The following is a 72,089-nucleotide window of genomic DNA, read 5'->3' on the forward strand; positions in this document are numbered from 1 at the left end:
TGAGTGAACTGTGTAAGAAATGGATTGCTCTGGTCTGTTTCAGTATGAGGTGTAGTTAGAGCTCACCGAAGAGTCAGAGACAGGCAGGATAGGACACTCTCTCCCCTGTCTGGCAACTGAACTCTTGTCTCAGAACTCTGAGAGTAAGAAGATGCTCATTCTTTGTGAATGAGCCCATGATCTGAAAAGGGGCAATTCCAAGTTCCAGGATATTGATTAGATAAGGCTTTACATCCTAAAGCTGTAGGGTGTGGGGGACTTAAGGAAGTTGGCCTTGCTAAAAGAACATGAAGTTGTAACTGTCTGGAGGGCCAACCTGTGGGGAAAGAGGGCAGACATTTCATGAGACAAAGGACTCTTAAAAACTACTGTCTCGGGCTGGAGAGATGGCTCAGTAGTTAAGAGCCCTGTCTGTTCTTCCAGAGAATCCAGGTTCAATTTCTAGCAACCTCATGGCAGCTCACAGTCCTCCATAACCCCAGTTCCAGAGAATCCAATGCCTTCTTCTGGTCTCTATGGGCACTACATGGACGTGGTTCACAGGCACACATGCAGGCAAAACACCTACACACACAAAAATAAATACCACAAAATCAAAACAAAATTACAAAAATCCTATTGGGTCTTGACACATCAGGACACCAATCACTTTTTCTTTTCTCTATGCTGGCATCCCTTTCTTTAGAATGAATATTACATTGGCTCTAGTCATAAATTCATGACCTCATGCTTGGGTGTCAAGCACTTTACCAACAAAGCTATCTCCCCAGCATGGGATTTCATCTTTCTTATGGTTGGATAATATCCCATTGTATACATAAACCACATGTATACATGTACCACGCACCGTATACATGTACCACACACCGTATACATGTACCACACACCGTATACATGTACTGATGGAGGAAGGTCATTGGCTAATAAAGGAACTGCCTTGGCCCATTTTATTGGTTAGAGCATAGGTAGGTGGAGTAAACAGAACAGAACGCTGGGAGGAAGAGGAAGTGAGCTCAGACTCCACAGCTCTCCTCTCCTGAGCAGACGCCTCAGAGAGACGCCATGCCCCAGCTCCGACCCAGGATGGACTTAGGCTAGAATCTTCCCAGTAAGACCGGTGCTCACAGATTATTAGAGATGGGTTGATCGGGATATCAGAATTAGCCAGTAAGGGCTAGAGCTAAAGGGCCAAGCAGTGATTAAAAGAATACAGTGTCCATGTAATTATTTCGGGGCATAAGCTAGCCGAGCAGGCAGCTGGGGTGTTGGGGACGCAGCCCCGCCGCTCCAATTACTACAATGTACCACACACTGTATACATGTACCATACATTTTACACATATGCCATGCATTGTATACGTGTACCACACATTGTATGTATGTGTGTGTATATATCATATTTCGTATACATATACCACACAGTGCAGACTTTGTTTATCTATTGATAAACAGCTAGGTTGATTCCATATCATGGCTATTATGGTGTTGCACTGACATGGGCATGCAGATAGTTCCTTGACACACAGTTTCATTTCCTCTGTACACGTATATATTTAGTGGCGTTGCTCAATCATGAGATAGTTATATTTTTGATCTTTATGGAACTTCCGTACTGTTTTCCATAACAGCTATACTAATTTACATTCTCACAAATAGGGTGCCGGGTTCCCTTTTCTCCATGCCTTTGCCAACACTTGTTATCTTCCATCTTTTTTAGAACAGACATTTTCACTGGGGTGAGATGATGTTTCATTGTGGTTTTATTTGCATTTTTCATATACCTATTGGTTTTATTTGCATTTTTCATATACCTATTGGTTTCATATACCTATATGTTTGCTTAGACCTGTGCCCATTTTAAATCAGATTTTGTTAGCTTTCTGATGAAGTTTTTAAACTCTTTATACAGTCTGAATACCAAACTCTTCTCAGATACATAGTTTACAACTATTTTTACCCAGATACGGGTCATTTACGCACTCTTTCTGGTTCCCTTTGCTGGGAGGAAGCATCTTGGTTTTCTATGTTAGTTTTATCATCATTTTGACAAGGTACCTAACATGAACAAAATAAGAGAGAATTCACCAGCTCGCAGTTTCAAATGTATCAGGCTGTACTTGGCGTCTCTACCACAGAAGAGGAACATGTGCATGTGAAGATTGCGTAACTCACAGAGCACACACAAAGGGACTGGTGCAGTCCCTGGTTACTTTCATCCGCTAGATATGTCCCACATCTTAAAGTGTCCAGAACTTTGCAAAACAGTGCCCCCATCTGTAGCCCAAGGATTAAGTGTATCAGCCCACAGGAATAGTTATACTCAAACGGTAACCCTTGCCAGAGGCTATGTCAGCTGTGGGAGCTGCTGTAATGAGTATTTCAAGGGTCAAGATCTGTTGGAAATTCCAGGGGGCAACTTTGAACATTTTTCTGCATGAAAAGTCAGAGCAGGAGCTGCACGATCTGAATACAGCACTACAGAGCTGCTGGACAGGGTAGCGTGCTGCTTGGCCCCACACCTGACCACGAGCCCTAGGCTAATGACATCCTGGGTTCTGGAACCCCTCTCTGGAGCTGCCGATGAAGACGGTGGAGGCCCAGGGTCTCACTACATCACTTTGGGGTGAGCCATGTAGGCACTGAGCAGAACCTGGAGACATGTCTGTGACAACTGCACAAATACCCTTCTTGCCCAGCTGAGTCTCACGGGCACAGAATGAACTGGGAATCTTGTAGTCTGAAGGAGAAGAAACTGATACTGCACAGGATTTTCTAGACCCATTGGGAGCACTGCGTAGCCAGCATATGAAGAAGGGAGTCCTTTGCTTGCCCCTACTGAGCAATACTGAAGGAAGAGAGAGGAAAGGGATTTTGGAAAGCTTACACTCATAATCTGTGTTACCCGGATCAGGTCTACAAGACGTGGTAATATTGGAGAAGGCTGCTCACTATTACCTTGCACACTAAAATGTCAATGTGAGCACAGTGCCTACCATCCAGTGAGTGGGCTGCCAAAGCTATTGCACTTTTACGATTTTATACCAATTCACTACGCTTTGTGAAAGCCAGACATTGTTTAGAGGCCATGTTGTTTTGGTTAAACTGGAAATATCCCAGCCACAGAAAACACTCCTAAAGCTGGAAGACATGGGCCAGAGACTTGTCATCAGAGAACAGGGACAAAGGTCTTCATCCCCAGTTCTATAACAGGAGAAGGCTATTGAGGCTGTCCCCTGTGGGTACCTGCAAACTTGCAAGGGGTCTGGCCAGGTTTTCATCCAACCAATCAAGCTTAGAAGGACTCAGTCGTGCAGGATCCTCTCTGGGTAAAAACAGAAAACCACATAAGACAGGAAGTCAGCAGTCCTCAAGTCCTCAGGCCAAAAAAAGAAGTGAAACAGACAGGCTAGGTGGGAGTGAGGACCAGACTGGGTTATAGGTGGTGGCGAAGGAAGACAAGCAGAGCGGAAAGAGCACTTGTGCCAGAAGGGAAAACGGGCATCCTGCAGCCGCAAACACAGCTGATGACAAAGAGTGCATTAGGACAAAAGACCAGCGAGAAGATGTAAGATGCAAACAGAGCCTTTGCCCAAGACTGAAAGATCACAGAGGCGCAGTGGGCTCAGCCACAGATGAAGTCTAGTCACCTGTCGGAGGAAAGTGTATTGTAGCCATGGCACCAGTTACAGATGGGGATAGATGCCCCCTCCCAAGACCCAAAAATTCGCGGCAGCCATATCGGTTCTTATGCTCCTGAAGGGGAATTCACACTGAGACACAGGTAGTGTGAACTGGTGGTGAAGATCAATCTCAATGAGTGACTGACAAGCTGCTACAGCCAGCTCAAGGCTGACTGTAAAGAAGGATCATGCTGGTGTGTGCTGCGGAAAACTCTTTGAAGGCAGCCACAGGCGAAGCTGTCTGGAATGAAAGCCCCACGAACTGCATCTCTGTGTCTTCTTCCAGCCCTGGATCTGTCCTGGAAGTTTGGTACTCAGGCATCCCTGGGAACTGAGGTCGTTAGGCTGCAGCAGCCTAGCTCGGTTTCCGAGTAAAGCCGCATACTGACTGTTCTGGCCACAGTGCATGGGGTCTTGCATCACGCTGAGTTTCCTGGGGTTTGGCAGTGTTAGAGGAGGCGGTCTATCTGTTGTCAGGCTAGGCTGACCCCTACTGGGTTACATCTGAGCCTCACAGCTTCAAGGACTTGTCCAGTCAGTGAGCTGCAGAGTCCCCATATGGCAGCTAAATGTGAGACAGGCTGAAACCAGCGTCAATTGCGCTGGGCACGGGCATCTGACCAATACTGGCACCGTTCTAGAGGCTCCCCTGGGGACCCTAACCTGGAAATAACTGCCGGTTGCGGTTGGAGGACAGGTGGTGCCGACAATGCCTTAGCCATCAAGGTTGGCGCTATACTGGGTCATTCTTGCTGTCACAGAGGTCTATGCTCTCGTATGTAGAGTAGGTATAAAGTCAGAAAGTGTGAGAACACACTCAAGTCTGCCCCGCTGTCACGCAGGCCTCTGCATTATGCCAGGGGAGCTGAGAGACTCCATCTGTGAAATCTACTCGGCACGCAGGCCCTCAGTTTCCACGAGAACTGACTCTCACTGGACGAGCCTAGCACTGGGTTCCTAAACAAAGCAGGTGCTAGCTTTAATGACCTGCTCCCCAGATCATCTACCAAGATGGAGGAGACCTAATGTAATTCCGGTGCATCAGTTGATGGGTATCAGTCTGATGGAAGTAGAGTTCTAGACGTCTTTCAAGTACTTGGGAAAGCCATAATGGGTGACCTGGACCTGAGTTTCAAGAGTAAAGCCTGAGCTCAGTGGTCCCACTCCTCTGTGGCACTCTGGACTGCCTGTAGTTACAGAAGGGATGATTCAGGCAATTCTTTCTCTCTTGTTCTATATGTCCTTGCATTTTCTTCTACTCGAATTGAGCACTGTGGCCCTGATTTCCTTAGCAGAGAGAGGGCATTTGGTGCATAAGCAGATGCTGAACTTGCTGCATCTGCAGAGAGGATTTTCCTTAGCCGCCACTTGCTCACCTCTGATACTGCAACTTGCAGGCAGTAGTAGGGATTTTCAAAGTAGAATTTAGGAGACAAAAGGATAAAGGACAGGAGGAGGAGGTTCTGAGAAAAGCCACACACAAAATCCTTGTAAGGAAAGGGAACAGATATCAAGAAGTAAAGAAAAAATAATTTGGTATAACTTAATTTGCTAAAATCTGTCGAAAACTGAGCTGGGCGGTGGTGGTGCACACCTTTAATCCCAGCACTCGGGAGGTAGATCTCTGTAAGTTTGAGGCCAGCCTGGTCTACAAGAGCTAGTTCCAGGACAGGCTCCAAAGCTACAGAGAAACCCTGTCTTGAAGAAAAAAAAGGAAGAAAAAGAAAAAAGAAAACTGAAACTGTTTACTCTTTTTAAAAAGCTGCTGTTGAGAGGTATTTGCTAATTGTTTTACAAAAACATTTACCTTAAACACCACATAAAATGTTTGTTTCTCTACTACAAGTAACAAACAATAAAGGCATTTATAGCACTTTCTGATTATTTGAAGTGAGGTGTTGAATTTAATGAATAAATAAACATTTTTATATCCCTTGATGCCATTTTCAACAAACCTCCACCAAAAAGACTTTAAATCTCACCAAGGGAAAATTTAACCTTATAAAAATTGATCCCAAACATGCCAGCCCTTTTCCTCAAGAAGAAATATCCTATTATGTCATGTTAAATTGGACCATGGTTTCAAAACAACCCAAGATTTCAATAGCTCACCCTACTCAAATACATGTTTTGCTCATAGATGTGTTCAACATGGGCCAGCCAGGAATTCTATGAATCGCTGTATCCTACAATGAAAAGGCCACCGTTCTTGTCATGGCTTTGTCAAGAACTGGTGGCCTGCACTGCAGCAAGGGTTCAGTGGCCAAGAGCGTAAACTGTTCTAGAGAACCTGAGGTCAGTTCCAGAACCCATGTCGGGTAGCTCGGAGGACATACAGGAATTACAGATATCTGAGGTCCTCGTCTAGCCTTCACAGGCAACTTCTCTCTATGTACATGTCCACACATATGCACACAACTAAAACTACAATAATTGGATATAATTCAATCTCTTAGCTTCCCTTAGATTATAGACTTCCTATAGAAATTCCATTCTTCCAAGAGCTGACTGTCTTTCATAATTCACTCTGCCAGAACGCTCTTTCCCCTCACCTCTGCCTACTCGTATTCTGCCTGTTTTCTTTGCGTCACCACTGCGGATTTCCCTCTGAGGGGGAATGACTGACATCACCTGCTCTACACTCCCAGCCCTTCCCCGGTGTCACTCCAAGGACACACCTTATGTTCCACACCGGGTGATCATAAAGCAATAATGTCCTCACTGTCCTGCTGAGTTACAGATCTTTGCAAAAATATGCCAACACATTAAAGGGGCTCAATAATCAATATTAAACGAATGCATGAGGATGTGAGGGAGATCTGGCTGCAACATCCGTCACCCCATTGATCGCCAGGGTTGATTCGACTGATCTGGCTGGCTAGGCCCGTGCCTGCTTCCGTCCTCGTGTGTCCCTCCCAAAGCTGTGCACTTGGTGGGAGAGGACAGCCTTCCCCGGACAGAGGCAGACCAGTCTGTGGCCAAGGGTATATGAATAGCTGCGCTCCCTGCTAGAACCTCCAAACAAGCTCTCAAGAACACATGCACAAGTGGGAATGGTGCATAGGGCAGCGGATAAGTGGGTGAAGCTTTACCACATCTGCTTGAATGCTAAGACCCCATTTCCCTCCAGAGAATCCCCAAAGTAAACCTGTCCCTTTTATTATTCCCTTCTTAGTCCATGGGTATACAGCTAATACAAAAATGCAACAACTGTGTAGAGGCCAGGGTTGGTAAGAACTGCCGCTACTGAAACAGGACTCATCCAGAATCTGTAAGAATACTGGTTACTCAGATGTTTAAGGAAGTTTGGAAGTGGCTTACTGATTGGGCAGCTGCAAGAAAAATGACTTTGTATCCAAAACTCATAGAGAAAAGTGAACTTTATGAGTGCAGTAAGGTGAATCTTACTCACTCAACACCAATGAAAGCAGCATCCCAACAAGAAGCCGCAGACCAGTGACCCAAAGGGCTCTCCCTTCAAGTAAGAACACACCACTTTAAAAGAAAAGGAAGAGAAACAAGAAGGAAAGAGAAAGGAGGGTGAGCATAAAAGAGAGAAGAGAGAGAGTAGTTGCAGGAAGAAAGCTCTGGGGAACTGAAGTGCACACACGCATGTGCACACACACACACACACACATGCATGCACATAGGCACCTATGCACACACACTCACAGTATTTCCTGATCTGAACAGCTTTCTCATATGATTAGCTACCTCATAGGTACAACACAAAACTAGCAGGTACAGACAAGGCCTTGGCCCTTAGCTACCCCTCAGTGAGCAGATCCTTCAGGGTGGAGCTCACTGTGTTGCCAACTGTGTTGTAGAAAACCAAGCTGGCTAGTGTTTTCTATTTCCATCCATTTGTTTGCAAAATTCAAGAAGTCCTTGTTTTTTACTGCTGAGTAATACTCTAATATGTATATATTCCATACTTTCTTCATCTATTCTTCCGTTGAAGGGCATCTAGGTTGTTTCCAGGTTCTGGCTATTACAAACAATGCTGCCATGAACATAGTTGAGCATATACTTTTGTTGTATGATAGGGCCTCTCTTGGGTAAATTCCCAAGAGTGGTATTGCTGGATCCAGGGGTAGGTTGATCCCGAATTTCCTGAGAAACCGCCACACTGCTTTCCAGAGTGGTTGCACAAAAAGAGGAACATGGGATGTACTCACTCATATTTGGTTTCTAGCCATAAATAAAGGACATTGAGCTTTTAATTCATGTTCCTAGAGAAGCTAAATAAGAAGGTGAATCCAAAGACAAACTCATAGGCATCCTCATGAATATTAACCTTCATCAGGCGATGAAAGGAGACAGAGACAAAGACCCACATTGGAGCACCGGACAGAAATCTCAAGGTCCAAATCAGGAGCAGAAGGAGAAGAAGCACGAGCAAGGAACTCAGGACCGCGGGAGGTGCACCCACACACTGAGACAATGGGGATGTTCTATCGGGAACTCACCAAGGCCAGCTGGCCTGGGTCTGAAAAAGCATGGGATAAAACCAGACTCGCTGAACATAGCGGACAATGAGGAATACTGAGAACTCAAGAACAATCGCAGTGGGTTTTTGATCCTACTGCACGTACTGGCTTTGGGGGAGCCTAGGCAGTTTGGATGCTCACCTTATGAAACCTGGATAGAGGTGGGCGGTCCTTGGGCTTCCCACAGGTCAGGGAACCCTGATTGCTCTTCGAGCAGATGAGGGAGGGGGACTTGATCGGGGGAGGGGGAGGGAAATGGGAGGCGGTTGCGGGGAGGAGGCAGAAATCCTTAATAAATAAATAAATTTAAAAAAAAAAACAAAGGAAAAAAAACCAAGCTGGCTATGGAATACGGAGGAAGGGGGCTCTCACCTTCTCAAGGCCAGGAAATTGCAGCTCTGGCCAGCATCATCCCTCACACCCCTGCCCCAGCCTCGGTCACTATCTTGGGCCTTTCTCTGAACCGGGAGAGGCTGGGTGTCCTCTGAGCTTCATTCTAGCGGGATGGGTTTAGAAAGAACAGCCCTCTGAAAGGCCTGAGCAGCAGCTGTTGTCACAGTGCTTCCAGAGCTCTGGGAGTGGGCTCCACTCTGTCACCCTTCTGTCAATGAGTAGGAAGAAACCCACACATGAAGAAACCATAGCTGATTTGGATACTACAGACCCTTCCTGCAGTTTTGTCTGTCAAAGAATGTGAGGCAGGGCAGAGGGTAGACAAGTAGAGAGTGGATTAGAGAGACCTGTGAACAGACAGATAAAATCCTTAGCACTCTGCAGAGGATCTTGAAGGCAAGGTCCCAGGGGAGTCCATGGGGAAGCTTTTACAAGGAGAAGTAGCTCTGGCTCACAAGGATATGGAACAGCAGTTTGGGGTCTTTAAATTCAGGCAACATTAACAAGAGAATGGCATTGGAGATCATCAGACAGGAACAACAGAGGGAGTCTGAAAGGTTAACCCTCTTAGTGTTGTGTTAGTCCAACTGGGTTCCCTCCTAATTTCACACTCTCTTCCCGAGTTCCATGTTCTGACGCTGGAAAGGGGTGCAGAGCAGGGCTTATGTCAGAGGGTTAGTCGGAAAGAAGGAGCTATTTGGATTTTGATTGGTCTGAAAAGGTGTGGGAATACCCCTCACTGCGCCTTAACATTCTTGTAAGTACAAAGGAGTCTAATGACCTTCTAGAAATAAAACTATCCATTATACAAATATTTATCTAGGTCCTCGATTGCTTTGTATCAAACCCTAGGAACAGTGATCAAAGAGCTTAAGTATCTGGTGGAGATGGAAGGAGAGTAGCCGTGAAGTAAGAGGATGCCTTCCCATGGGAGATGCGGTGACTGCCACTGACCAGTTGCAGAGCCTCTCTGTGCCTCTCTCATCAGCAGCAAATGAAAATCAATAGAAAGCCTCTCCGTGGAATGTTGCAAGGGCGTTGACAAAGGCTGCTCACTTGTTCCCGGCTGTCCAGACCTGAAATAATCACACAGAAACTATATTATTTGCAATATTGCTTGGCGAAGTGTATTTCTGGCTAGCTCTTACATCTTAAATTAACCCATTTCTATTATTTTGTAATTTACCACAAGACTTACCAGCAAGGTTCCTACTGGCATCTTGTGGCTTTCCCCTCCGTCGGCTACATGGTGTCTTGTTGACTTGGCCTACCCTACTCTCTCCTCCTCTATCTGCTTGGAACTCCCACCTTGCCCTACTATGAGCTGCAATAGGCCCAAAGCAGCTTCTTAATTAACCAATGGTATTCAAAGCATACAGTGGGAGAATCCCACACACAAGAGTTACAAGAATGAATGTGTAAAGTACTCAGAACTGTGCAGACATAGACAGTCAGAGAAAAGTTGATCCTTGTGGTCGTTGGCATTACTGTTATTGTGCTGACCACTAGTAAGAAAAACCTTCAACAGTGTCCTTTGCAAGCAAGAAATCCCTCCCAGAGGAAGTAACCTAACCTGAGAAGGAGCAAATGGCCTGGGGGATTAGGGGCCTTGGGGTGGGGAGAAGGGAAAGAAAGGTAGGGAAAGGACAGAAGTTGCCCATACAGGTGGAGTGTGGAGGAGCCCAGAAGGTGAAAGCAGAGACCATTCCCCTTTGTTGTAGAGGTAATTCTAATGATGAGGCAAAGGGTTAAGGATAAATCATGGGTCATGTTAAGGAATTTGTATTTTTAAAAATCCACTTATAAGAGAATTATTTCTGGGTATTTCTGAAGTGCTCCTTAAGCTGTGGTAGCAAAATCGAACTGAACAAAGAAACAAAGAAAAGGCCAATTCATTGTCAATTTCTGCCAATCAGAACAGAAAATTAAGGTGATTGATGCCCTCAGGCACCTGGCCTTAGCTACTGAGAATCTCTGGGGCTTGGTTAACAATAACTGCTCTTCTGTGGCGGTTGTTGTTGGGATTTGAAGAGGCTTCCCTCAACCCACATCCCATGATAAGTTCGCTTCTCCAGCGGCATTGTCATGGATACTAATAAGCTGGACGGCTGACCACTCAGAGGACAGCTCCTGATTAATTCAAACCATTTTAATAATCCTCCCCACTCCCCATTGGTTGGCTGTATATGGATGGGTACTTGTCACAACTCTAACCCGAGACCTGAGGGAACACTTCAGGGAAAGTGTCCCTCACTGAAAACAAAACACAAGCTGTCATGATCTTTTCTTCCTCGCTCTACTGCGACTCCCAGAATCACGAGTCCTGTAGCACACCCTAAAAATGTAAACTATTACATAGGTATTATTAGATTAGTTTTGTTTTGTTGGAAATTGAAGATTTCTAGCAGCTTCCTAAGATGTAAATGGGGGACTGTGATGTTTCGAGCGGATTAGAGAACTAAGAGAGATGAATTGACTTATATTAGCCCCAAGGAATGAACAAGAACAAACATATGCACCACAAATGTCAGTGCTTCCACGGTGCCAGAAAGATGACTGGACTACTGTGCATACATTCTTCTGCATGATGCAAATGAAAATGCATCTGTGCAATGCACAAAATGCCTCTCCAACAAGGCTGTGAATAAGCTCTAGAGGCCAAGTGCGAAGAACATTCCTCATACTGAACAGCGAATTCTTAACCTGCTTCTTGGTGAACACTGCCTACTGTGTTCTGTCTTGTCATTCCCATGATAGCTGGGTGTTATGTAGGATGGGGTCTGTGCATTTTTGACTTCTTTGGTTACTACATTTGGCATCGTAAGGCTCACAGAATGGACCGCGCAGCCGCATGCTAGTAGAAAAGGGAGGAAGCCTGGTGATCTGCCGACCTAAAGATTCTGAGGACAAAATACCCTTATTAGGAACGTGAGGTTATGCACGGAGAAGCACCCACAAGGAGGGAGGCCTGAAGTGGGTCTCATTCTTCTGCCTCACAACACTGACCACAGTAGTAAAGTGTCAGTGCTATAGGAGGACGGTCAGGGTACTTCTAATCCCAACCACAAATAAGCCTGTGATGGTCTAGTCATAGAACTGACAATATTTGCACAGTGAACTTAGCTGAAAAGTGGAAGGAAAGGGACCCAAGAGAGTCTCACATTTCTGAAATTGTGCGTGCACTTGTGCCTCTGTGTGTGAAGCCCAGAAGGTCGAGAACTGACCAGCTGATGGCCCCTTCATGTCAGCACTCCCTCTAAAGAACTCCTGATCCTCTCACCTGCTGCCCTGAGCCCTGGCACACACTGCGGGTGATTCCTCTGCTCTGGACAAATAAGGCTACCTTGAGACTTCTAAAGTTGGTACTTCCTAAGGAAGTATTTGTACTGAGAAATACACTTTGGAAAGCTGAGTTGCCCCCTCTACATATCTACATGTCTGGAAGGCAGCCTTTGAATTAAACTTGCCTGCTGATATTGACTCTTAGACCACTATTTTAAAAACGAAGACCTAAAGGACCTGTACTGTTTTTCTCATTGCTATGACAAAATACCCAACAGAAGCAATTTAAGAAGGAAAGGTTGATTTCGGCTCCCAGTTTGAGGGTATAGTTCATCATAGCAGAAAGGCATGGTGGCAGGATGATGCGGCAGCTGCTTCCACTGCCTCTGCCATCTGGAAACAGAGAGACACGTGGCTGGCGCTCCCCTGGCTTTTTCCACCCATGGATGGTTCCACCCATGTTTAGAGTGGGTCTTCCCACACTTCACTTAACCCAGTCTGGAGGCTGGCTTATAGACGTGCCTGGAGGTGTGCCTCCTGGATTCTAGATTCTGTCAAATTAACGGTCTGTATTAGCCATCACAAGGACTATGTTAGAGGAGACAACAGATCAGGGACTCATTTATCTTGATACCAGAGTAGTTCAAAGAAGCTCACAATGCTGTACTTCTGAGGGGCATGTGAGGCTGCCTCTATCTTGCTATTCCTGGGGCCCAACATGACAGTGTAGTGGGGAGAGTAAGCCCTGGTATAGAGATCCCTGGGACAGAGGGGAGTTGGCTATGCTCAGGGTTCTAAAAGTAATTGAGGTTACTTGGAAAATACAGGACTGCTTTCAAACAAATTCAGAACTGATGTCCTCCATGTTCTCTAAGCCTGTGGAACTAGGAGCTGTCTCTCAGGGATTGCAGCCTGATGCTGACAGTTTCCAGTGTCCCCAGCTTCCTCCTATTTTGTCTGGTTAATCAGTGCTCATAGTAAGCTCTGCCCACGGCATACACCAGCACACACACACCCCAACAGCAGGAGGCACATGCAAGAGGCAGAGAGGCAGGGCTTTCAGTTTAAGGCTGTGATAGTTTGAGACCTAAATGGTCTGACACACACACACACACACACACACAGAGAGAGAGAGAGAGAGAGAGAGAGAGAGAGAGAGAGAGAGAGAGAGAGAGAGAGCTCAGCAATCTAAGGATGCGGCAAGCTCACAGACATCACTCTTGCAAACATCCAGATTGAGCCCAACAGTCCACAACGTTCCTCCCCACCCTGCCTGCCTCAGTTAGCACACATGAGAGTTTGTGTGAATTGTGAATTCTCAAAAGGTAACAGGTTTCACTTAGCTATTGCCTCTTCTTAACAAGTTATGTAATATTGTTGCTGCGCAGGCTCCTTCTTCTACTTATAGCTACCCATATGCTTCATTTGTTTATGCCTTGGGTATATTTTTGGTTTGGATCTACACAATTTGTCAGAGTCTCTCACAATTTTTGAAAAATTAATCTGAAGAGTGAGAAGAAATAGCGAGGTAAACACTGCTCTGCTTGCTCTGTGCTTCAGCAGGAAATGCATTTCTGACACTGAAAATGAGCAATCACATGTATAATCAACTTGGTTAAAACTTCCTTCCTGGTAACTGCAACACTTCCTCTGCATCTGGATATGAAGGGAGCCCCAGAAAAGCGGAAGAGTCGAGAGGTGCTTTGGGTAGGTTTGAATTTGTTTTGTTTTTATGGAGTAAACAAATGACCCTGCAGCACCACCACCTCCAGGGCTGTATCAGGTACTCCCGCTTTCTATAATTTGCTCTTTGTTCACCCTGACACGGGACACTCACTTCCTTCTCAGCTAGAATATTTTTATCTGGAGCCGTTGCCGGTTCGAGATGAGCCCACCCCTGAACGTCTGGGTTTCATTGTCTCACTCGGTGTAGACTGTGTATATCCACAAGGTTCCGGCAAGGGCTCGCAGGTGCATCAGCTCTTTCTGGTTTTGTTTGTGAGGAAGGGGGTGGCTTCAGAGCCCATGACGGGCGGTGCTCAGAGACTTACACGTACATACTTGAAAAATTGCTGGACAGACAGTAGTTTTTAAGAGGACAGAGCTGCTTAGTCCCAGCCATGAGGAAAATCAGTGAGTATTTGGTCAGTCTCTTTTCTTCTGCACCTTGTATCGTGATAGTGCGTGAGTTCTTCGTGTCACTGTGGCAGATACCGAATTATATTTGTACACTTAATTTGGACATGTTTTATTTTAAGTTCATGTCAGTATCAATATAGCTTATGGTTCTTTTTTGTTAGTTATTCTATAAAGTACCAAAAGACCAAAAGAATTCTTTAAGCTGCAGAAACAGTTGTTTGGGACAGTTGGTTTCATTTATTTGCTAAGTATAACTTCAATATATTTTAAGAGGAGGGAGTTTTGACTTTAAAAATAACAACTCAAGAATTGAGGATAAGTTGAGATCCAATGAAACTGTCTTTTATAACTTTTAATCAAACTCTCTTTTTTGTATATAAAAAATATTCCACTGTTCTTCAGAAAAATGCTAATTATGGATCTCATTAACATCAGTTCAAGAGTAAACGATATTTTCTGAAATATTTTGTTTCAGTGTTTGAATGTGGTTTGGGGCGTACTGTAGTACCAATGTAGCAATGCTTACTATTAAATTAAAATGTTTTATGAATCATTTCTCAATTTTAGGTTTCTGAGCATTTCAATCATTATTGCTGGGTTCCTTGGTGGAAGAGGCCATAATTATTCATAAACGCTTTGTAAAACTTGCTAATTGTTAAATATTAAGTTAAATACTTATTAAATATTTACAGAAAAAGTGGGTAATGTGAGAATAAATTTGTAAATTTCTGATACAGAGATGAAACTATTAGGACAAAAAGAAACTAAATTAATTTAGGGTCTAAACATAAGGTCATTGAAGGGCAGAAATCTTGTCTTCTACCTGTGGCTCCTCTATTTAAAGCAGAGGCAGGTCAAACCAATTGTTTAGTTAAAATTACCTAAAGGTTCATACTGGCAAAGTCCAGGTATGGTGACCCCTCTGCCCTAATATAGTAAGGATAGCTAGAATGCTCCACATTCCACGATTCAAAATGCTATGTACCTCCAAATGGCTTTGATTACAGCCTTCACCAATTTTGCGATTTTTTTTTTTAGTTTTATGAATGAAATGACTGGCTGTCTTAAATAGAAAGAAAAAATGAAAAGGAAAAAAAACGACAGGAAGTTGACTAGGAAGAAGACTCTGGGTTCAGACAGTTTGAAAATAGAGAAGATGAAGCAAGATCGGGTGTCTGAGTTAGAGAAGTGTGAGAACAGAAAGGAAATGCCTCGGCTTGTTTTCAAAGTGATGTTCAGAGGCTCACGCTGCACCTTAGACACCAGGACTCCATCCTTGTCTGCACTTTTTTGCGACGGGCTTCGTGGCACATAGCATTTTGAGTGTCTAAATGAGTGTTTTACATACTTTGTGCACACGTGTGTGAGTGTGGTATTTGTGTATAATGTAGTAAGCATTGCTCCATACATGTGAGCATTGACACCTGCAGAGGCCAGAGAACAAACGCTCCACCTGCTTCCTTTCAGACAGGGTCTCTCACTGAACCTGGACCTAAGCTGGTGGCCAGTAAGCCCCAGTGATTTTTTTTCCATCTCCGATTTCCTCCCTTCCAACATACACAGACTGACAGACAGACAGAAACTACTGGGGTTACCAGCCCATGGGAGCTTATGTGGGTAGTAGGATGTGAACTCAAGACCTTATGTCTATTCAGCAAGCAGTTATATCCACTGAGCTATTTCTACAGTCCCATAGTGCTTTGCAAATTTCTAATTAAAACATCACACACACACACACACCTAGAGAAAATGTGCCAGCATGTATGGATCACCCAATCAAAAAAAAAAAAAAGGAACTGCCGGAACTGCCTTATTTAACTTTTTGCCTCCACCCCTAAGTATAAATAACCAAAATGACAGATAAGTAGGAGATTAAGTAGGCCACATCACCTAAACAGTGAGTGATGGCTGAGAACCACGCTGTGAAAGACAGCACAGCATCCAGCTCACTCGGTCCCTCTAGGCCTGGTGCTCCTATCGACCTTCTCTCGGCCATCGTACCGGAATCTGCAGTCTGTCTCCTGACAAAGCTGTTTTCTCCACTCCCAGGTCGCTTAGGGCATGGAGCTGAAAAACTATGAGCAGCCGGTGGTTCTGAGAGAGGACAACCTCCGCCGGCGCCGGAGGATGAAGCCACGCAGTGCAGCCGCCAGCCTGTCCTCGATGGAGCTCATCCCAATTGAGTTCGTGCTGCCCACCAGCCAGCGCATCAGCAAAACTCCAGAAACAGCACTGCTGCACGTGGCTGGCCACGGCAACGTGGAGCAAATGAAAGCCCAGGTCTGGCTGCGCGCACTGGAGACCAGCGTGGCCGCCGAATTCTACCACCGGTTGGGCCCAGACCACTTCCTCCTGCTCTACCAGAAGAAGGGACAGTGGTATGAGATCTACGACAGGTACCAAGTGGTGCAGACCCTAGACTGCTTGCGCTACTGGAAGATGATGCACAAGAGCCCTGGTCAGATCCACGTGGTACAGCGTCACACACCTTCTGAGGAGACCCTAGCTTTCCAGAAGCAGCTGACCTCCCTGATTGGCTACGATGTCACTGACGTCAGCAACGTGCACGATGATGAGCTAGAGTTCACCCGCCGCCGTCTGGTCACGCCTCGCATGGCAGAGGTGGCTGGCCGTGATGCCAGACTCTATGCTATGCACCCTTGGGTGACGTCCAAGCCTCTTCCAGACTACCTGTCAAGGAAGATTGCCAACAACTGCATCTTCATCGTCATCCACCGGAGCACCACCAGTCAAACCATCAAGGTCTCCGCGGATGATACCCCCGGCGCCATCCTCCAGAGCTTCTTCACCAAGATGGCCAAGAAGAAGTCCCTATTGAATATCCCAGAAAGTCAGAGTGAGCAGGACTTTGTGCTGCGGGTCTGTGGCCGCGATGAGTACCTGGTAGGTGAAACGCCCCTTAAAAACTTCCAGTGGGTTAGGCAATGCCTCAAGAACGGAGACGAAATACACCTGGTGCTCGACACGCCTCCAGACCCAGCCCTAGACGAGGTGAGGAAGGAAGAATGGCCACTGGTGGATGACTGTACGGGAGTCACCGGCTACCACGAGCAGCTCACCATCCACGGCAAGGACCACGAGAGTGTGTTCACCGTGTCTTTGTGGGACTGTGACCGAAAGTTCAGGGTCAAGATTAGAGGCATTGACATCCCTGTCCTGCCCCGGAACACCGACCTCACTGTGTTTGTGGAAGCCAACATCCAACATGGACAGCAAGTCCTTTGCCAAAGGCGAACCAGCCCTAAGCCCTTCACGGAGGAAGTGCTCTGGAATGTGTGGTTGGAATTCGGCATCAAAATCAAAGACTTGCCCAAAGGGGCCCTGTTAAACCTCCAGATCTACTGCTGCAAATCGCCAGCACTGTCCAGCAAGGCATCTGCAGAGACGCCAGGCTCGGAGTCCAAGAGCAAAGCCCAGCTTCTCTATTATGTGAACTTACTGTTAATAGACCACCGGTTCCTGCTCCGCCACGGTGACTATGTCCTCCACATGTGGCAGATAACTGGGAAGGCGGAGGAACAAGGCAGCTTCAATGCTGACAAGCTCACATCTGCGACCAACCCTGACAAGGAGAACTCAATGTCCATCTCCATCCTGCTGGACAACTACTGTCACCCCATAGCCCTGCCTAAGCATCAGCCCACCCCTGACCCGGAAGGAGATAGGGTCCGAGCTGAAATGCCCAATCAGCTTCGCAAGCAACTAGAGGCGATCATAGCCACCGATCCACTTAATCCCCTCACAGCGGAGGACAAAGAACTGCTGTGGCATTTTAGATATGAAAGCCTGAAGCATCCGAAGGCATACCCTAAGCTATTCAGTTCCGTGAAATGGGGACAGCAAGAAATTGTGGCCAAAACATACCAGCTGTTAGCCAGAAGGGAAGTGTGGGATCAAAGTGCTTTGGACGTTGGTTTAACCATGCAGCTCCTGGACTGCAATTTTTCAGATGAAAACGTAAGAGCCATTGCAGTTCAGAAACTGGAGAGCCTGGAGGACGATGATGTTTTGCATTACCTTCTCCAGCTGGTGCAGGTAGGCGCCCAGAGGTTAGCAGGAACTGCTGTCTCAGAGAACGGATTTGCATGCACTCAGGCACCCCCTGCAGCCTTCATCCCACACCCTTTGTTCGGTTTCATGATCAGTCAGACCAGAGCTGATGAAGCCACGCCAAAAAGTTGTAAACGCTCTCATTGACTATTTTTTTCAGTGTCTTTGAGGGTTTGCCAGCAAGCTTTTGAAAGACACCAGTGCCGTCCTTCACTTTTTAGGAGAATTGCCCCAGTGGGAGTCACGTTGTCCTGATTAATTATTTTAATGATGAGTTGAACTTGTTGCAAGCTTCCTTATGCCAAGGCTCCAAGTGATTTACACATATTTTTTGTATATTGTGCCATATGATTCCACCAATAGCTATAAGGGTGATCAAATTAGAATTTGGGTTTGCATTTTATACATATGGAACCTGAGATACAAGGAGACTAAGCTATGAGCTCAAGACACATTTTTAAAAAGAAATGGACCGACTAACCCCTGGCTTTAATCATGTTCACATCCACCAAATATCCTCCATGAATCTAGTGGCAGGATGATGCAGGCTAGAAAAATTTTAATTTCTGTCTGTGCTTATCACAGTTCATAGAACAACATGTCATATCCCAGTGACATCTTTTAAAAGTTTTTCTTAATTCTTGAGAATTTTATACAGGTATATATTGAAATATGATCATATATAACCTCTAGTTTCCCTACAAATTATCTTCTGTCCTTGTTAATATATCTCTCTCTCAAGTTAATGTCCATTTTTTTCTGATAACTGGTAAGTCCAATTATCACTGTCCATGTGTTTATGGCTGTACAGTCACCTACTGGAGGAGCATGGGAATCTTACCAGTGGCCACATCTTCCAGAAAGCGTGACTTTCCCTCTCCTGTCAGCTCTCCACTGACAATAGCTCCTCAGTAAGAGGCGGGCCTAGAGGCCCTCTACCCCAACTGTGATAGACATGGGCTGCTTTGATCCTGTGTGTGTCGTGTACAGGTAACCACAGTTACTGTGAGTTCAGGATGGCTTTGAGGCCGTTTTACGTGAGGAAATGCCATGCTTAGTACTGTACTCCTATGGCTGGGGAAGTCATAAGCCCTAGGGTAGAACTTGCTATTGTTATTTGGCTAAATGGTTGTGCTGGGCAGAATCTTGGCAGCTAGCCGGGCGGTGGTGGCGCACGCCTTTAATCCCAGCACTCAGGAGGCAAAGGCAGGCGGATCTCTGTGAGTTCGAGACCAGCCTGGTCTACAAGAGCTAGTTCCAGGACAGGCTCCAAAGCCATGGAGAAACCCTGTCTCGAAAAACCAAAAAAAAAAAAAAAAAGAATCTTGGCAGCTGCCCTCTTCAAACAGGCATGGGATTGTGTTTCACTCAGTTCCCATGATGCTCCCTGTGGTCCTGTGGGGTCAGCGATATGCCCGTGATTTAGCTGGGTTGTCAAAGAACTAAGAAGCAAGAACGCTGCTCATGATAGTAGTTCTCAACTTACGTCCTATTACTTGACACAGGAAAGGAACAGAAAAGCTGAGATAGAAATGGTATTGTACGATGCAGATGTGGTTATTCCTTAGTTCAACAACTTCTTCAGTGAGAAGACAAATCCTCCAGATTTTCTGCAGTACACGTGTGTGTGTGTGTCTTTGTGTGTCTTTGTCAGCTCGATTAAGCGCCCGTGTGTTTAATAACAAATTATGAAAAGGGCTTCTGGGAAAACCATAGAGTACTATGAGTAACTAGGGGCTCAGGTAGCACTTAATTTTGATTAATGTATCTAGAGAAAGTTCTGAGTAGGTAATACTTGATCTGACAATTTTTCATTAAAACTTTCCAAAGTAAACTTTATTGGATTCAAAGATAAATAACGTTTTTCTTGGAACGAGTTTGGGTGAAAGAGGTCAGTTGGTCTTATTAATATCGGATGTGTGGGCTGAAATTTGAAGAGTGTTGCTCATTTGTGCAGCGATTTGAGACATTTCAGCCCTGACTAAATGACTCACTGTTGGCTAAAATGGTCCCTTGGTTGCGATCCGCATCATTGTTGTAGAAGTGAAACACGAAGGAAGACCAGCTCTAGGGTTAGAAACTTACAGCACAATTTAAAGTGAGCTCTGTTGACTGAGAAACCACATTCTCAGAACTCGGCTTAAATGCAGCTTCTGTGGCACCTACTTGACCACACCCAAGAGAGGCTCCTCTGAAAGAGGGACTAAGATCGAAACATTATAAGGTCAGTATTGATAGGATCTAACTGCGAACTCAGAGTGAGAACTGTGAACATACCAAAAAGACTTCAAAATATGTGCTGCGGTGGAAACGTCTTCTGTTCTTTGGGGGAAAAGAATGACCATTCCTATTTATAAAGGAACTATTTTAAGACAGTTAATTTTAGACTTATATACATGACCGACCTTCTAACTCAATATACGCATCAATCGTTAAATAATATTTGTTGCTTTTAAAACCATTAACTATTTAAAGCTTATTGAAAAATAAAACATGAAAACGAGTAGGCACCCACAAAGATTTAGCTTACTTGTTTCCATTTTACTGGTTATCTTTCTTCGATAATAGAGCTGTCATTTCATGTATCAGTACCCAACCCAGAACCAACACTGTGAAGATGACCAAACACTAACAATGAACACAATCAGGGGTGTTTGACACAAAGCTCCATGCCACAGCTTGGCAGGGTAGGGACTGCTTTTACCTACAGTAAGAAGGAAGGAGTTGCCCTAAAGGGAAGCTATGGGGCTTCAGGACCTTCACACTTGGCACTCAGCTGCACCTAATGTTCCTCTCTTGAGTACTGTATTGCTACTCTCTATTTGCTTTACAACAGGCTTTCTTGCCTTCCACTTTAAAGAATTATTATAGCCATGTCTACCTCTCCCATTCCAGTAACCCAGTTCATTCTAACTTGGAACAAGGCCTTTGTAACTTCATCTCTGCCATTACCCTGACCACTGCAATGGGCATCAGGGGTCCTGCAGCCCATGCGGTCCTCTTCTAGGATGCTAAGCAAGTGCCCACCTCACCATCTTCAGTGTTCACTAAGCAGGGGATTGGATGTGAGTGGCTAAGAAGATTCTTACCACCTTAACTGGAAAGATTCATTCACACAGAACCATGCTTTTTTGTCCATTTCATTTCTTCTGACTGACCATCACAGAGTATAATTCTTCAAATGCCAATGTGCTCTTTTTTTAGGCTGTGAAATTTGAACCATACCATGACAGTGCTCTGGCCCGATTCCTGCTGAAGCGCGGTTTGAGAGTAAGTATTTCCATTTTGATAACGGCATGACAATTTAGGGTACCAGGAATTTGCCTGATAAACATACAACATTCGTCATCCTGACCTCAACCATCTTGTACCCATCTCAGAACAAAAGAATCGGCCACTTCTTGTTCTGGTTCCTGCGAAGTGAGATAGCCCAGTCCAGACACTATCAGCAGAGGTTCGCCGTGATCCTGGAAGCGTACCTGCGGGGATGCGGCATGGCCATGCTGCAGGACTTCATGCAGCAGGTCCAAGTGATCGAGATGCTACAAAAAGTGACCATTGATATCAAATCGCTCTCTGCTGAGAAGTATGATGTCAGCTCCCAAGGTACAGTGGCTGAATTTTCTCAGTTTTCTTTCTGAGTGCCATGATTGGTGTGATTCTTCTTTCTGAAATTCAAGTTGTATTTTGCTAAAAGCAGTCAAGAAGACATTTTTTTTTTTGGTCTCCTATTTGCACGAAGTAAGCAGATTTAAAGCTCTCCTTCTATAAGACATGATGATTTAAGACCATAAATTCATATGGTCTTAAAAATGAAGTTGTACATATGAAATTTGGAGAAATTGAAGAACCATGTGTGCATAGAAGATGTAATTTTCAATAACAGTTTCATATACAAAAAGTTATTTCAAAATCCTCTCCTCTCCCATCTTTGAATACGTTCATGCTAATTTCAGAGTGTCAGAATATTGAGAGGTTAGGGTAAGAATAATACACATATGTAAATGTATGTCACCTCTGCTCTAGGAAAATTGATCACTCCTTTAAGGTTTTGATGGATACCACATAAAATTGTCTTCACTGACACATCTTTCTGGAAAGATAAACTGTATGAAACTTGAACATAGAAAAATATCTTTTACTCAGTTAATGAGCTGGACCCAGAACTATGGCTTAAAGAGAATACGAGCATCCCCGACCAAAAGCGATTTAAGCTTTTGAATATTTAAAAAATTTCTAACCTTCCCTTTGGATTGTCTTCTAGCACATGGCTCGTGCTACCCTCCAAAACTACTCATGGTAGTAATAACAGTCTTACATTTGAGCAGTCCTCTTCCTGTTTTCCAGGCAGTAATCTGTACTCCGTGTGTTTTGCTTTGAGAATTTTGAGGTTGCCACATCTTTTGTACATAACCTAACTTTCTCTTTTGAGAAAAATTTACAGAACTCTAACCTGACTCTATTGAATAGTCTTCACACGTCTCCTCTAAAAACCAGATGGCCGTTGAAAGTCTCAGGCTGGAAAGACAAGGGCAGGGCGAGGCTCTCTCTCAGCACACCCTCCTCTGCTGTGGTGATGGAGGATTCCCATGTGTTCACATGTATCCTCTGCCTATAAAGGGACATTCCCAGTTCAGTGGCTCACAGTAATCCTGACTTACTTGGTCTGCTCTAGAGTTAGATCTCCAAAGGCAGAGCTCTATAGTCCTTTTCCTATTACTACTTTCCAAACCAAATACGTAGACCACACAGGAAATGTGACCCCAGGTTACGCTGAGATGGTAGACAGTACGGATGTCTTGTGCTGGCTTAACTCCTATCTGCTTTTGACAATTGCAGTTATTTCACAGCTCAAGCAAAAGCTTGAAAACCTGCAGAATTCCAGTCTCCCCAAGAGCTTCAGAGTTCCCTATGATCCTGGACTGAAAGCTGGTACCCTGGTGGTAGGTATCAGTGGGATGCCTCTGTGTGTTCCTCGTGGCGTACAAGTGTCTAGCATGCTTTCTAGAGTCAGGGCCTTCACAGTGGATCTTCTGAAGGCACAGGGAGCTAGAGCAGCCCTGGATGGGGTTCTATCAAGCCCTTCCCTAATCTTTAGCACCCAATGCCCCAGTACTCAGTAATTTCCCTTCTACTGCGTTTTAAATCAGGTTACTAGTATATCCTTTATACTAGTGTGAATTCAGTGAGTTTTCTGTACCAGCAGCAAAATCTAGATACTCAACATTCTTCTAAAAATGTTACAGGATTCTTCAAGTCAGAATCAGCTGACCATACTGTAGGAGGATCTATACCTCACTCTCCAATCCCTTCTGTTGATCTAAGTGTCTGTATGAGTGTCAGTAACACTGCAGTAACAACCACTCTGCGTGCTTGTAAGTTTCTTACCGCAGTATATCTCCACTAACCCACCCCTTCTGCATGTATTTTAAACCCCATAATATATCATTTTTCTTTAAGCAAAATATATGTATAGCTAAAGAGATTAAACCATTATAAACATTTACCCACATATTATTATGTTGGATACTCTTTCAATACTACTTTTCTTGGATCTTTAACAATTTATCCTACAAGCTGTTGGCAATACATTCTTTCCGAACTAATTTAGCTGAGAATGTTTACTACGCATTTATTTTTTGAGCAATATTTTCACTAGGCAGAGAAACCTAACTTACCATTTTCTCTTGCCATACCATTCTCTTCTGGTTTGCCTGTGTCCTGATGAGACTACGCCAGCTTTGTCTTTGATGTTCTGTTTGTAACACATCCTTTTCCCCCTGTTTCTTTTCATGTTTCTTTCCTCCCTGGTTTTCGGTGGGTTGGTGATGATACGTGTTGGCACAGGTTTCTTATATCAAGTGCCAGGCTATGGTGCTCCTTGCACGTGTGGGTGTCTGTTCTATCACACTTGGAAACTGTTTTATTATTGTCGGTTAACCTGTTCTGCCCTCTCTTTGAGACTTCAGTTATTATACGGACTGCTAGGCCCTAAGTTCAGCATGGGTGACTTTTCTCCATATTTTAACCGAGAAACAGGCCCCAGAAGTAAACTGAGGCAGCTGCAAGGAAACCTTTGTCTGATAAGACATCTAATGTCTGACAAGAGTTGTCCATGTGTCTGTCTTGGTCTAGTTGCTCACAGGACAGAAATACTTGTAGCAGTTAAACCTCACGGAAAGAAGAGGAGATATTTCCTTCACGTCTCTAAATCTATAAACAGTTACTAAGAAAGGGGCTGCATAACAAAGACACATTCAATCCACTGTCACAGTTTAGATAACAGTATTATGATATATTAATATAGCTTTCCAACTGTTTGCTTTTTTAAAAAAAAACTGACATCATATTTTTATTTCTTTCTTTTTATTTTTTGTGTATGAGTATTTTTGCTTGCCTGCTATGTATATGCAGTGCCTGAAGAGACCAGAAGAAGAGTGGTGGATACCCTGGAATTGGAATTACAGGCTGTTGTGAGCTGCCCTGTGTGGGTGCTGGGAACCAATCTCAGGTCCTCTGCAAGAGCAGTGCTCTTAACTGCTGAACTCTCTTTCCAGCCCCCTACATTATGTTTTTGATTTGTGGTGCATTCACTTTTGGCTAAAACCCAGCAAAGGTTTGGGTTTGGTTTTATGGCTGCTGTCACAGTGCTTTGTTTAGATATGAGGGTTGCGGGGGACTGGGCTGGAAGCCCTGTGCCCAAGTGCCAGATTTTCCTTGTATTCCTGTTAAATTTCCCTGATTTAGATTTGACTGGCATCTGATTCTTGAGTAATAATATTTCAGACACTGTGGTAGCTCTAGAACTCCTTTTTCAGATTAAATCTCAGGAAGGGAATGCAGAAACAGATACGAGCATCAGTGCTCTGAGGTAATGGTGGTGTGGGGAACCAGTATGGGAATGCGGGAACGTGGTGCCTGCTGCACATGTGGTCTTTGCACAGACCTCAGAGCTCCTCGGTGGAAGGACTGAATTTTCTCACATGCAGAGAGCATTTTGAGTTTAGACAAGAGCACCTTCTATATTTAATCCAAATATTGAAAGTCATTTTCCAACCAGGACTTTGCCCTGTAGACAGAAGTGCTCTACAAGAGAACCAGAGCCCCTGCAGTGTGTATCCATATTGTAACCACTTCCTTGCAGATTGAAAAATGCAAAGTGATGGCCTCCAAGAAAAAGCCCCTGTGGCTGGAGTTTAAATGTGCTGACCCCACGGTCCTGTCCAATGAAACCATCGGAATCATCTTTAAACATGGCGATGATCTTCGACAAGACATGTTGATCTTACAGGTAGGTTGAAGTAAAGGAACTGTGTGTTTTGCAATTATTTGAAGAAAGGATTTTATATTAGTCTGAAACATGCCTTCCTTTCTGATTTTTGTTTCATGTGATAAACAGCAATCAAAGGGTACTTAATAGAGAAGTCTTACTTGGTGACAGAAGCTATGGCTCATTAGGCAAGCCATTTAACGAGCACCATGGTTCGCTCCATCCTGCCAAGGATGGGCGTCCGACATTCCCTAGCAGGCGATACACTCGCCTCACCTAGGCTCTCTAACACTCCATTCTGTGTATGGAGGAATGGGCTGTGGGATGACTTGTCTGTAGTACCCGGTTATACCGGTTCACAGACATACCAGTCCATCAGCAGGCATATCCCGTAAATACATCCCTTCGGCACTCAAACACCAACTCAAGAATGATGTATACAAAGGAGAAAAGGACGAGTGGTCACACAGATGAAAGGGAGAAGGCAAATGGTGAAGGCATCACTTTTAGATGTTTTAAACATTTCTGTGTTGGCTTTAGCTTCACAAGTCTATAAAGCTATGTTCTCCAGCTTCTTGTGCCTCATTATGGAAGAGGCGAAAGTTTCCAAAACCCTGGTATGATTCATTTAGAGTAGACAAAGCATTGTATATTAAAGACAGGCTATTTAAAACCAATATTTTCAGTTTTCCTTAAGATTCTGTTTTAGCTTATTTCTAACATAGTGCTCAGCTTTCTTTTCAAGGACAGGTCATTTCATTGCGGTTGTTGTCTTCTTTTGCTTTTGTTTTCTGTCCAAGAAAGATTTTTAAAAGGAAAAGGAAAGAAATAAATTATTTAATCTTTTTTATAATGAACTTTGTTTTAAATAAATCTGTAGAGTCTTTTGGATTTGCAAAGATGAGCATTTCAAAGCCACAAAAAGTTGCCTTCCTGATGCTCTAATTCTGAGGGACAGGTCATACTTAGACTTTGTTTTATTGTCGAAACTCACTGTTTCTCTCAAAGTCTGTGTTCCTTTCCCCTCTGAATGGAAACAATAGTTATATTCCCGATAGAAGGATCACACATAAAAGAAGAACCAGCTAACATGTGGTGTTGATATCACCATTACTGATTTCACCGCCTTGGTTGTAGCATGGGCCTCATGGATATCAGAGGAGCAAACATGCAAAAGGCCATTAAGTTGTTGAGGGGAAACAGACATAAGAAGTGGAGTGTTTGATAAGGGAGACAGGGAAATGTGGAAAAAAAAAACAACAAGAAACCCTCCCCCAAGTGAAAACTATTATCCATTTCTTCAACATACACCCCAGGGGCTGAAATTAACAGATTTGCAATGGCAATAAATTTCTGAGTATCAGGCTGATCAATTAAAGTTGGGTTGTTACTATGTATATTAAATTTACTCATATACTGTGTGTAACCAGAGAAGATTCCTGGCTTTTTTTTTAATTTTAAATTTTTTATTCATTTTACATACCAACCAGCTTCCACACACCTCCTCCTGCCCCCAGCTAACTCTCCCCAGCTCACCCCCCATCCCCTCCTCCCAAAGGGTAAGATTGCCTAGCAAAGCCTGGAACATTAAGGTGAGGCAGGACTAAGCCACCCCCTCTCCCTGCATCAAGATTGAGCAAGGCATGCCATTGCAGGGAATAGGCTCCAAAAAGCCAGCTCATGCACCAGGGATAGATCCTGGTCCCACTGCCAGGGGCCCCTCAAACAGACCAAGCTATACAACTCTCTCCCACATGCAGAGGGCCTAGTTAGAGCCTGTGCAGGCTTCCCAGCTGTCTGTCTAGAGTCCAGAGTCCATGAGTTCCCACAAGTTTAGGTCAGCAGTCTCCATGGGCTTCCCTGTCATGATCTTGATGCCCTGCCCTTGCTCATATAGCCCCTCCTCCCTCTCTTAGACTGGACTCCCAAAGCTCAGCCTGGTGCTTGGCTGTCGCTCACTCCATCCTCCCCCAACTTGACCATCCTGTTCCCTCATATTCTCACCTCCTGTCCCCTCCTCTCTACTGCTGCCCCCCCCCCAGTTTATCCAAGCTTCCTGGCTCTTTTAAGAGAAAAGAAAATGCAGTGGTCAACATCTATGTATAGTAGAAATGTCTGTACTTGATTTCCAGATTCTACGCATCATGGAGTCCATTTGGGAGACGGAATCTCTGGACCTGTGCCTTCTGCCCTATGGCTGCATCTCAACTGGTGACAAAATAGGTTTGTAGTCGCATCAGGCAATGAGCACACCACTCTCGGTGAACACGTTCTGTAGCTGGCAAGCTAGACTTAAAAATCAGAAAGTAGCTATGTCCCCAGGTCGCTGAAAGTGAGGGCCTAATGAAGACACGCGGATAACTAACTGACCCATGTGACCACGATGGGAACGAGCATCCTGAGAACCGCGCCCTCCTCCAGCTCCTCTCCCCATCTCCACCACCGCTCGTGTTGTTGCACACGAAACTTTTCTCTCGCAGATAACGTTTAAAATTAGACAGAAAGAGCTGTCACTTCTTTTTAAATTCCAGAATTCACATTCCTGGAGCTGTTACACACTCCACTCAGGTACTTTTTTAGACATTTAACATTTTAGTTTCAATCTCTCTTATTTTTATTCAAGGTTCTCCTATGAGAACTGCACAAAACATTTTAGGCCATGTTACCTAAAAAGGGAAAGGTACCAGTCCCAAGCAAGAAAGGCTGAACTTGGCACAAAATGTCTTTGTTTGTTAGTCCTCAAAAGCAGCCGTTTCCTCTCCTTATTCAGGGATACTGGAAGAGGATTCCATACAAATCCTGCAGCCATTGGCTGTTATTTCCTTTTCAAGAAACAAACAAACAACAAAATAGCTCAGACCTGAAAAATAGAGCTTTGGCCTCAAAAAGCATCAGATAAAAGAAAAAAAACCCTCTACTCCACTCAGTCAAGACTGAGCAGCGTTGAATTCTGTGACTCTTCACACAGGGATGATCGAGATTGTGAAGGATGCCACAACAATCGCTCAAATTCAGCAAAGCACCGTGGGTAACACAGGGGCATTCAAAGATGAAGTGCTGAATCACTGGCTCAAGGAAAAATGCCCTATTGAAGAGAAGGTGAGTTCTTGCTCTCCCATCCCCACCCCGGGCCCAGTCCTCCTTCCAGCTTGTCTTCCATCTAAGAGTCCTGACTTCTGGTCTGACAGGCGCTTCCGATGGATGTCTCTGGGTTTGCTCCTGAAGCAGCGGTGGTTTCAAGGGTTTTCCCCTGATGACACAGCTTATCTGTGAGACAGAGTGCCCAGTTCTAGACCCGGGAAACATTTACTTCAGTTTTGTTTACCAGTCAAGCTTTGCATAGAATGTTTTCTCTGAAATAGTCTGTTAGCACTTTTAAAGCTATTTTTGTTGTTCAACACAAAAATTTAGTTACCATATACACATTCCTCCATATAAAACAAAATAATTTGCGGTGTACTACAGATCTCAATGGTAAGTTATGGATGTTGAAAATGTCCATCTTGCTGAAGTGCGTATGCTCTATCCTTCACAAACTGTTTGGTCGGTCCCTCTGGGCGCCATTTAAAGTTCTAAAGAATAGCACCTGACATTTGCATGGCTATCAGCCTCAGTGGAGAAAATATAATTAGTAACTTTTATTAATCTGTTATACATGAAGACTTGTGAAACCATCCATCCACTTAAGTGGTCACAAGCAAAGCATGGATGCAGAAATCTCTATAGTTTTGTACCGTTCTGGGCAAGGAGAGGATGGGAACTTTGAACAAATTACTGTATCCTTTTGCTTCTTGAGTCTCCCTCATGTCCAGGTGTCTGGTTGACTCAATACAAGTAGAATGTTATGACAGTTGGCACCTCCTTGATAAAAAACTAATGAGACTGGACTCAACTTTCTTGCTGTCTGAAGTGTTTCCTAGAACACTGTCTTTCTGGAAGGCATTTGTAATCGACTCTGCTGCTCTCTGTGCTTGGAGAGCGACTGGCATTCACACACCACCTCATCAGTTTCAGGCAGCAGTGGAGAGGTTTGTTTACTCCTGTGCCGGCTACTGTGTGGCGACGTTTGTTCTCGGGATAGGTGACAGACACAACGACAACATTATGATCTCAGAGACAGGTGAGTTTGCCCACTGTAAAATAAAATTATCATAGTAGCATGATTGATGAAACATTCTGTTTTAATTAGCCCTAAGTGTTCAGTTAAGTGACATCAAATACATTCACCTTATTTTGCAGTCATCACCGCTGTCCCTCTGAAGCACTTGTCCTCATTAAACACTGCCCACCCCCACCCTATCCCCCTGGCACAGAATAAGAGTCTAATGGGAGCCCAGGCCTGGAAGTCATTGTGAACAGGGACATCGTCACTGTAGACAGAGAGTTCATGGGTAAGAGAAGAAGGGCAGGAAATGAGAAGAGAGAACATTGCAGCAAGAGGTAGAAAGAGAAGTTGGGAAGTAAATCCTAGAAACTGGTAGTTATATAGGAGGTATCAACCATGCCAATATTGCAAAAAAGCTGCTAGAACAAATAATAAAACACATGAAATATCCTCCTGTCTAAGACACCCGAGTCTCTAACTCTCTGAGCCTTACTGGTTCATGCTGCTCTGAGAACGGCCAGTAATGGCCACCGTACCAATGCTCGTATGTGGAATTGGAACACATTTTTATAGTCTTCCAGGCATAGTTGCCAATGCCTGTCAGTCCACCACTCTGAACTGAAGGAGGATTGCAAAGTTCAAAGCCAGCCTGTGCTACATAGACTCTGTCACAGGAATTTGTTTAAGAGTTAGAGTTTAGAAAAAGCACCAAAGCTTGGAGTGAATTACTTATTCTTTGACAAGGTCAACACAAAAGAATAGTACATTTGTGGATTATAGAAATGATAAAAGACCAAATAAATAAAAACTAACGTGGTTCTGCGGATAATGATGGTAATAGTGGCAGAACTGACCCCAAAGAGATTCAAACTGGCATTTCTATAGTGCTACTTAAAAGTGAAAAACTAAAACCTCTTTTGCTGGATTGGAATACAACACCAATCCGTCAGTCACATGAAGGACATGGTGTCTCTTAAACATGATGCTCAAATATTAGCTAGACTTTGATTTACCTGTCTAAGAACACTTTGGAGACAGGTATTTTTTGAACGACATTTGGAACCGTCTAACAAACAAGCCTATCAACAGATATTTGCAGCTGCTGCTTTTACATGCCTGGTAAGACTGAAAATATCACAGGCTAATATAAGAGTATAAAATGCTTTCACTGAAGATCGTTCATTCCCGGGCAACCGCAAAATCGTTTCAAAAAGCCAAAATGTTAATAAGCACTTATGCCGTGTGTTGATGTCAGGCATTTCCTTCTCTTCAGGAAACCTATTTCACATAGACTTTGGACACATTCTTGGGAATTATAAAAGTTTCCTGGGCATTAATAAAGAAAGAGTGCCATTTGTCCTAACCCCAGACTTCCTGTTTGTGATGGGAACTTCTGGAAAGAAGACAAGCCCACACTTCCAGAAATTTCAGGTATGTGACCTCTGTCTCCCTCACCTGTCAATACCAACCAAGCACACTGTAGAACTCACCTCTTTCTCCCCTTACGAGATGACCACCCACTTCCTCCTCCTTACCTCTGTGCATTCCCCCAAGTATCCGCAAACCAATGCTTTCAGGGACCTGCTCACTTAAACCAAACAGCAAAAATATCCCATAAGGGATGGCCCTGGGTGGGGCTGGTGTGAGGACAGATTCAAGAAAATACAGCCATGGAGACTGGGCTATTCGAGACTATTAGAAGACTCAACCTCCAAGTATGTTTCAGGGCTCACAAACAAACATGAACTTCACTTGGTGTTTGTTACCGTGTGTGCATTTATCATATTACCAACAGGGAACTCTTGTTGCACGTGCTGGTTTTGTTGTATGAAGGGTAGTCCCTTTTTCATTGACAGCAAGACCACAGGTTCTCCAGTGAGCTCTGGTTCCATCTGCCTGCAAAGAAGCCCCCACAGGAGTCTACTTTAGGGTGTTCAGATTCAAACACACAATAAGAGCATGTTGTACATACAAATTTAATAACTGTGAAAAAACACAATTCAGAAAAGTTGTAAGTACATCTATTTTATAACAATGCAAACACAAACAGAAACCTCGAGTGACGGCTTAAGAAGTCCCTTTGCCTTGGGTGGTCTGCACATAGCCGGCTTCCTAATGTGTCTTCAACGTAGTTTGATTTGTACTCCATGTCCCAGGGACAAGGCTTTTTCTTAAGGTTTCCTTAGGGTCCAGCATGACTCTTGGATGATGCCATGAGCCTTGACTGCAGGGGAACAGCTACTCACCTATGCCTGCTGAAACTGGAGCCTTTGATCTACTGGCTGGTTGTCTGGTTGGTAATGATGACACACACCCTCTCCGGTCAGATAGTTTTAGGAGTGTGGGCAGGCACTTTTCTGCATACAGTCGGCTGGGTTTCAAACAGTTTCCAGGAACTGGACATGTTTCAGGAGGCGGGTGGAAGTATTCCACTATTTAAAGAAGAGAAGGCACTAAGTTTTGCTCTCTTGGAGCTTCGGACAGGACATGGCAACAGCAAATAGCAGCTCAGAGCATCAAACAAATGCCTGGGATTTCGCTTTAGTTGTGGGTATCTTCTTTCCTATAGAATCAGAGCCACTACCTTTTGCCAGTGAGTGATGTTCTTTAGGAGTCTGTCCCTTTGTCCAGCTGCTGCTGATGTGTTTATGAACCCACACAGAGGTCATGTCACTCCACCAGATCCCAGCAGTTCTCCCTTTGGCTTTCTTATTGCTTCTTCACAGATTTTTTTTCAGTTTAAAAACATTTGCAATGAAAACATTTTTATAATGAGGAAGCCAAGACAAGCTCCCTGTCCCTCCCAACAAAATTTACTCAATGCAATACCTGAATGGGAAGTTTCTCAAGCCTGTGCTCTTTGGTCTAAGAACATTTCTTCATCCTTTGTGAAATATGAAGCATCTTTCTTAAGCCCTTAGCCCCTACCCCCTCAGCCACATGGTATCTATGTAGTTTGTGTCACCCGAAGCACACTTCTGTGGGTTGTGCAGTAGTCTACACATCTGTGTTTAGAAGACTGGTCAGCATTTTCACACCTGTGATTACTACCTATATAACACAACGAGCACAGCACAGGTATCAAAGCGTAACCTTTGTGTCAGGCACACTTGAGGATGCTTCCCAACTGTGTCCAGGATGACAGTCACTCATTCCTTCAGAGCCTTGCTTTCTTCATCTGTAAAGAAGGAATGGGGTCTACTTATTGTTTTCCTAGGTACTATTTAGTGAGTTAGTGTTATAAAGAGAAACCTTTTATGTAGCTCACAGTTCTGACGGTTCCAGACCAAGACCATCAGTCCCATGACTCTGTGGATGCAGCAAGGATCTCAGAGCTCGCTGCTCAGCATTAGTGCAGTGAAATCCTAGACACAGCAAGACTCCATCACCATTGGTTGATGGTTATTGACATCAGGCAAATCTTCACACTTTGGAAATGTTTAAGACACTGTTTTTGAAATGACGTCCAGACAATATATGAAACACGACAAAACGGCCTGTAAAGGTTAAGGAGAGAGTTGAATCTCCACCTCTACCTGTCTTCATCCCTTGCCCCCATTCACCCTCTTCAGTCATAGCAAGAGCAAGCCGACCACTGATGCAGGAAATTATACACATGCAGAATTTCCAGATCTCCACAAAGATGGGCAGCTGAGCTTTATCTTTAACCCTGGACTTGGGCAAATTCTTTTGCTTTTCTCTTTCTTTCTTTCTTTCTTTCTTTCTTTCTTTCTTTCCTTCTTTCTTTCTTTCTTTTGAGACAGGGTTTCTCTGTAGCGTTGGAGCCTGTCATGGAACTAGCTCTTGTAAACCAGCCTGGCCTCCAACTCACAGAGATACACCTGCCTCTGCCTCCCGAGTGCACCACCGTCCAGCTGCTTTTCTTTCTTTACTTTTCTTCCTTTCTTTTTATTCACATTGATAATTCGGGGCTCGTGTTTCTTTATTTGTGCTTGTTAATGTAAAAGTTCTCAGCTGTGTCTCAGAGTCTGGCGTAAGAAAGCTATCGTGTTTAATCAAACTAGGAAGTGTACACATTTGCATTTTGAACTAAAAGTCCCCTTGCTAGTTTTGACCACATGATGAATAACTTGTTAAGCAGGGTAGAAAAAAAGCTGACCCACGTTTTGTTAAAAGTGAGGTGAGGCTTCTCTATTTAAACATAAACATGTGAGCCCATGGGACTGGGGAGAGCAATGGGGAACAAAGAGGATGGCTGTGCTGAGTCCCACTCTCCTCTCTCCAAAGCAGCTGGCATAGCCTGGGCTCAGATCCATCAGTTACTTCCGGAGTTGGGGGGGGGGTACTAGGAATAAGCTGTGATTAGGCAGGGACACAAAACTGAGGCTCACCATTTGGGCCTTCGGAGTAGCCTCCCACAGGCGGGGGTTAAATGTGTTTTAATGATGACAATTTCCATCTCTCTTTGACTGAACAGATATTTTCTAAACAAGGTAAATGGATTTTATGGCATTGGTGACTTGTTTCAGATTGAAAGCAGTGCAAGGACAAGGTGGGGTGTTGTGCTGAAGAACAGCTTAAGGAGTTGCCTTAATCCTTAAATGCTATTTTATTTCATTATTGTTGTGTGTGTCCACGTCACAGCATGCATGGAGTTCTGAGGACAGCACCCAGGAGTGGGTTTGGGGATCAAATTCAGGTCGCCAGGCTTGCCGGGCAGCACCTTCACGCACTTAGCCATCTCTCTGGCACTCCTTCCATCGTTCAGATGCTGCAACTCAGACAAAAGCAGCTCTTGGTGTCACTGCACAAGGTATTTTGAGGACAAGCAAGTATGAAACAGAGCTGAAGTTTATTAAAGATATTTTAATATAGATTTTAAGTATGGCCATTAAGAAAAAGAAAGGACCTGTAGAGAAAGGAAGACATATCCCTGAGCACAGGTGTGGATCTCTAAGAGCTGAGCTTCATTGTCTTCATAAGTATATGTATATATAATATGTGCATATATATACGTGTGTGTGTGTGTGTGTATGTGGGTCACAGGATGACTCCTGAACTGTGTGAGACAATGGGTAAAGAACAAGTCTAGAATCTAGACTCTAGATCACGGGGTGCAGGAAGGTAAGACATCTTCACTGTAAACAAAATCAACAGTCTTGTTTAAAATTCCCAGAAAACATTGGTATAGTAACAAGGCTAAATCCAACACCATGTACTGAGTCTCCAGCCTGGATCCTTGTTTTTTAAACATAAAATATCTGTGTATGAAAAGAACATTGCCTGGAAGCCAGCACCGTTGGCAGCAAGTATTAATTGTGCTGCAATTCCTGATTGTCATTTAGGAAGAGGTTTCACTCATACTCTGGGTGAGAACCACCTGTTTGTTCCCGCATCCTTGTAATTTGCTCTCTTTCTATCCTGCCTCAATGTCACTATATTTTAAATTTCAACAAATAGCTATAAACATATAAAACATACAAAATCAAAGGCAAATAATACTTAAATTCCTGTTTATTTTAATAGGAATTGGATTAGCTTTTTTATAAGCAGTAATTTTTCGTTAAAAATAAAAGCCAAAAAAAAATCTTTAGGTTTATTCTTTTGTTTTTTTGAGACAAAGTGTAGACCAGGCTGTCCTCAAATTTGCAGAGCTATGCCTGCCTCTGTCTCCCAAGTGTTGAACTAAAGGCATGAACCACCATGCCACCTAAAAGCAATTTTCTTTTAAATATCAGACATCTAACCCTCAGCCCATCTTCCAGAGACAATACTGCCAACATTTCAAGGTTTTCCCATCATTCATATTTATCTCCTCAAAGGTTGTAGGTAAGTAAGAAATTGCTTTAAATTTAAGGTAAGAACTTGGCAGTGGTGGCGCATGCCTTTAATCCCAGCACTACAGAAGCAAAGGCAGACGGATCTCAGTGAGTCTAAGGCCAACCTGGTCTACAAACCAAGTTCCAGGACAGCCAGGGCTACATAGAGAAACCCTGTCTTGAAAAACAGCAACAACAACAACAACCCCCCAAAAAAAACCCTAAAAACTTAACGTAAAAAATAGACATGAGTGGTTGGAGCAAAAGAATAATAGCATTGAGGTCAGCCTAGACTATCTGGACTATTTACTAAGATCCTGTGCATATGTGTATGAGTGTGCATATGTGTGTGCATGTCTGTTGTGTGTGTGTCTGTGTGTCATGTGTGTGCTTGCGTGTGTGTGTGTGTGCGCGTGCGTGCGTGCGTGTGTGTGTGTGTGTGTGTGTGTGTGTGTGTGTGTGTGTGTGTGAAGTGAAGCAACCATCTACACCCAGAGATCAGGATGTGGGATACAACCCTATAAGGCATGTTCAATACAAGTTCATTTGCGAACATGAGCAACTTGATCTCTTCCCGTCAGATCTATGGAGAGGAAGGTGGTCTTTGCACACCGCAGCACTGAGGACATGTGTTAGATAAAGCATCTAACATCTGGAGAGGCAAACAGCACTCGTTTGTACAGAGAAAAGTTTGAAGAGTGTCCCTAAAGGCACTTGCCCCTAGATGTCACTGTTAAGAAGCGTTTCCCAGGAAGCCCAGAGCTGGTTACTTGGATTGACACTGGTTGAAGTTTTCTTGCTAGCATTACCAGTCTGCCCTGTTTGGCATACCTGCCATCTTGTCCCCAAATCAGAGTGCACCTGACTTGGCCTCCAGCTGTAAGCACCTGGCCAGTCTCAGGACAGAGCCCAGCTCCGGGAGTTGCTGAGAACCTGAAGGTTCTTGACTGAAATCCGTGTCTGGGAGAGTCAGACTGACTTGCTCCTGGGTTGTTTTAACTGTTTCTGCCTCAGCATCTCCCCAGAGACATCTGCTCTAGGGGTGGAAGGCTGACTTCTTGCTACTCTGGAGATACAATTGAGCTACCCAAGTCCAGCCAGAAACATAGCGGAGACCTTGCCCTCTGCCAGTCTTCTGGGTTGTCATCTCTTACCCCTCCTGAACTTCCTTTACTTTGCATGGGACGTCTGATCCCTGTATATGTCTGTCACCTGCTGACTGGACTCCCCCAGCCTCCTGCCCCATCCTGTTGTCATCGAGCTGTGTTCACCTTGTCTAAGACAGGACATGGATGCAATATGCCCTTACTAAATCCCTTCTGTGTGTGCTCAGGGCCCTGGACCAGGCCAGTGTTGTTCTCGAAAGGCTAAGGGGTCTGCCCAGTTTAATCCCCTTCAAATATAACTGCTGTCCATGTCCTTATAATTTAAAAGCAGTGAATCTTCCCCAAGGCCTAACTTGGCTCCTGCACAGAAAGCTCTTAGCCGTCTCACGATGGGCAGATCATCTGAAGGGTGTTGAACATTGTGCTGGGCACGGCAGGTTCAGAAGGTAGACTGGCACCACTCCCTGCCAAGGGACACTTTGTGTGAAGATTGCAGTGAGAGTGGTGTGCAGAGGGAAGAGTGAATCCTTCCTGTGAGATAGAAGAGAGCTGTAAGGAATCCTCTAAAGATGAATTCAGTTTCATCTTATCTGGTAGATACAGGGAGAGGATGGAACATCCAAGCAGAAAAAACATCACGAGCAAGTACGTTCTCACAATGAGTATTTAGGAACAAAAAGTACAACTGCCCAGACAGGGTGCAACATAGGTCTCTGTGGAGTGAGCCTTGAAGTCTGAGTCGGGAAAGGAAATGTGCATCGGTCGAAACAGGGCCCTGTGTGGATGGCAGGGAAAGAGCAGAGCAAAGCAAAGTCACTTGGAACACAATTGGTTAAGAACGAATTACCCTAATTAATACCCAATATAGGTCAAGTAGGAGAGGACAAGTGTGCCTATTACATTAGAAGTACAGAGCTGGCAATGGATTCCTCTTGGGATTTCTCCCTCCGGCCAGTTAACTAGGTCAGCTTAGCTTCTTCCACCCCAGTGTGAAGACAGAGCACTTCCCATCTCTCCAAGGAAGATGCATGCAAAAAGGGTAAGAGTTTGAATATGTTGATATGGTATCTTCCTCAGACAAAGGAGGCTTTCATATTCTTAGGACTTGGTTTATCTGTTGAATTTAATCTGGAAAATATACAAATATAAGACTGGAGGCATGGCATTGAATCACCCATCAATCCATTTATGGGTTATTCCACCCACATGGAATGTTACTCAACACCCAAGATGTTAGAGCCCTGGTATTCTTAAACGCTACTCAAGACGTCCACAAAGTCATCCTCTGGATGTTCAGTTTCTTGTAAAGGTTGGCTGTGTCTACCATAGTAATACTATGAGGTATGTGTTTTATTATCTTCCAAGTATGCTCTCCATGATAATCCTCTGGGGAAATTTCCATTGGTCTCAATTTCTTCAAAAGCACTGATTCTCATAAAGAGGTTTTGTTTGTTCTGTTCTGTTTTTAACTTCTCCAAGTTGGATGAAGACATGGATCGGATTGTCCCTTTAGCTAGAGATGAAGTTGAAGATCACTCTGTGTAAATATTAGGATCTGTGGGAGTTTTTGTGTTGCTGTTGTTGTTATTGTGAATTCTTCCCCTGTTTCATATACGCTTGTTATTTTTTTTACTTTATATCCAAATAGATGTCCTCAAATCTTTTTAATACAAGGCTGAAAGATACTTCCATAACACAGAGACAGAGACAGAAGAGACAGACAGGCAGAGAGGCCATTATTTTTTATATATAATTTATTTTTATATAATTTATTTTTTATTTTATCTACATTAGTGTTTGCCTGCATATATGTCTATGTGAGGGCATTGCATCCCCTGGAGCAGGTGTTGCAGACAGTTGTGAGCTGTCATGAGGGTGCTAGGAATTGAACCTGGGTCCTCTGGAAGAATAGCCAGTGCTCTTAACTGCTGAGCCATCTTTCCAGCCCCAAGAGAGGCCAGTCTTAATACAGACTAAAAGGAAACAATTATAGCCTTTGTACACCTAATTAATTTTTATCTAATATTGAAAGACAATGGTATATCCTTATCCCTGGCAAACAGCTTGTTTGAGAATCATGTTCACATCCATAAATATGAAACTATTAATTCTATCTCAATAAATGAACAGCCAAGGGCCAGATACTTTCTCTGCTCAGCCTCACCATAGAGTGCTTCTCCCTGCATTGTTAGTTCTTCAAATCAACAATCTTCTCTGGTTTATCATATAAACCAGATATATAGATAAGTCCTAAGAATGCTGGCTGGCCAATGCATTGACCTATATTTTAAAATATATGTATCGTGTGCCTTGGCCTGAACCATTTTTTTCTCCACTGTGTCCCTTTGTCAGGCAGAGACAACATTTTTTTTTTTGGTTCGGTGATGAATATTTGTCAGTTTTTCTCTTCTCCCTCCCTTACCCTCAGAATCTCACCCCTGGAGTTTCTGTTTTGTAGTTTCGACATTACTTTTTTACTTCGGTGAACATGTACAGTTTATGCAGAGGAGAATGCAGAGTTTGCGTTGTTAGGGAAAGTATCAGTATGACCTTGAGCAGCCTAGAGCTACTCTTCAGGGGTTAAGAACTAGTGGATGGCATGTATAAAATTATCTGGTTTAAATCAAGGCAAGGTTTGGGTCCTGACATGGTAATGAATTCCTTTGTTTCTAAGATGTGTGGAGGTGGCAGTCTATGAAAACATTTCTTTCTTTCAGGCCTTAGATGCTATAATTAAGGCATTTAAACCACAATGAAATTAAGAGCACATGTACTATGCAGGCTCAACCTATTTATTAGCTACTAAAGGAGAGTTCTCTGCTAATGTCCTCAGTGGAAATGGAATGTTTTCCACTTAAAGAGGTTCGTGAAACCAAGTGCCCTAGTCAGACCTCTCTCCCTTCTTCATCCAGATCACGCAGGCTCTCATAGGCTGAAGAAGAACAGTGTTTGAGCCCTGGAAATAAAAAAAAAAAGGTTCACTTTCAACAGCCGTAACTTCTGTGTTCTGGGTTTTCCCCTGAGCTCCCCAGCCACATCCTTGTAGCTGCTCAAGCCGCACGCAGTCCTCTGGGCTGAAGCAGTGTGACCAGGGCTCACAGGCATTGCCACTGAGTACAAATACCAGAAATGAAACTTGTGGGGCTTGAGTGGGTGGAGCAGTACCCAACTGTGACCCCCAAAGCAAAAGAATCACCTGTAAATGACCAGTGTGTGACATCCTATGTACCCTTCCTGGGGGGGGGGGGAGGGCAGTGTGAAGACAGCCCCTCCCAGACGTGTTGAAAAAAAAAAACCCTGATTACCCACGCTCACACCCTCCAGCCACTAACTCTCGATTGTCTAAAGAATCACTTTGGACAGATGGTCTGCATAAGAACCTGATGCCCTCAGCACTGGGGAGTGCGTTCAATGACGCAGCTCCTCTTAAATCTCACCACGGCCATATAAAATGGCTATTGCTGTTACTATTGTTCTCATCCTACAGATGAAAACGCTGATGTCCAGAGAAGCTAAATGACTTCCCTGATTGTCAAATAAAGCCGACATTTGAGTTCCTACAGCTAGGTGTGAATCTGTTAGCCAGCATTCCACTCTACCTTCAACACAGAACAGTTAACATCTGCTCTCAAGTACCAAGCCCAGGCAGCCAGCCTGCCAGATAGGGTACATGCAGTTAATTTTGGGGAAGAGGTTTCTCTCTCGTAGAAGAGCCCGGATGTGAAAGTCAGAACTACTCAAACAAGCTAGAACCAACAAGAATCATCCACACAGACCAGAATGCACCCTGGTGCTATAGTGCCCACCAGGCCTGCATAAGGCTCTGAGCTCCCTCTTCAGCATCCATGAGAAGATGCTAACTCATCAGGGTGGGGTGGACTTCAACAGAAGCAGAACAGCAGCTCCTTTCCCTACGTGTATCTCTTTGGGCACAGGGACAGTTGAATCTGCTTTATTTTCCCCTGAAAGTTCTTACTGAGCACCTATGGCTTGCTGTGACAATAAATGCCTGGGGTTAATTTCCCTCCTTGAAAATATTTTATTAAAAAAAAAAGATTGACCCCACAGTGGGCTCACAAGCAGGAGATTTGCCTGGAGCCCCCAGTGTATAGAAGGATAGAAAATAATTAAAAATCAGAACGGAGTCTGGTTCCAAATCAAGAGACGTCTCCCGATGTCTGTGTGAAAATCGCAAGAGTTGGCAAATTAATGAGACTGTAGCCCGAGGTGAAGTCTGCTCTTAGCCTCTGTAATTACTGAGAAACCGGAGATGCCTCGGTGGGTTGGATGAGCAAAGAGAATGATTTCCGGACATCAGTGGCATCATTTAGAATGCAAAAGCGCTAATGTACTGGAGCTTCTGCCAGGGGACAGTTGAAATCCGGGCTGCAGCTGGGACAGCCCAGACATGCTTTAGGGACTGTGTTAGCCTGCTCCTTCATGGTGGGCAGAAAAGAGAGCTTCGGAGTTCTGATGGGAATGAAAGGGACTGGCACACCCTACACCCTCAGTCTAGGTGGTCTCTGCACCAGTGTTTTATACAAACTGCCTTCATTGTATCGAAGTGAGCTGGGTCGTTTTACTTCATGTAACATGTCCACCCTCCACTATCCATTGTGATACAGGCCTGACCTCTATTATCATTGTGGTTACTGTGCCACATGCAAATGATACAGTGTTGTGGTTTGAGACTGAAAAGTCCCCCATCCGCATGGGTCTGAACACTTAACCCCAGGTAACAGCACTGTTGGGGAAGTTGTGGAACCTCAGGACACATGGAGGACACGTCACAGGCTTTATGAAGATTATAACTGCTGCTGATTCCAGCCTGAGTTCTCTGCTTCCTGTCTACTGTGATGTGCACAAGCAGCCACCTCCAGCTCCCGCTGCTCTATCCTACCTGCCATGTTAGACTAGCACCCTGTGAAGCCACGAGCCAACAAATCCTTTCTCCTGTAGGCTGCAGACCTTTCTCATGGTAATGAGTGAGAGTAAATAATAGATAGAGACAAAGCCATTTTGTGATAATTGGCAAAGATGGGAAGATGGTGCATGTGCTCTTTCGTTCCTTCACAATGGCTGCTATGTGTTACTGTTATGTGGATCATCTCTAGCACCAGTCTTAGAATAGGTGACTGACGTAGTTTTCTTCAGCCTTCTACTCCACATCCTATTACAGGACACTAAAGTTGCCATCTCCTTGCACGATGTTCTGAAAAACTTCCTCTTATAGGTAAATTCATTGAAAAAACATCCAGTTCAATTCCTAGAATAGAAGTGCCTGGGGGGAAGCGCGTAGATTCTTTTAGAAGTCGAGGTTTTGAAACATGTTTCAGGCAGAAACTTTCACCCACTTTACATGTACAATCCTGAGTTTTGACAATGTGACATCCAAGGCTAAGCCCTGTCACAAGGGCACCCATGTCATCACGTGGGCTGCTGTGAAGACACAGCTGGCCCTCTGAGCATCTGCGACGGACCAACAGGTTCTGTCTGTGGGTTTGTGAAGGCTTCTGTCTTGCCTTGTGTTTTGTTCATTGGCTCACTGATGGCATTCATATTCAAGGTTTATTGTCTGTTCTTGTGTTTGACAATGTGAGTTTTCACACATCCTTGCTTGTACATTAGAACCAGAGAATCATCTGTCACATTGTATAGATGCTTTCTTTGTTATTCCCTCTTAAAAATTGCTAACAGTTCTCATCGGATGTGTTTACATTTCTACAATTTCTACATCACTTCTACCCTGGTAAAATGCCTTTCTATTGCTTGATTAGTCTAATATTTGTCATGATTTAATGGCACAGACGAGCCTGTTGCTTAATAGGAGGCATGACTCATGACCTGACCCAAGGATGTTTATGGAGACAGAAGCTTCTTTCTTCCTTCCTTCCTTCTTTCCTTCCTTCCTTCCTTCCTTTTGGTTTCATTTATTTATTTATTATATATTTTCTTTAAAAAAAACCAATCCAAATTCCCACTCCCTCCCCTCCTCCTGTTCCCTCCACACACCCTCCCACTCCACCCCCATCTAATCCTAAGAGATGGTAAGGCCCTCTTTGCTTTGTGGAAGGCCCAAGACCCTCCCTACTACATTTAGGCTGAGCAAGGTATACATCCAAAGAGAATAGGATCCCAAAAAGCCAGTATTTGCAGTAGAGATAAATCCCAGTGTCACTACCAGTGGCCCCTCAGTCTGCCCCAGGCATACAACTGTCAACCACATTTAGAGGGACTAGTTTGGTCCTATGCTTGTTCCTTCCCAGTCCAGCTGGAGCTAGTGAGCTCCCATTAGCTCAGGTAAACTGTTTCAGTGGATGAACCCGTCATAGTCTTGACTTCTTTGCTCATATTCTCATTCCTTCCATTCTTCAACTGGACCTTGGAAGCTTAGTCCAGTGCTCCAATGTGGGTCTCTGCCTCTGTTTCCATTTGTTGTTGGATGAAGGTTCCAAGGTGATATTTAAGATAATCATCAGTCTGAATACAGGGCAAGGCCAGTTCAGGCACCCTCTCCTCTATTGCTTAGGGTCTTAGCTGGAGTCATCCTTGTGGATTCCTGAGAATTTTTCTAGAGCCAGGTTTCTTGTTAATCCCATAATGGCTCCCTCAATCAAGATATCTCTTTCCTTGCTCTCATCTCTGTCCTTCCTTCATTTCAACTATCCCATTCCCTCAAGCTCTCCTCAACCCTTCCCTTCTCCCCTTTCTTCTATCTCCTGCTCCCATTCTCCCAATTTTGTCAGGAGATCTTGTCTGTTTGCAATTTCCAGGAGGTCTAATTATGTTTTTCTTTGGGTTCACCGTATTACTTAGTTTCTTGAGGCAGGATCTCATTCTAAGTCAGGCTTTCCTGGAACTTACTCTGTAACCTAGGCTTACCTCAAACTCACCCTGATCCTCCTGCCTCAGCCCCCAGAGTTCTGGGATGACAGGCATAAGTTACCATGCTTGGCTAGCCATCAATTTTTAAAACTATACTCTTTTACTCAGTGTTGGGAATTTGTATTAAAAATTTTAAGTTCATTTAACAATTTAAAAAATCAGATGGTAGCTGGGCAGTGGTGGCACACGCCTTTAATCCCAGCACTCAGGAGGCAGAGGCAGGCGGATCTCTGGGAGTTCGAGGCCAGCCTGGTCTACAAGAGCTAGTTCCGGGACAGGCACCAAAGCTACAGAGAAACCCTGTCTCGAAAAACAAAAAACAAAAAAAAAATCAGATTGTAAAAAGCAAATTCATCTGTTTTTTTTTTAAATACAAAAAAGTATAAAAAAGTAAATATGAGGGCTAGCTAAATTCAACACATTTCCTGCATTTTTTGGATTTCATTAACTCTTGGTAAACATTGCTTTCACTTACATAAAGTTTATTGATTCCAATATGGTATTCAAAAGTGACACACGCCTCTTTAGATAGGACAGGTGTTTCTACCCTCACTCTTCTATGAAAGAACTTGAATCTGAACGGTACACTAACAAACAGCATGAGACTTGTCTGAACCAGTCAATTTTCCTTGAGCACACTAGCTGTAACACACTGATGCATTTACAAGATCATAAAAGTATTTAAGTTCTCGCCATGTTTTCCCCTGAAGCAGAGAGCTGCCTTGTTCTTTGCATGAACAGTAACATGTAAATTCCAGCACGGATGAATGTTCTTCAGAAACTCGCCTTGATCGCAGCCAAAGGCACCATCACCCCGAGCACCTAAGCCCCAGCTGGGACCCTGATAACAGGATCTTTTTCTCCTTTGTCCAGGATGTCTGTGTCAGGGCTTATCTAGCTCTTCGCCATCACACCAACCTGCTGATCATCCTGTTCTCCATGATGCTCATGACAGGAATGCCCCAGTTAACAAGCAAAGAAGACATCGAGTACATCCGAGACGCCCTCACAGTGGGGAAGAACGAGGAGGATGCTAAGAAGTATTTCCTCGACCAGATTGAAGTTTGCAGAGACAAAGGATGGACGGTGCAGTTTAATTGGTTCCTACATCTCGTTCTTGGCATCAAACAAGGAGAGAAACACTCTGCTTAATATTCAGCACTAGAGCCAAAAGCAATTTTGTGTTCAAAAGCTTTTGAGATCAGCATGTGTCAGTCATCAGACTTAGCTTTAAAATGCAATAGGACTCTCTGAACACTGGCACTTCAGAAATACAGTTTTTTCCCCAGTTGAACTCTTCTCCAGAGGAAAAACGTTGGCATTAATGATGGTTTGGTTAATATTCAGCGTGAGACTTCTTTGCTATTTTCCCCTCTCAGACGCCATAATGTTGGTGAGCATTCTAAGTTTAAATAGACTGATGGCTTGCTTATTACACCTGATGCTCTCGCACTGAATGTCTCTGGAGGTGCTTTAGTAGAATGTCACATGTGTTTACTATATGTTTTGGCTTTCATGTGGTCTTTAAGAACAGAAAAGGGTGCAAGCATTGCTAAGCTCCGCTGCATGCTTTACAGTTGGTCTCTGAGCATCCCCTCTGTGCCCACAGACGTTGGTGATGTGCTGGAAACAAGCATGATAGCCTTCTGAGTGCCTTTAGCAATTAGTCTCTCTGTGCGCAGCTGAGATGCACACATGCTGAAAGCCAGCTCTGAGCCTGAGCCTTGACCTGCTGGTGTGGCTCCAGGGTTATGGATATGAAAAATGAAGGTAAGACCTTTTCCCCAGAGTGAATAACCTAATATAGTCGGTGTCATTGTCTCTGGCACAGAAACAGGAAGTGGCTAAATGGAGCCTTTGATGCACATTGATGGTTGTTCTTACCCCACCTCTCTTCTTCCTGCCTTCTTGGACTTGTGAAATCTTCAAGGACAGTTCTTCCCAACAACTCAAAATGACTTGAAAGGCTTATGAGAATCACAGGTACTTATCTGTGGAGCTGATCCATGGAGTTTTAAAAGGTTCCAGAAAATGTTATTAGCTAAATGCTTTAATATTGCATTTCAGACTGAACAGTTTTGTTTATTTTTTAATGGAAGAAGATACCTGCTATCAAATGTATTCTTGCATAGTCATTTTTTTTAATTTTGAGACATCCTGAAGTTCATAAAGGCAATTGAGCCATTTTTCTTTATTTTCTCATTTCTTAAATGTTATTTGTTATTAGTGTTGATCTGCTGTAGAGACAGAGCAGTAAATTATTTAATCAAATAGTTTTGCCCATCATTAATTCCACAGAAAGAGCTGTGTTATTGGTGTCCAGATTAAATATAATCAGATACAACTTTTTCTGATTTTTAATTTTTCAATATAGACTCTTCATTTTGTTGGAGCCCAACCTTTCTTTTGTGTTTGCAGAAGTCAAGTATCACCTGATTCTGTTTCAATAAGAATCATCAGGGACACTTTAAAAATGCCCTTACCTTTGGTTTTTTTGTTTGTTTGCTTGCTTGTTTGTTTTGGTTTTTGAGACAGGGTTTCTCTGTAGCTTTGGAGCCTGTCCTGGAATTAGCTCTTATAGACCAGGCTGACCTCAGACTCAGAGAGAGCTGTCTGCCTTGCGTTTTTAAATCAGCCCACTTTCAATAGATTATAATTTCATTAGTGTGGAATGATCTGGGCATAGTTTCTAAGTACTCAGTTGAATCTAATACATGCAGGGAAGAAGCCTCACGTGGGCCATGAAGATGTAGGTATCCCTCCCAGCTTACTGGACCTTCCATGGCTCATAGCGAGCTACAAAAATACTCTTCATTCCTAGCAGCTAACCCTTTTAAAACCATGCCGTCTCCTCTACAGAAGGACAAGCCCCGTTGCAATTGTATCCTTCCTATGAATAGAGATTAGATGTTTTACGGCACTTCCTTACCGCGGTTTGCTAATGTAGGTGGAGGAAGACTGGTGCGGTCTACCTTCAACCAGAAGCCATTCCTGAGCTTCCAAAGAAGAGCCATGCAGACTTTGCACAGACTTTGCCTTTCATTTGAATTGCTGAAATGGTCATCTTGATGATAAAACAATTACAAAGTATATCTGTATTTAGCTTTTGACACACATGCATACAAATTAGTTCTTTAAATGAGCCAGCGTCTTCATAAAGCTGAAATACATAACGCTACGTACTGGGTTTCATTCTTCCATTTCCCAAAGAATGTAGACCTGCAGACAAGCAAAATTCACGTGTTTGCTTCCTTTACATAGTTCTTGCAAATGATCTGTTTTCACACCTTTGAAAATATTCTAGATCTGGGGTGCCCCTTCTGCTGGGCAAATACCAATGTCTCTATCTTCAGTGCTCAGTGAAAACACATATCACAGGTCAGATGGGTAGCAACTTACATGTATATCTAAGACTGGCAAACACACACACACACAAGCAGCTGTTGTAGACTCGGTCCAATATGACTGCACTTGGCTGGGTTTGGTGATGCTCTGAAAAGGCCAGAAAGACATTATGGGTAAAAAGACATTATTCATAATGCAAACAAATTAAGTAGAATAAGTGTATTGTTTTCAGGAGATGGGTTGCTTTATTTTTATTAGTTATTTGAGAATAGTGTACAATGAGTTTTGGCCGTATTCAGCCAATCCCCTATCTTTTCCCAAATTCACCCACTTCCCTACCTACCCAAATGTGTGTCTTTCTTTTCTCCTGTCCATGGCATCACTCCTAAAGAAAGCACACTCTTCCTCTCCTAGCAGCTATCAATGGCCAGTAGTTCCTGGCTAGGGGCGGGACTTGGTACCCACCCCGTCTCTCCATGCCAGGATTCGGTCTGGCTTGAGCTTCCGTGGGGCTTGTCCTAACTACTTCACGTTCACCTGTGCTGCTGGCCCAGTGTGTCCAGAGGACGCTGCTTTCCTGTATCGTTCATCACCTCTGTTTCTTACGGTCTCTCCAGTCCCTCTTCGTATGATCACTAGCCTGGAGGAGATGGTAGGGTATAGATGGTCCATGTAGGGCTGAATATTCTGCAGCCTCTTGTTCTCCACTCCACGCCATTTGTGAGTCTCAGTGGTAACCATCACCAGCTGCAGATAGATACTTCCTGACAGGGGTTGAGAGATATGCTGATCTGTGGGTATGACAAGTCATGAAGGGTCAGCCATGGGAGTTTCCTAGCATGATTTGGAGGCCGTTGGTCCTATACTAATGGTAACCGATTATATTTTTAGATAAATTAGAAAATACATTTCTGAAATTACAGTTATTGTCTTTTGTAGGGTAGACTCTGTTTTCCATAATTGGCAGTTATGTTTAAGAGTATGAAGAAAATAAAATAAGCTAGAATTTCTTAAAGATTCTGTTGACTGTTTTCCGGCTTTATCCAACCTAATCATTCAGTTCTACTCTCGGGGCTTCTTCACGTGTTTTCAGAGGCTCGTTTCAGGACAGATGCCAGGGAATTCTACAGCACTTGTGCGGCTAGCCCTATCTGGCAGCTAAGATGGTCTCTTGTATTTTAATTACAAGTGTTAATTTAAATTAAAAAATTGTTTAAACTTCCAAATGGTTCTGAAACTCAAATTCTTTAAGAATTCATTGTTGAGTGCTCACTGCCTACAAGACACTACACAGTGTGCTGGGGAATTGGGTGTGCAACAAGATGGGCTAAATCCCAGTTCTTACAGTGTTCTTCATATGCTGGTGATGCAAGTGTGTGTGTGTGTGTGTGTGTGAGAGAGAGAGAGAGAGAGAGAGAGAGAGAGAGAGAGAGAGAGAGAGAGAGAGAGATTGTGCATGTGTATGGGTTCCTGTGTATGTATGCCTCTGTGTGTGTGTGTGTGTGTGTGTGTGTGTGAGAGAGAGAGAGAGAGAGAGAGAGAGAGAGAGAGAGAGATTTGTGCACGTGTATGGGTTCCTGTGTATGTATGCCTCTGTGTGTGTGTGTGTGTGTGTGTGTGTGTATGTGTGTGAGAGAGAGAGAGAGAGAGAGAGAGAGAGAGAGAGAGAGAGAGAGAGAGATTTGTGCATGTGTATGGGTTCCTGTGTATGTATGTCTATGTGCATCTGTGTGTGTGTGTGTGTGTGTGTGTGTGTGTGTGTGTGTGTGTGTGTGCAAACCAGTGATCAACACTGGGTGCCTGCTTCTATTGCACTCTGACTAAAATCTCAAGACTCTCTCCCTGGAAGTGTAATTCACGGATTGACTAGAAGAGCTGGCCAGAAAGCCCTACAGAACCTCCTGGGACTGTGACCCACTCTGCCCTCCCACCCTCTTGCTCACACCAGGTTGTGAAAGGCCGGGACTCAAAAAACTAAGCTGGAGGGAAGTAAAGGAAGGTACTGATGTTGACTCTAGTCTACACATGAGCACACACGTGTACACACAGAGATAAGCAAAATAATATAATAACAATAATAATTAACTGCCTTCATTTTAACTAAAATTTGCAAACACCCTAAAAGTCTCTCTACAGGAGATCAATTAGCTAAGTGCTGCTGAATTATGAGCTGGGATGTAGCTCAACTGATAGTGTTTGCCTAGTTGAACACAGGCATGGATTCGGCCCCTAGCTCTAAATAAAGCAGACACAATTGTGCACACCTCTACCAAAGTGAATGTTAAAGGCAGGAGGGCCAGACACTCAAGGTCATTCTCAGCTACTTATGGAGTTTGAGGCCAGCCTGTGCTAGATACCTTGTCTCAAAAATAAATTGATTAAAAATGTAAATGATAGTGTGTGTACACATAACAAATTTGGGAGGATATACACACTTACTGTTGTTTGAGGGCACAAGGGAATTGAATGTAAGACCTCACAAGTGGAGGAAAAGTACTCTATCAGTAAGCTGTATCTCCAGTAAGTTATACAGGCTTGCTTTGTACTCACGGTAGCCCAGGCAGATCTTGAGCTTGTGATCCTCCTGCCTCAGCCTCCCAAGTGGCTGGGAGTTATAGCTTATACTATTGTGGTCATTTTTCTTTCTTGTGCATTCACTTTTTCATTTGGATATTGGGGAATTTGAGTTTCTTAGCCAGGAAGAAGCATTAATAATTTTTATTTTGAAAAAAAAATGTATTCTGCTTGGCAGACATCTTTTAACTGAGATCACACCTCAGTAAAAACTCAGAAAAAAAATGGTTCTCAAAAAACAAACAAACAAACAAACCCTAAATTTGAAGTCTATGTTATCAAGCAGTGACATCAAAGATATTATTAGAAGTTTGGGGCATGAAAACGGTCACGTCTTCTTCCTTATCTGGCCCTACCTAGCGGTGACCTCTTTTCCCTAAGACAGCCTTGGTTTGTCTGGACAGTAGCAATGCTACCATCTCAGTCAGAGCATCCTGCCTGCTGCAGCCCCTCAGCTCAGCACATCTACGCTGCCTGCGGCCGTGCTGCGCTCTCTGCGCACATCTGAGGTCCCCCTGGGAGGTGCAAACAGCCTCATTTTCACTTCTCGTGAATGTCAGATTCTTTTCTGAGCATTTGCTCATTAACACAAGTGAGTAAATCTCCCTGCCTGCTGCTTTGGTAAGAATTACCCCTTCAGTGTGGTTCTCAGTCAGGCAGTTGGAAGAGGTCCTGGAAGACAGCAGCCTACCAAGGAATGCAAGGTCCCTTGGCAGGACAGAGCAGTACTGCCATGTGCCTCACATCAGAGGAAGTATCCTGCCAATCAAACCCAATCTTCTGTTCATATTTTAAAATTAAAGTAGGTTCCTATTGTCTGGCAGAAATCCACCCACCATTTCCAGGCATTGCCAAGGTTGACAGCTGAACAGTGTTTTCTGCAACGAGATGTGTTTGGTGGTGAAGTCTACACTGTACATGCATGCACACACACACACACACACACACACACACACGCACACTATGCCTTGCCTTTGCATCATCACTAAGCACTTGTTCTGTAAAACCACCAGTCTTGTGGCTACTAAGGGCTTTCCCTGGGGAAGTCTCAAAGGCACACAAGCGCCAAGTCCTTGACCCTCCATCCCCACCCTGGCTCTGCTCATTCTCCAGTTTCTCAGTTCTAGAAACTAGAGAAAACAGTTTCTAGTTTTTAAAGTAACTCCTGCCTCAGGCACTAATTGCTCAATGTGAGTTCGTTAGAGGCCAGCCTGGTCTACAGAGTAAGTTCCAGGACAGCCAAAGCTACACAGAGAAACCCTGTCTTGAAAAAAACAAAAAACAAAGCAGAGAAGACAAATCAGATGTGGAAACATCAATGTCCCACAGCGGCTGCAGCCACTAACCAGGAGGGAGCCCTGTATGGAAGGTATGCTGGGTTCCCATCGTCAGGGACCCTTCAGACAGCTAAATGCCCTCAAGTGTCTCAGTGCCTATGATGGCAATCCCCGTTGCCTATAAAATCTCATTCCTTGATTTTTAGAGCTGGACCATGCGCCCAGCAAGCTCACAGGCGATGGTAATAGTGACGACAACACACGGAGGGCCGTGTTCTATAAAATGATCACCCACTCTTTGCCATTCTCTCTTCTGTCTTCCTGTTTTGTTGGATACAAGTTCACAGGCAAGCATGAAACCAAATGTAAGCTAGCAAGAAACATGGAAGGGCACCCGGTCCCCACACTCAAAGCAGCACTCTCAATAACCCTCAACTAGAACGAGGCAAAGACAATCTCAGCAGCATACAGACAGACACCTTGCACACTTGGAGAATTGTTGGCTATGTTTTTGATTTTGTCTTCATTTTGATTTTTGTCAACACCACCACAGACCCCTCAGAGGCAGCTAGAACAGGCCATGAGCTAATTTAGGAGGTTGAAAGGGTGGAGTACAAAGTCCCAGGAATATTGAGACCAAATCCTGTATGGAAATGGCTCCTGAGACCAAAACCACTCTCCTCAGAGGACCTGCATTCATTGCCTACTGTGTGTATGAAACTCAGCTGTGCTAGCAGATACTGAGAAGCAAACACAAGGCAGGCACCATCTGGTAGAGGTACCAGATGCGTTCACCCCTGACAAAAGGGGGAAACTTGTGACAAATCAGAGTGTTCTGCTGTAGCAGGGGACAGGGATACACAGACAAGCCTCTGACTAGGAAGACCAGATAGACTGTGGTATGTTACAATAGAGGTTTAAATAAAAAGTCAGGAAAATGCAACTGTGGCAAGAGTTCATTCTGACTAAGGGCCCAGGAGAGGTTTTATAGGGAAGGTGATGTTTGGATTAGCTCTTTAGATGCTAATAGGATCTCAGCATCCAGGAGTGATGGCAGAGGTGACAAGACACAGGGCTGATGCACTGAGAAATACCAATGGAGAGACAAAGGGGAAGAAGGGAAAATCTAGGCCTTTTGTCTGGGCAGAGGAAGTTTGGTTTATTTGAGAGGTAATTGGAAAGCATGAGCAATTTCAGACATTTTGGACATCCACACATATAGATAATAAAGACGACCCTTCACCGTGAATAAACATGGTCCTGCCTGAAGGAAAGGAATGGAGGAAGGAAGGGAGAGAGGGAGGGAGGGAGGGAGGGAGGGAGGGAGGGAGGGAGGGAGGGAGGGAGGAAGAAAATTATTAAAGACAACAGTGATACACCTGAATATAACTGGGGAGGGCATATGGTACAAGATCAAGCTGAGATTGTTCTTGCACGTCATGTTCCTACTGCACTAACACAATTTAGTGATGCATGACTTCAATCCCAGCACTAGGGAGGCAGTGGTGGGAGGATCTCTGTGAGTTCGAGGCCAGCCTGGTCTACAAAGCGAGTTCCAGGACAGCCAGAACTGTGACACAGAGAAATCCTGTCTCAAAAAACAAAGCAAACCAACGAAATTGAACATAAAAGTATTCTCTGAGACTCACATTCTCTACCATTTAGCACCTAATTGGAAAGACACAACTGCTTGATCTAAGCATAGCGAGCACTCATTCCGGCCACCTTCATAGCAAGGAAGGAAAGCGATGCAGGAAACGGGAGTGAATCTCCCTGTCTTTCTTCCACAAATGAACCCAGGTCATCTAGTTCCCCTGCAGAGTGTGCAGCTGACATTTAGTGAGGGAAGAAGAAAGATGATCTCTGGTTATGTGGGTGTGTTTCAGGCAAACACGTTTTCCCATCAGTTTCTGATTTCAAATGAGAACCCCAGGCACACACAGGCAGGTTTAGTGCTTAATAATATTCAGGGAGGAGGAAAGAATAGAAGTTACATGGTTTCCCTGGAAACCTTCTCTACAGGGCTTGCACATGTATTCTCTCAAGAAGCAGGTGAGACAGCCTAAGGGTGCTTCTGGGCCCCGAGTCCTTCATTAAAGGGTGAAGGCCATGGCAATAGTTGGACTTATTTTGTTCAATGTTATTTAATATCAAGTCTCTCTTTACCAGTGGATTTAATGAGAAACATGTGCTCGGCTTTCTTCAGCATCATCTGAAGTGTTTATGAGCTCCGGCATGTAAGAGAGACACAAAGAAAGTTCTCTCTGGAAGTCAGGGCACAGAATTTGATAGTTCACTAATTACAAAAATTACTTTATTTTTTGTTTTGTTTTGAGACAGGGTCTTTCTATGCAGCTTTGGCTGTCGTGGAACTCACTATGTAAACTAGACTGACCTCCAACTCACAGAGATCCACATGTCTCTGCCTCCTGAGTGCTGGCATTAAAGGTGTACCCCATTATGCCTGGAAAAAATATTTTACCTTATATTCTCCCTGCAGTTATATTCAGAATGCATTATAGATCAGAATAAAAATGAACTTGAATGGAGTCATAAAAATAGTTATCAGTCCCAAGATCTGCTTCTTTTAAAAAACGTGTTATTTTATTTTATGTGTATGAGTTTTGATCTGTTTGCATGTCTGTGAACCCTACGCTTGCCTGGTGCCATGAAGACTGGAAGTGGGCATTGGAGCCCTGAAACTTGAGTTACAGACAGTTGTGAGCCACTATGTGGGTGCTGGGCATCAAACCCAGATCCTGTGGAAGAGCAGCCGGACTAAGGCGTTTTTTTCCATCCCCAATCTACATTTAATCCCAGAGTTTTGGACGCAGAGGCAGGTGAATGTGAGACCAACCTGGTCTACAGAGTGAGTTCCAGTCATAGTCACAGTTACATAGTAAATCACAGTCATCTGGATTCAAAGTAAGCATGTCAGCCGGACAGTGGTGGTGCACACTTTCAATCCCAGCATTCGTGAGGAAGAGGCAGGCAGATCTCTGTGAGTTCGAAGCCAGCCTAGTCTACAAAATAAGTTCCAGGACAGCTAAGGCTACACAGAGATCCTGTCTTGAAAACCAAAAATAAATATAAATAAAAATAAATTTCAAAATAAAAAGCAAGTAAATGGTACCTCTCCAAGTGTCTTCACATGGCTGAAGAGATGAAGGGTCGCTTTTGGCCTCCCTTTTTAAGGTCATTAATCGTATTCATGAGGACTCCACTTTGATGGCCTAATCGTCACCCATGCCTCTTCTCTGGCTGCCATCATTCTAAGGATACTTTTATCATCTGCATGTTAGGACACAAACGCCCAGCTCAGAGCAGGAAGCGAGCAATTCCTTCTTTGGCTACACTCCATCATCCTCTTCCTGTTTCCTTCTCTCAACCTAACTCCCTCGGCACTTCAGGAATCAGTAATCTAAATCCTGCAGCCCTAGCGGCTTTGTGTCTTATTTCTCTCTTCACAGCAGCTAGTGTTTTGATCAGGAAGAAAGCAGCCTGCCTCTGTGAGCTGTGCCTCTAACTCGGGAGCCTTATCTTGGGAGGTTTGTGCTTTTGTTTCACGCAACTCACATTTTCAGGCATCAGCTTGAGGTCTTGGCATTAAGCTCCTCGCATCCGACATCAGCAGAGCAGGTGAAAATCAGACAAATCACACAGGAAAAGAGGGACTTCGTTCTCAGGTATGAAAGAGTCTACCTAACCCTAAACAACCCTGGACCGGCAATGCAGCTAGGATGTGGATACATCGTACACCCAACGGAAATCAGCGTCAGCCCAAGTTCTGCGTCTCCATGACTCCTTTATTAGCTGAACCCTTCAAAATGGCATGCCCATTTCCCCTTGAAACTGGTCCCAACACTTCGGACAACTGTTGAAAGTCATATGAGATGTTTGAAGTTTTTCTAAATAAATACAATCCCCTAGATATTGAGTAATTTAGGTCTCCTGCCTGTACACTTTCATGGCTCACCTTTAGGGAGAACTCAGTCATATTCCCTAATTATTTCCTCTCTCTCTCTCTCTCTCTCTCTCTCTCTCTCTCTCTCTCTCTCTCTCTCTCTCTCTCTCTTTGAGACAGTGTTTCTCTTTGTAGCCCTGGTTGTCCTGGAACTCGCTCAACAGACCAGGCTGGCCTTAAACTCAGAGATCTGCCTGCCTCTGCCTCCCAAGTGCTGGGATTAAAGACATGTGCCATCACACCCGGCTACTGTTAACTCTTTCAAATCAGCTGGTCTTGCTAAATTTTCTAAGACATAAAATCTGAAGGCTCCCAGGTGTTCATCACTGATGACTGGTTCCTACTTACCCTTCCTGACCTGTGTTCTTCTCAGCACTAAAACTGATCATTTGCATGGACAAGAAGTCCCATCAGCCTTTCTGCAAAATTCACTACAAAGCTGCTCTTTCCACAGAATCCCAACCTTCTAAACTCAATCCCCTCTTTCTGAAAATCCAAATAAAATATGCATCGGGCTCATAATGAAAACCTGTATTTTCTTTTTCTTGAACTTCTCAAATGCTCTCAAATCTTTTAACTTAGTGAAGTAATGATGTGTATCCTGAGTGCCTAGAACATTCTGCTTCACAAAATTTGTCAAGTGACTTGAGGTTAATTGGGAGTTGCATGAATCCAAGCACAGAGAGTACAGAGGGGGGAGCTGAGACGACCTGGGTCAGTTCCCAGCACCCAAAATTCATCCATAAAGCCCAGAGTAGACAGAAGTTTTCAAAATGTTAGGTCAATGGAACAATACAATCAAACTATATCATTTTGAACTGAAGTACTAAAACCTAAAATATGTATTTTAAAAATCCATTCAGAAACAGGCACAAGGACACACACAAGCCTGACATGTAAGAGCTCAGTTATTAAACAGGAGCTCTAATATAAACTCACCTATGTCTGTAGGGAAACAACTCTGAGCCTTGACTTCAAGGTCACTCTGAGGGTTGTGAGCGAGTCTTCCCAACCAACCATCATAATTGTATTCTCACAGTTCTTTGGTGTGAGCATCACTCCTCAAACAGTGATTTTTTAAAAAAATCCAATGTTTAATGAATAAGACATCCACATAAAGAATATCAAGTACTAGGGCTGGCTATGGGGGCTACAGAGGTCTTGTATATCAGAGGTTCACAAATAAAATTATAGAGCTATATTTAAATATTAAATTCATCATGGGTTTAAATATGTGATATGAATAGGTCCATGGTCAAAGTCAGTGTTCCACCAGTTACATCTGGACATGCCTCAGGCTGTTCTGTCTCTTGTGAAGTGATGTCTCATACAGACATACAGATGCAGCTCTTCCCAAGACCAACAGGGGATGTTGTATGAGAGAGGTAGTCACTTAGGCTGTGATGACTTTTTGGTCACATTTTTTAAATGACTTCCCCAGAAACAAATGGAAAACACTTTTTTGGCAACATATAAATATTTTTACATTTATTTACGTATTAGTGTCTGTGTATGAGTGAGGCTACGTGTGTGGCATTCTAAGGACAATAGTGGGAATTAGTTCCTTTCTTCCATCTTGTGGGTCATGGGAATTGAACTCAGACGGTCAAGTTTGGTAGCAAGCACTTTAACCCACTGAGACACTCGTCCATCTTTCTGGCCCACAACCTAAAAATCTTGATGAAAGTCTGTCCATCAAAAGCATGTGCAAGTGTGAGGTCAGTGTATTTGTTTATTTCTTCATCAGATTTAGTAGTTTTTTTATGACATGTTTTTGTAATTAGAAGATCTATGTAGTCATTTCCACACAAAAACTAACTGTAAGTTCCCACTGTGCACCAGTCACTGGGTAAACAGTGATGAAAGAAGGTCTCCATTCTGTGTTATTCTAAAGCAGATAACAATACAATCATAAGACAATTACCGATTTTAAGCAGTGTGCTTAAGAAATAAACTAGCGATATGTTAGAAATTAAACAGGACAAGAACAGGTGAAGGAGGAAAGAACTTCTGAGAAATCAAGTTCTGAGTTAGATCTCAAGCTCTAAAGAAAACAATTCAACTTACAAGGCCATCCCAAAGGATAAAATAGTGCAATAAGTTCAACAAGTGTGAAACTTCAATTCTTGAAACTACAATAGCAGTGTTGAAAGGAAATTTTAAAAAAACTAAGTGAAAAGACATACATGTTCATAAATGAGAGACTGGTTGGGTAGTTGTCAGTGGTCCCCAAATAATTATGCAGGTTCAATACAAACCTCAAAAATAATGCAATCGGTACAGAGAAGCATGGACCCAGAATAATTTCAACAATTTGGGAGCAAAAAATTTCAAGGATCCACATCTTGATTTTAAAACCTACAACAAAGTAGCAACAACCCTATGCTACTGAAATAATAATGGGCAGATAAATCAAAAGGTTGTGATAAGAGTCTAAGTGATTTCCAGTAAAGGTGGTAAGACAATTCCATAGGTGTTGAGAGAGGTTTCTGTCCTGCCAGGTCCTGCAGCCATTCAGTCCCAAAGAAACACACAGAGGCCTATATTAATTATAAACTGGTTGACCTATTAGCTCAGGCTTCTTATTAACTCTTATATCTTAAATTATCCCATAATTCTTGTCTGTGTTAGCCATGTGGCTTGATACCTTTTATCAGTGAGGCATTCTCATCTTGCTTCCTCTGTGACAACTGCAGACTGGCTCTTTCCTCTTCCCAGAATTCTCCTGTTCTGGTTGTCCTGCCTCTACCTCCTACCTGGTCACCCCACCTACACTTCCTGTCTGGCTACTGGCCAATCAGCATTTTACTAAAATAATACAACTGATAAAGCTTTACAGGGTACAATATCATTGTCCCACCGTACATAGGAAAATATCAGTACTCTCAAAATGACAAATTTATCAAAAATAAAGTTTTGCTTCTAATGACACCATCAAGAACTTAAAAGACAACACAGAGAAGGAGAGAAATTTTTTTAAGTTTTTCAGGATTTATTCATTTTACTTCATGTAAAATGTACTTTGCCTGCATGTATGTATTGTACTATATGTATGTTTGGTACCTGTGGAGACCAGAAGAGGGCATTAGAGCTCATGAAACTGGAGTTATTGATGGTTGTGAGCCACCATGTAGAAATCAAACCCATGTCCTCTGGAAGAACAACAAGTGCTCTTAACTACTGAGCCATCTCTGCAGCCACAGAAAGTTAATACTTTCAAATCATTTATCTTTTAAAGAACTTTTGTCTAAAACATATAAGGATCTCTCATAATGATAATAAAAAGTAAATTTAATATTAAAATGGATCTGAATACATATTTCTCAAAGAAATTATTAAAATATCAATAAGTAAAATGAAAGATTTGAAACACAATTGGCCATTGGGGAAATGTCACTCAAACCCTGATGACATACCAATTTACACCTACCAGGATGTCTGTGACCAGAGGAGCAGTAAGTACTCAAGAGGACATGATGGATCTAGAGCCTTGTCTACTTCTGGTGGAGAATAAAACTCATGCCTGCTTTGGAAGAGTCTGGCTGGCCCTTAAAAGGTTACATATCAAGTTATCCTAGGGCCTAGCAATTGAACTTGTAGCTGTATAGAAAGACAAAGTATGGTGGTATATGACTAAGAATGGCCCCCATAAGCTAATAGATCCTTGGTTCCCAGTTGGTGGAGTGTTGGAAAAGGCTAGGGGGTGTGGCTTTGTTGGAGGAGGTAATTGCAGGGATGGGCTTTGAGGTTCAAAAGCTCATTCCAGCTCCCCTTCTCTGTGTGTGTGGGGGGGGGGGTGTTCTGCCTAAGGATCAGGACTGCAACTCTCAGTTAGAGCTCTACCATTATGCCTGCTTTCCTGTTGTGATGATAGTGGGCTAACTCTTTAAATCTGTGAGCAAGCCGCCAGTAAAATGTGTTCTTTCACAGGAGTTGCCTTGGTCATCCTGTCTCTTCACAGCAATAGAGACCCCAAAAAGAAAACCCATTTTCATACAGAAGCTGCTACACAAACAACAACATTATTCATGACAACAAAAGTAAAAGAAACCCTGGCATTCAGGCAGAGTACTGAGAATACTATATACATAATAAATAAATAAATCTTAAAAAAAATAAATAAATAAATCTTAAAAAAAAAGTAAAAGAAACCCAAAAGTTCACTTCTTGCTGAACTGGTAAGCACGCTGTGATACAGCTTTACAATGGGGTATATCACAAATAAAAAAGATGAAATATCTTGGAAACAGTAAAATAATATCACCTCAAAAGACCACATATTGTGTTATATCATTTCTATTAGTGTTCAGAATTGATGGACGTGTGGAGGTAGAGGTGGGTTAACAGTTGCATAGGTCAGAGGCTGAGGTGACTGGGAAGAAACAGAGAGACTGCTCACAGTACCAGCTTTGTTTACAGAGTGCTACAAACGTTCTAATTGGTTGTGATGGATATGTAACTGTGAATATGCTAAAACCCTTAGATTTTGAGTGAATGAATTGTATGGTGTATCAGTTATACCCTAACACATAAAAAATAAAAACGACAGGCTCTCACTATGTAGCTCCGACTGGCCTGGAACTGGGTATGTGAACCAGGCTGGCCTTGAACTCACAGAGATCCATTTGCCTCTGCCTCCCAAGTGCTGGGTTTAAATCATGTGCCACACACTCAGCCAACTTTTTTTTTTCCTTTTTAAAGCCATCAGAAACAATTCCAAGAAACATCAAGTTCCCTCAATCAGAGGGAGAAACTGAGAAGGTGACCAATCCATCTTGCTTTTAGTGCCGCTTCTGTGTTGATACTAGCGGGGGATATCTATTCTTTGGGGCCCTTATGTCCATCCAGTGTTTCAACAAACATTGTAATCCCTACAGTTTGCAAATCGACAGTCTGGCCAAGGCCCAGCCTCTTGTTAAACTTTAGGCTAAGAGTAACTAACTGCCCTTGAAGAACAAAGTTTAACATAGTAATTACTGTGTTTGTTATTTTTCTGAGTGTTCTTCTCTAGCCTCAGACGAACTCTAGTGTCTTGCCTCCACTGTCTTCATTTCAGCCTTTTTTCTTTAATATTTATTTCTTCAGTATGTATACAGTGTTATGCCTGCCTGTATGCCTGCAGGCCAGAAGAGGGCACCAGATCGTATCACAGATAGTTGTGAGCCACTCTGTGGTTGCTGGGATTGAACTCAAGATCTCTGGAAGAGCGGCCAGTGCTCTTAACCTCTGAGCCATCTCTCCAGTCCCCAGCCTTCTTTTTTTTTTTTAAAGCTGATACTGACTAGAAGTTTCTTTAATGCAAGGATGATATGCTAACAATATGAGTTACTCTCCTCCTGCTTTTGTTTTGCCATTATTTCTAAAACGAAATTCCTGGTCCTATTGATTTAATATTATGTCATGTAATAAATGAGATAATCTTCCAAAGGAAAGTATTAATCAATAGCAACAGTATTGATTTCAAAATGATATGATATAGGGCTGGGGAGAGGGCTCAGATGGTGAGTGTTTGCCCACCTGCATGAGCATCTGAGTTCAGACCCTGGCTTCTTGGAGTCTACCCATATAAACACCAGGCAGTGGGTGTCTGTGGGCCCAGGGCTGCATGGGCCAATCCTGGAAAGTAGAGACAGGAAGAGCCTTGGACTTGATGACCAGCTAGTTTAGTGAAGTTGGTGAGCTCCAAGTTTAGGTAGAGACCCTGTCTCAAAAAAATTCAGTGGGCCTAACAGTGGTGGTACATGCCTTTAATCCCATCACTTGGGAGGTAGAGGCAGGCAGATCTCTGTGAATTTTAAACCAGCCTGGTCTGCAAGAGCTAGTTCCAGGCTTCAAATCTACAGAGAAACCTTGTCTTGGAAAAAAAAAATTCAGTGGAGGGGATGGGGAGATGGCTCAGTAGTTTAAGAGCACTGCTGCTCTTTCAGAGGATCCAGGTTTGCTTCTCAGAACCAGCATGGCTGCAACAACCATCTGTAAGTGCAGTTCTGGGGATTTAATACCATCTGCTGGCCTCTGCAGACACTACACACAAGGGTACATAGGAATACAGGTAGGGAAAGCACCCATCATGTAAGAATAAAAACAAACAAACCTTTTTAAGAAATAAAGTGGAACTAGGGTGGTAGTAACACAAAACTTAATACCAGCACTCAGGAGGCAGAGGCAGGTGGATTTCTGTGAGTTTGAGGCCAGTCTGGTTTACAGATCAAGTTCCAGGACAGTCAGAGATATTATACAGAGAAACCCTGTCTCGGAAAAAAAAATTAAACAATAAATAAAGTAGAAAGTGACAGTAGAGAAATATACCAATGCCATTCTCTGACCTCCGCACACATATGCACACACATGCACACGTGTGCACACACACGGTCATGCACGCATGCACACATATGTGCACACACATCTCCATGCATGCATGCACACACATTCAACATACATGCACACAAATAATACATTAATATCTACTTTATATTCCAGATTCTAACGCTCCTATTCTCCTTTCCGTTCCTGTTTTTAAGTCCCTTAGGTAACAGTTACTAACTTCTCTTTGCCTGACTCCTTGGGTACTTTATTATTAGCAGAGTTAAAATATCAGAACCTTCTGAGATCTGAAGCAAATGACTAGAGTGTGAAAGGAAGGAACTACCAAGATAGGAGGGACGTATCCATCAAATTAAAGAAGAATGGAAGGCAAAAGTCTGTACACGGAGCTTCGTGTGATCGTATACACTTGTAATCCCAATAGGTAAAAACTGGAAGGTTACGAGTTTGAGGCCAGCTTGGGCTAAATAGTAAGACCCTGTTGCAAAAAAAGCCAAAACCTAGCTGGGCATGGTAGGACATGCTCTAACTCCAGAATTTGGGAGGTAAAGTCGGGAGGATGAGATGTTCAGTGTCATCTTCATCTGTAGAGTGAGTTGGTGGCCTGCCTGAGCTACTGGAAGCAAACAAATAAGAAGGATCGCATGTCGCTCTTCCGTTGGGGTTTGCATCGGTCACTTCCATATCACTGTGACCAAATACCTGACAGAGAGCTGAAGTGAAGATGTGATCATTTTAGACGCAGTTTTTTGAAGGGTTTTCATTCATCCCAGAGGAGTCGTGACAACAGGAACAATACAAGATGACAGGAGCATTTGGCCAAGACCTCGCATGACAGATATACCAGGAAGCAATGATAAAAGGCCAGACCAAAGGCAGTATAAACCGCCGAGGCTTGCTCCAAAATATCTCTTCCCACCAGTCAGGTCCTGCCTTCTAAAAGCTCCACAGCTTCCAAATAGACCAGAAGCTCAGAATTCAAAACATAGGCCTCGGGGAGATACTGCAGATGCAAACCATAAAGGAATTCTATCCCTCTTCCGGTTCCACCAGCGTATTTAGATGTTGGTTTGCCCCTAGGTTATACCTAATATTAGAGCCTCGGAAAGCTGCTCTGGAAAGTTCGGGCTGCGCTAGCGTTCCATTTACAAAGATTCAATAATAGATAATGCGGTTATTGTGCATCATTTTAATCCAATGAAAGCTTGTCGTCTTGAGAGGCCTATTCTACCCTCAGATACTGACTTTTTTTTGTCTTTCCGGCACAGTGATGGCTGAAGACCCTCTGAAGTGCCGTGGGGGTTGGAACAGTGACTCAGATGCAGCCCCCCAGGGGCTGAGACAGTAATGAGATGAAGCACAAATAACTTGGATACAAGGCAGAGAGTAGCACCCATCGCTTCTGCAGCTAGTTGGTGATTTATTTCCCAAAGCTTTCCTTCCCTGCTTAGCAGCCCCTGTAACTCCTAAGAATTTGAATAAAATGCAAATATTAAAACCATCACACGTGACGTCATCCTCTGTCAGTATCATTTCCTCCAGTTTCCTGATTCTGTGAAAAATATCCAGACCCGATAATGCTCCAGTATTCAAATCTGTTTCCAGGGGTGGGGATCCCCCTGACAGACAGCAAGTGCAAAGCTAACATTAACAGGAAACTTAGAAAAGAGCCAAAGACTGATGACCCAAACTCTCTTCCTTTATGACCTCCTTCCCTCCTTCCCTCCTCCCTCCTCTATTTGCAAAAGTTCACGCTAGAGACTTCCCCATCCACCCCAAATCAATAGCTCTCCTTTCCCCACTTCACCTGTACTACCATCCCCTCACACAGCTCTCACATGAAGAACTGCAAACAGCAATAGCCAATATCCTGCTACTGACAATGCCCTGGAATGTGTGGGACCTGAGAGCCGAGGCTCCTTCTGAGTCCAGAGGCAAACCAGCCTATAGAAAGCCTTAGGTGAATGGCCACACTGTGCTCTGGTCATGGCAGGTAGGTACAGTCCAGCCTATAGAAAGCCTTAGGTGAATGGCCACACTGTGCCCTGGTCAAGGCAGGTAGGTACAGTCCAGCCTATAGAAAGCCTTAGGTGAATGGCCGCATGGTGCCCTGGTCATGGCAGGTAGGTACAGTCCAGCCTATAGAAAGCCCTAGGTGAATGGCCGCATGGTGCCCTGGTCATGGCAGGTAGATACAGTCCAGCCTATAGAATGCCCTAGGTGAATGGCCGCATGGTGCCCTGGTCAAGGCAGGTAGGTACAGTCCAGCCTATAGAATGCCCTAGGTGAATGGCCGCACTGTGTTCTGGTCATGGCAGGTAAGTACAGCCTTGCTTCCCTCTAACCAAATCTTTCTTTCCTTCTCTCTTTAAAGAGCCTGGTTTCTAAATCTTGAACCTGCTACGATCTTTCCCAGCCCAAGCTCCATTCTGCCGCTCCAATCTTTTCAGTGGCCCCCTCCTCTGTCTCTCCTTGTTTCAGTGATAACGTTCATCGGCGTTTACAGTCACTTATTTCAGGCCCTCGACACAGTATTATTCATTAGAGCTGGTCATGTATCTTAGCAACAATGCCTAACACAATACACATACGCTTTTTTAAAGGTTCGAAAAAATGTCCTGGCAGGCTTTGTAGTTTTGATTAAGTTCTGTTTGATTGTCCTTTATTTAATTTCCAGGGTTAAACGAAATGGAAAACTCCTCACCCGTCGCCACAGGGTTCTGTTCGTCGTGTCTGTATTTATACTGGCGTCTTTCCTTCCCTCCCTTCCCCACAGAGAGACCCCATCCACCAAACAGCCCGGCTTGGGGATAGTGTGTGGGTACCCAGGTTTGTCCTGACAACCATGGCTGAACCTCTGAACTAGAAAGGGAAGCTCTCTTTGAGGGGTTTTAGAAGATGCTCTCAAGTAAGGACCCTCTTTCTCACGATCTGTGCTTGGATCTAATGGGAATGACTATTTCAACTAAAAACCGTTCATTCTGAAGCAATTTAACTGACGCTTTCCCAAGCCGAAGACGTTACCTTCTCAAGGACATGTCCTTCTGTACCCACAATTCCCTGCAGCCTTTTCTCGTATTTTGAGCCTTTACATTCTCACGGTTACTTTTCCTTTTTAAAGTAAAAGGACAAGGTAATCGTTTTACTTCTACCGATTCTGTCTGTTGTCAATACAAATATGTCCACAGCTTAGGACTTGAGCCTTCACGCCATGTATGTGGTGGCATGGACCTATGGCAATCATTTGGTCAGTCCTTAGCATTCTTAGGTGCTGCTATTCACCAGCAGATAGTGCACACTTATCTGGAGGCATGAGAATTACCAATAAATTACAACGTTCTTTTGTTTGAATTTATTATTTTAATGGATTCTCCTTTTGTAGGTGCCTTTTTAGTGTTATTTCCTCTCTGTCTGGTCAGTTCAGTGTGGGTTCTCTTTAAGGGCTGTGCTGGCCCCCTTTGCCAGGCCTGTATAGAGCCTATGTATTTCAGTGCATTTGCAGGAGCTAACCCCCAGGGGGCAGAGTTAACAAACTAGACACAGCTGCTGGTTGCTGCAACTCCACTGGAGAGCAACCTCTTCCCATTTGGTAGGGATTTTGGCTTTTCCTCAACTACTCCTTCTCACCTGGTGATATAAGAACAGCTCTGGATGCCAAAAAAGCAAAGGCCATGCCAAACTTATTGTAAGCCGGCTGGAGAACCTTTTGTACATGGCCAGAAAGTATCCCCGGCTTGGCAATTCTGACACTTTTTTAAAGCCTTTCCCAACTCTTTATCTTACGCTTTAGCTTAGGCTAAATACGTCCGATATATTCACAATGCCAACAAACATCTATACAGAACTAATTCATTCATGTATTTTGTTTTGTTTTGTTAATAATTGACCAAAATCTCTTCAGAAAACCATTTTTACAGAAGTACATTTGTGTCTGACCTCAGTCCTAGATTATAGTGAAGACCAAATAGTAAATAATAATAACAAGACACCATTATTGTTTTATGGAATGGGTTGGACAAAGGGCTTGCTGTGAAAGCGTGAAGACTGAGTTCAGGCCATGAAGAAATGCAAGGTGCAGCAGCACATGCCTGCAGTCCCACCATGGTGGGAGGCAGAGACAGGCAAGTCCTGGGGCTTTAGGAGCCTGTCTCAAAAAGTAAGGTGGCTTCCGGTAGTGCACCAGACAGTGTTGGCGCACTCCTTTAACCTCAGCACTCAGGAAGCAGAGGCAGGCAGATCTCTGTGAGTTTGAGTCCAGCCTGGTTTACAGGGTGAGTTTCAGGACAGCCAAGACTGCACAGAAAAACCCTGTCTTGAAAAAAGAAAAAAACGTGGAGAGTGATAGAGGTTAAGCTCTGGCCTCCACATGTACCACACAGTCAGCTTACTCCCTTCCCTGTGCACGCGCGCGCGCACACACACACACACACTTATGGTATTAAATTAATATCTTCTCAAACATTCTATTAAGATATTTCTGTTGCAATCCCTCTGTCAGCCTAAACATTACCCACCTTGCATATCCTTCATCTAACCCCTTCCACTGACTGTTCAATGACATAGCTTCCTGATTTTCGTCTCCTTCCTAAATGTTATTGCCATTGGATTCTTTGAGATAGCAACCAATATTTGACATCATTCTCAGTCTACCCAGAGAAAGTCTCTACCCTCCATTGTTGGAGGCATGGAGGTCTTTGTGGTCCCATAAAAGCACTATGGGAACATGGAATGCTGAACACACCGGGTTGTCTCTTCAAACGAAGGGACGCATAAACTGTTATCCACCCAGAAGCCTGGGAGCAGACGTGGTTAATAGCCAGGGACCTTTGTGCTATCTGTGTGGCCAGACCACACTGAATCCTTCCCTAGACCTTTCATGTGAGCTTGTTTTTCTCAGTCAGTCTATAGAACCCATCCCTATGGAGGTGTCACATGCAGTCACCTATAGAACCCATCTCTATGCAGGTGTCACATGCAGTCACCTATAGAACCCATCTCTATGGGGGTGTCAAATGTAGTTAACCTATAGAACCCATCTCTATGGAGGTGTTACATGTAGTCACCTATAGAACCCATCTCTATGGGGGTGTCACATGTAGTCACCTATAGAACCCATCCCTATGGAGGTGTCACATGCAGTCACCTATAGAACCCATCTCTATGGGGGTGTCACATGCAGTCACGTATAGAACCCATCCCTATGGAGGTGTCACATGTAGTCACCTATAGAACCCATCCCTATGGAGGTGTCACATGTAGTCACCTATAGAACCCATCCCTATGGAGGTGTCACATGTAGTCACCTATAGAACCCATCCCTATGGAGGTGTTACATATAGTCACCTATAGAACCCATCCCTATGGAGGTGTCACGTGTAGTCACCTATAGAACCCATCTCTATGCAGGTGTCACATGTAGTCACCTATAGAACCCATCTCTATCGAGGTGTCACATGTAGTCACCTATAGAACCCATCCCTATGGAGGTGTCACATGTAGTCACCTATAGAACCCATCTCTATGGGGGTGTCACATGTAGTCACCTATAGAACCCATCCCTATGGAGGTGTCACGTGTAGTCACCTATAGAACCCATCTCTATGCGGGTGTCACATGCAGTCACCGATAGAACCCATCTCTATGGAGGTGTCACATGTAGTCACCTATAGAACCCATCCCTATGGAGGTGTCACATGCAGTCACCTATAGAACCCATCCCTATGGAGGTGTCACGTGTAGTCACCTATAGAACCCATCTCTATGGGGGTGTCACATGTAGTCACCTATAGAACCCATCCCTATGGAGGTGTCACGTGTAGTCACCTATAGAACCCATCCCTATGGAGGTGTCACATGTAGTCACCTATAGAACCCATCTCTATGGAGGTGTCACATGTAGTCACCTATAGAACCCATCTCTATGGAGGTGTCACATGCAGTCACCTATAGAACCCATCCCTATGGAGGTGTCACATGTAGTCACCTATAGAACCCATCCCTATGGAGGTGTCACATGTAGTCACCGATAGAACCCATCTCTATGGGGGTGTCACATGTAGTCACCTATAGAACCCATCCCTATGGAGGTGTCACATGTAGTCACCTATAGAACCCATCTCTATGGAGGTGTTACATGTAGTCACCTATAGAACCCATCCCTATGCAGGTGTCACATGTAGTCACCTATAGAACCCATCCCTATGGAGGTGTCACATGCAGTCACCTATAGAACCCATCTCTATGGAGGTGTCACATGTAGTCACCTATAGAACCCATCTCTATGGAGGTGTCACATGTAGTCACCTATAGAACTCATCTCTATCGAGGTGTCACATGTAGTCACCTATAGAACCCATCCCTATGGAGGTGTCACATGTAGTCACCTATAGAACTCATCTCTATCGAGGTGTTACATGTAGTCACCGATAGAACCCATCTCTATGCGGGTGTCACATGTAGTCACCTATAGAACCCATCCCTATGGAGGTGTTACATGTAGTCACCTATAGAACCCATCTCTATGGGGTGTCACATGCAGTCACGTATAGAACCCATCCCTATGGAGGTGTCACATGTAGTCACCTATAGAACCCATCTCTATGGAGGTGTCACATGTAGTCACCTATAGAACCCAGGACTGGTAGGGAAAAGCAGAATTCTCCTGTTTCGACTTCCGAGCCATTAGCTAATTCTCCCGTTAGACCCTGATGACACTTTCACCTCTGACCTCACTACACACCCACTTGGATCACTGTGCCCCTCCCCAACCCCACAGGACTTTAATCTCTGTGCCTCAACCACCTTTGTCACAGTGCCTTGACCTCTCCTGACCACAAGATGAGCTGAATTAATTACTTCCCTGAATTACTCCACTTCTGAAATCCTAGACGCCAGTACTCACCCCCACATCCTGTCCCTCCAGATGCCAACACAAGTTGTATCCAATCTGACTGCTACCTCCAGCTGGATCCCACCTGCTCCCCACAACTGGTTCATGTTCCTTTGCCATTCTTTTCAATCCTAGCCTCTGAGCTCAATCAGCTCAGTCCTTTGCCTCTTACCTGCTTTCTTTACCCAGTTCCTCACCTATTCGTGCCCCGTTTCCTTCTCTCCCCTCGTCCTCCTCTGTCTTACATCACATTATCTTCCTGGGTGACGTCATCCACTCCCACAGTTGTAATACTAACAAGCTGATGCTGTCTAAATGTGTGTCTCTAGCCAGAGCTTCTCTGTAAATCCCAGAGTCACATAACTGAGTGTCTATTGGGCATTCCCAGACTTCAAACTCAGCTTGTCAAAACTGAGTGACTCACCAGTCCCCCTCCCTGGGAGTGGGAAATGTGATCTTCCTTCCAGTATCCTTCAAGAGAATGAATGGTACGTCATGACCATGATGTCTGTAAGGAAAACCGAGAGTCCTTCACTCTTCTTCTCCCTTTAGCCACCTGTGTTATTTCAGCCACCCCGTTTGGCCGGTTGTTCTCACTCCCAATTATCTGAGGAATGCACCCATTTTTATGAGCCTCATTAATGATCAGAGTTCTTTGGTTGTAAATGGGACTAGCTCTCAATAATTTGGTGTGTGTGTGGTGTTCAAAAGCATGCAGTGGCTTGCAGAAGTAGGAGACCTAAGGTATACAATGGACTGATTCAGCTCTAAGTAATTTATGACACTGTATACCTCATAACTAACCTGTCTCAATTCCTCCTATGTCACCTCGGCCATTCAACCTAAACACAATGGCCAGTAATCCCTTTTTATAAGACTCTTTTTATCTCTGTCCTTCTTAAATTTCTTCAGTGGCTAATCAGGCCTTTCAAAATAAAACCCTTAAATATTCAATATTCAGGAACTGGCATCTACTGGCCCAATCCCTACCCATTCATCTGCCCTCCTTCTACCTTACCCTTGATCATTGCTGGGCCCTATGAAACTACAATCGGTCTCCAGATGTACAACCCCCACCCCCATGTTTCCATGCTTGTACCAATAAGAGCAGCAAAATACAGCCAAGATAATTTAAATGAAGAACTACATTTAAAGGCATGGGGAATATTGAATGAGGAAAAAAAGCAAGAGAAGACATAGCTCCCCCAGGTCAGCAGTCATGGGAAGGGATTGCTAACACAAGCTGAAGAGACAAATGGAAAAATCCTGACAGCAGAAGATTTGCCTAGAAAGGAAAGCGTATGATTAGCAACTGCTGTTGGGACGCAATGCAGCTACTCCAGAAAACCAGGCTGCTCACCCATATCCTGTGACTTCTACACAGAGACTTTCCCTACCTGGCCATCCCAATGCACACACACCATAGGATCTGGCGCAGAGGGTACTCAATAGATGGTTACTGAATTGATTTTTTAAAAGAGTTTTAAATTACTTTTTCATTTCTCTACATAGATGCTGAGATCAATAGGTTCATAGGCAACATGAGAAAATTGGAGTATTCCAGGTAGGGTTGGAGAGAGAGTTTTAAATTTTAGTTTATTTTTATATGTGTGTGCCTGAGTGTATGCTTGTACATCATATGCAGGAGCCCGTGGAGGTCAAAAGTGAGGGTTAGATGCCCTACAACTAGAGTTTCCAATGGTTGTGAGGGGCCACGTGGCCGCTGAGATCCTAACACAGGCTCCTCTGGGAGAACAGCCAGTTCTCTAAACCACTGAGCCCTCTCTTCAGCCCCCAGAGATGTTTATTGAGAAAAGAAAGTAACCACCATTCTAGGTTCCTTCTGTCTGATTAGGAATTTCCTCCCCCATGAAAACCAGCTTCATTCAGTTACAGTAACAATAGTAATTCCGACTTCACAGAAACATGGGAGAACATTGCTCAGCCTAAGCCAGAAGGTGAGGGGTGGTTTATCCCTGCTCAGTATCTGCAAGAAAGTCCCAAAACATGAGGATAATTGGAGCAAAAAAGGAGGAAAAACCAAGCTTCACTGCGAATGTGCAGGCCTCCTTTGGTCTTATAAGCACACATAAACAACAGTAAGATATCCCGTAAGAAACAAAAGTAGGTTTGCCCACTGAGAGCCAATCTAAGCCAAGATGTAAGGGATGAGTACGAGGACACAGAAAGCTGATATCTCATAGACCTATACAATCTGACAGAAATCTGATTATCTTTCAAAATACACAATTTAGGGGCCTGGAGATATGCCTAAGTGGTTATGAGTGCTTGCTGCTCTCCCAAAGGACTGAGTTCAGTTTCCCACAGTCAGGAACGGAGGTTAATGACCACTTCAGCTCCAGGAGATCCAACGCCCTCTTCTGGTCTCCTCGGGTACCCACATTCACATGGCACACATACTCATAAACACAGATAAAAGTAAATTTTCAAAATACATGGTTTAGGAGTTTAAGTAGGATATGCACATCCATCAACCCCTGACTACCCTGGAAACACAGACAAGGCTTAACTTGTATGCCTCAGATCCAGAGACTCACTTCTCTCGGATCAAAGTGGATTCATGAAGATAGACTGTGCTAGGAGCCAGTATCAATTTTGACTCTAATTTGAATTTTTATCATAGACTATAACACAATGGATATTTTTTTAATGAAAAAAGTCAGTATCACACACAGTTCAAGGACAGATGTGGTATCCATGATCTTTGCATTTAGTTCTCACTCTACCAGCCACTGTTAGGATGATCACTGCCAGAAGACTCCCACAAACGTGGCAGAGCCATGAAATGTGAGTGTTGTGTCTAGCCCAGACTTTACCCCAATGGCGTCTGAACATTATGAATACTTGTCCCCTGGTTTTCTTTTTTTATCCAGAAAAAGAAAAGAAAGAAAGGAATGAAGGAAGGAAGAAAAAAAGCAAAGAGAAGAAAAGAAAAAATGGTTATCGTAACTTCTGACTAGAATAACTGAATGAGAACAGCTTCCCAGCAGCAGGAAATCTTCAAACTATGTAAGCATGGGAAGTCTCCAATCAGACCAGCAGTGACCCTTAGAAAAACTGGAAACAGAGAACATGCAGCTTAAAGGGTGAAAGGAACCCCAAATCTCAGAGAACTCCCCAAGGGAAATGGGAGTTTTCCAACTCCTGTCGCTGTGGAGGGTTGCAAGGAGAAGGGGGCTATGGATAAACACGAAGAGACAAAGCATTTGGCCTGAGTCTGCACACATAGGAAAGAAACAAAAAGAGAAGAAAACGGCTAAGAGCCTGAACTTGGACTAAAGTAAATCCTGTCAGCATGATTAAATATAAACAAAGGGACCAAGCAAAGGCAGGAGCCAGAACCCAGGCTCGCCACAGGAGCCAAGACACAAAGTGCTCACAGTGACTCTGTCTGGGGGCTCAGCAAAGGGACGCCGGCGGTGGAGGAGCCTGTTGTCACCTCCAGGGGAACACACACGGGAGCAACAATAAAAAGTGAGTGAGCACCGGATGACCCCGGCATCATCATCCACCGTTCAGCTCTCTCTTCTCTGGCTCAAAGTCCACACACAGATAACTCATTTTCTTGGACCCCGGTTTTCGTCTTTATAAAATGGTTCTTATAATACTGATTCCTCTTACCTTGAGAGGAGGTAAGAATCAAGTGACAGCATAACAGGGGGACGGGTAAAGTGTTTGGTGCTCAGTGTAAGCGCGCTATAAGTGTGCCCCTCCTTGCAGAAGCATTTGTGCTTTAGATGAGCGCTAGGCCTGGCCTTGGTTTTTTTCTTCCTTTTTCTTGTGGCCAGATGTTGGCAATTCCCTACCCGTCTTTTCTTCCTCTCTCCTCAGAGCCCTGCCCAGCAAGAGCCAAATGCTAACTTTATAGGCTCTGGGAGCCCAACTCACTTCCTCATGCTGAACTTCCAGGCTCCCTGCTTCCCTATAAATCACCTCCTGGGAAAGCCGCCTTGCTGCACCCTGTACAGTGGGAAGAAGCACCCCCTTCCTGTGGCCAAGGGAACCGTGCTCCTTAACAAGGATGGCTGGGAGGAGTCTGTGCTGGTCTAGGCCCTTGTGGAACTTTCAGGACTCTTAGAGCCTCCCAGAAGTCGGCACAAGGGCAGCATCTGAGAGCAGGCCTCATCCTGTCTGTGATTCCTCTCATCCACTCGGGGAGTTGCCCTTGGAAGCTACTTGTCCTCTGTCCCAGCGTGGCAATGCTCTCCTAACAGCTGACTCCGAAGCAAGCCGTGAACAATGACGTCACCAGTTGACCAGCCAATGAGATCTCACAAGACCCCACCCCTAGATGAAGAGCTAGTCAACCAGGCAGTGGTGGCCCACACCTTAATCTCAACTCTAGGGAGGCAGAGGTAGGTGGATCTCTGTGAGTTCGAGGCCAGCCTGATCTACAAAACGAGTTCCAGGAGAACCAGGATTGTTTCACAGAAAAACCCTTTCTCGGGGTGGGGGTAGGGGTTTACAACCAATTAATGTCCCTTAGGAGAAGGA

The 72,089-nt window shown here is 44.0% G+C and overlaps 1 protein-coding gene across 5 annotated transcripts; it reads left to right on the forward strand.

Moving 5' to 3' along the window:
- Window positions 1-13,485: 13,485 nt before the first annotated feature.
- Pik3cg (phosphatidylinositol-4,5-bisphosphate 3-kinase catalytic subunit gamma) lies at window positions 13,486-47,769 on the forward strand. Of its 5 annotated transcripts, none has more exons than XM_075947678.1 (11): window positions 13,486-13,552; window positions 16,034-18,040; window positions 21,260-21,325; window positions 21,436-21,661; window positions 22,895-22,998; window positions 25,200-25,346; window positions 27,458-27,548; window positions 28,294-28,424; window positions 29,334-29,445; window positions 30,704-30,861; window positions 44,075-47,769. In XM_075947678.1, exons 2-11 carry the CDS (start codon window positions 16,046-16,048, stop codon window positions 44,351-44,353), a joined length of 3,309 nt encoding a protein of 1,102 aa, XP_075803793.1. In that variant the 5' UTR covers window positions 13,486-13,552; window positions 16,034-16,045; the 3' UTR covers window positions 44,354-47,769. The 5 variants fall into 5 exon arrangements, with proteins under 5 accessions (XP_075803793.1, XP_075803791.1, XP_075803795.1 ...); XM_075947676.1 differs by having other exon boundaries at window positions 13,512-13,628; XM_075947680.1 differs by having other exon boundaries at window positions 13,512-13,628; window positions 44,157-44,310.
- The last annotated feature ends 24,320 nt before the right edge of the window (window positions 47,770-72,089 follow it).

Source organism: Microtus pennsylvanicus, chromosome 14, assembly GCF_037038515.1.
Source record: "Microtus pennsylvanicus isolate mMicPen1 chromosome 14, mMicPen1.hap1, whole genome shotgun sequence".
Taxonomy (NCBI): domain Eukaryota; kingdom Metazoa; phylum Chordata; class Mammalia; order Rodentia; family Cricetidae; genus Microtus; species Microtus pennsylvanicus.

Excerpts from the sequence above, each read along its gene's own strand:
- Pik3cg (XM_075947678.1), top strand. The coding sequence starts at position 16,046 with ATGGAGCTGAAAAACTATGAGCAGCCGGTGGTTCTGAGAGAGGACAAC. Across the intron at positions 21,326-21,435 it reads TGCTGAAGCGCGGTTTGAGA|AACAAAAGAATCGGCCACTT; the intron begins GTAAGTATTTCC and ends TACCCATCTCAG. Across the intron at positions 28,425-29,333 it reads AATGCCCTATTGAAGAGAAG|TTTCAGGCAGCAGTGGAGAG; the intron begins GTGAGTTCTTGC and ends CCACCTCATCAG.